Below are 72,089 nucleotides of genomic sequence, written 5' to 3' on the forward strand. Positions count from 1 at the left end.
TTTTTATATTTTTGAAAACATAATATGATTGCATCGTCTCTATAATATATAATGGAAGTTTTACAATAAATTTTGCAAAACTTCTGTTACTTCATGTCATCAGCAACCCATCACTAGCTAATTTTGGCTCTCCATTCCAGTCCCTTTTTCTCCTCTTAAATTCTATGGTTGTACTTTGTTCAACCTTTCTTCTTTCTTCTTTCTTCTTCTTCTTTTTGTGTGTGTGTGTGTGTGGGTAATGTTCAGTATTCCATTCCATTCCTTTTATGCCTTCTTAAATCTACCACTGCACTTTATCCAATCTTCATTTTCCTATTTTTCAATATTCACCACCCTCCCACCCCTATTAATTATCTTCCCTATTATTTTCCATATAAATCTATGGGGGTAATAACACTCCCCTTCCTAGAAGAAGTTTGGGGAGATAACACTCCACCTCAAACTTAAAACGAAAAAAATATTTTCCCCATTTTGACATCCGTTTGACCAAATTTTGTTTAATTAATATAAAAAAAAATTATGTACCAACTTACCCTTTGCTTAAAGCAAGTTTCCAAAATTATCCTAAATTTCAAAATTTATTATTTTTAATTTTTAATTAAAGTGTATTTTAAAATATTAAGTATGACTTTTGCTCTTTTTTCTTTTTTCTTTTTCTAACGAGTAATGGAGAAATTTGCCATTGCAAGTGTTTTAGTACTTGATAAATTTTGTATTTTTATTCTAACTTTATCAGTTGTGTTTTTGCTTATCATGTTTAAACTTTTGTAGAAAGATTCTTATAAAAATTTAAAATATTTTGTTACTAATATAAATAGAAGGGGAGTATAATTAACCCTAAATCTATTATTACTCCCTTTAATATACTCTCTCCTATTCATTACATCCTTTGCCTTTAAGTTAAAAAAAGAGGCCAATACTCCCTATTGTTTCCATTTTGTTTCGCTTTTGGTAATTTTTTTTATTGTCGATTTTACTAACATATTATTTTGAGAATCGTTTATGTCCACAATATTTTCATAACAAATTCTAAGTGGTAATTGTTAATAGTTGTTATAGATGGGCAAAAAAGTTATTTAAGTTACGGATTTAAATTAGAACCAATAGCAACTTATCACCTATAATTTTTTATGAAAATGTTGTGAAAATATTGTGGACTAGCACTTCTTTATTATTTTTGGTTGATTTAACTGCCAACTGCGGCAATGCACATCACATTTATGTTAACAATGCTATATACTTGTGGCCAAAATGTTTCTATGTTAACGAAGTAATGTTATCAAACTATCATATTCAAATTATTTTATGTTTATTTTTTTACTGAAATTATCATTTCATATTCAGTGTTTGGTAGAACTTCCCGAGAGATGAAGGTGGATGAGGTTCCTTTCTGTTTGATCTTTCCAGAAGATTGGAAAGAGTTTCATTCTTAACCTATTCAATTCTGATTTATACTTACGCGTTCTGCTCTTTTTGGTTTTTGTTCTTGAAGTTGGTTTCTTTATTTTGAAGTAATTTTTGTTTTCGTTTTGTTTTTTTTTTTTTTTTTTTTTTGAATTGTGGTTTTGAATTATGATTTTGATACTTTGGATTTTATATTAGGGGGGAGAAAGTTTTTATATTTTTATAAAAAAAAATTTATAGAATAATTGTTAATTTTTAGCATACTTCAGGAATTGATGATGCACAAAATTTTGTAACTAAATGTTGTTTAGGAATGGATATTTTTTCTGTTATTGAGAAAGATTGTTTTGCTTTTCATTTTGATAGTGGAAAAACTGTTTTAATAATTATAGTGTGTATATATGTGTCATCTTAATTTATATAAAATTTTCTTGCACATCGCCCAAATTAATAACTAGTTTGTAAACTTGAATTCATTTTTTTTAAATGAATTCATTTTTCTTGATGTAATCATCCAATCATTCATCTGATTACTACCTAGAACAAAATGCTAATATTTTTTTATTTTTTCAACTTCGATCTATAGGCTTAATTTTCTTTATTTTCCAATCACTTAAAAGGGGTAGAATGAATTGGACCTCTAGTTTTGAAGCATGGTTATAAAACAAAAATAGAAATCTTCGTATATGAGTTTTAAACTGGACGATAAGAAGAAAACCTTAAAATATGATGTGTTACGATCATCTCTTTTAGGGATACTACGCTCTTTTAATTACTAAAAGGACTCTTAATATGCAGTGCCTTTTACTGCTAAACCATGACATTGTACTACGATACTAACAAGAGTCTTAACACGATTTATATTTTACTATTTTATATTCTATGAATAGTGTTAGGGATACAACACTTTTATTGTGATTGGAGCCGTACCACTTTGAATTGAGCCAAACTTTGACGTCACTTTTATCATATACCAATCACAACCTACAATATCAACAGTTTTGAAAAATATTGTGTCTTAGAACTTACTGATTTTCTATTGTTAAATTTGAAGTTGTTTCCATCATTTGGGGTTCTCTTGGGGAGGGCAATGCAAAATTTAAATTATTTCTAGGGGGTTCAATGGGGCAATTTTCCACCCTCAACCTTGTTGGTTAAGATGAAGTTATAAAAAATCGTAAAAAGGTGGCATGTAACGCACAAAACTATCACTTTTTGTTGGGTTGGTTAAAAGGAAGTTATATACATGGAAAACTCAATGAATATATATTTTCATCTCCTTAACATTGTATAAAACTAGACTGATACTTGTACTCTTATATTTTCTCGTGCAAATCACCAAGTCTTTGCTTTTGAATCTTAGGCAACAGAATCAATTCAAGCCATAGGTCTGACCTCTTTAGATGGGGATCCAGAAGAGGCTCAAAGCTTTGAAGAATGTTCAGAAGCCTTTTCAAAGATGTTTAATCTTAGATTGCTTATGATTGATGATTTGCATATCCCAAATGGTCTCAATCATGTTTCTAATTCCCTAAGACATCTTATTTGGAAAGGTTATTCCTCGAAATGTTTGCCGTCCAGTTTCCAACCGAAAGAGCTTGTTAAACTTGAATTGCACTCCAGCAACATTGAATATCTTTGGAAGGGAGTTAAGGTACTTGTGTTTTTAAGTGCATTTCTATGATATATTTTATTTCTTTTCTGTAGGTGAGTTACAATACACTTCCATCTTTCCCCTTTCATTATATAATTGTTTTAATTTAAACATTATTTACAACTTAAACTAAACTCTATATTTACTTTAATGTAAGTTAATTGTTATTTTCTTTTCTTTTCTTTTTTGCAACAGTATTTAGACAAGTTAAAGTCCATTGATCTTAGTGCTTCCAAATTCCTTATTAGAACACCTGACTTCTCTGGGCTTCCAAGACTTGAGAGATTATATCTTATTGGCTGCCATAATTTAGTTGAGATCCACCCATCTATTGGACAACTCAGGAGGCTTGTTGTTTTAGATCTAGAATCCTGCCGATCTCTTACAAATCTTCCTAGCATGTCCACTGAAATGGAGTCCCTTACAATTCTTAATCTTTGTGACTGCATAAATATCACAAATATTCCAGAGTTTAGGGAATTATGAAAAGCCTATCAGAACTTTCCTTGAATAAGACTGCTGTTGAGGAACTACCCTCCTCAATTGAGTGTTTGACTGCACTTACTTCTTTAAATCTAGGAGACTGCCAAAATCTCGAATGCCTTCCAAGCAATATGGATAGTTTGAGGTCTCTTGAAAAACTTCTTCTTCCAGGATGCTTGAAACTTTCTGCCCTACCAGAGAACGTGTGGAAAATGAAGTGTTTGAAGAAACTTGATTTGAGCGGACCTGGCATTAGACGAGTTTCCCAAAATAAACTTAATTTGGGTGGGATGTTTCGACTTCAAAGAATAGGGCTTAATAGTATTGGCTTCTTATGCTCGTTAAAATATTTAACATTAAGTGGAAACAGTCTTGTCACCCTGCCTGCAAGCATCAGTCAACTTTCGAAACTTGAAGCTCTTGATTTGTCCAACTGCTTTAAGCTTCAATCATTGCCAGAACTTCCATCAACTGTGAGATATATAAATGCTGAAGGATGTTATTCCCTCAAACCATTACCAGCACTGCGAAAACCATCACCAGATCCGCTCAAACTTATACAATCTTTTGGCTTCAAAAGGCATTATTATAATGAGAGCAACGGTGGAGTGGCATTTAAAATATTGAACCGTTACCTACAAGTAATCTCCTCTCTCTCTCTCTCTCATGAATTGTTAATACCATTCCCCTTTCATTATAAAATTGTTTTTTTTTTTTTTTTTTTTTTGGTATAGGGAGTCCTTCATTCAAAAACTGGATATGAAACTCCTACCGAAAAGAAAAAGGAAGGATCAAGAACTGAATTTCAAATAATTATTCCTGCAATGGAAATTCCACGGTGGTTTACTCATCAACGTGTGGGGAACTCAATAAGTATAGACCTGCCTCCCAATTGGTGTAACAGTAGGTGGATGGGATTCGCTCTCTGTGCTAAGTTGGAAGGATATAACTATCTTTCTGGATTAAATTCCAACAAAACATTTGATTTCAGAGCTCGGGTGATGGCCCTAGGTGGTTCACTTCACAGTCAACTCAACTCTGAAATTGTCTTTAAGGTGGCATTTGGTGCAGGTGACATTTGGATATTGTATTTGTCTCGTTATGATTGGTTTGCTACTTTTAAGAATGGTGAATACAATCAGATTAAGGTTGTATTTGAGAGCTGTGGCTTAAAGGAGAAAGTGCGCAAATGTGGGGTCAGTTTGGTATACGAGCAGAGTGTGGAAGGGTTCAATCAAACAATTGCACAATGCAGCGGAAACAGCATTATTGCTTTTGAGGGTTGGGATGGTGTCCATCATGATGAAACGAAGCTTAGTTTGTTCAGGAATTTTAAGAAAGAACTTGAGACATATTTGGAAATTTATCGTTTCATCTCTTCATTCGGTGGTAATGACGATTTTAACGATCCTGGAACTAGTGCATCTGGGACTGGGAGCAAGCAGTCGGACTTGGTGAGAGAAAGGCTAAACCTCTGGCCACCAGCAAATAACACGGCTAGTTTTTCAAACACCAAAACAGAGTTTATCTATACGACACCATTTGGATTTATGAGACTATGCCACGCTGTCACTCCTAGAGGCTTAGTGGGAAAGTTAGTCTCTATTGAGCTTAACCGTTACCCTGATTTTGTGGGATTAGTTCCGTGATTTCAGGAACTGTAATTATACAGTTATGAGGTCAATCAGTTGTATATATTGAACCATTTGTAATTTGTATGATTAAGCAAGCATTTCTTCTAGAATTCTCTCTCTTTCTCTCACTCTCAGTTTCTTCTCTCACTCTTTGTTCTTCTTTTCTTTTCTTGTTGACCTTTGTAAATCTGATTCACTTGCAAGCTCAAGCTTTGATTAGTTTTTCTTCAGGTCTGAATTGAAAGATTCATCTTTTTATTCACCTAGTAACAACCATCTCAAACATCCTTGCTACAATTCTTTCTTTTTTTTGATAGGTAATCAAAGATTTATTACATAAAAAGGACATCATGTTCACAATGGTGAACACTCTAAATGCTGTTTTATTTTCTTTTCTTTTAAGCTATACAGTTGGTTTTATTATTCAGTGTGGCTAGAGTTTGAATAATACTGGAATTGGTTTTGAGCACATTAACAAACTTTCTTACTCTCTCAAGGAACACTCGGAGTAAATAGAATGATTCTCTTACATTATTGAAGAGTTTGAAAGGATAAGTTACAAGAATGAGCTCTATTACTACATATACAAGCAGAGCATCCAAAGAAAAAATCAATTCTAACAGAAAATATCTAACAAGCTAAGGCGGGGGGGAAAGAAACTATTCCAATCTTCTTGGTAACTAACTCTGCAACCTGTCCAGCTATGATTGGCTCAGGTTCACATTTGCTTCAGTTAGTTACAACTCGTGTTTTCTGTTACATTCAAGACTGAAGAGCAGTTGTTTGTTACATGCGTGGATCGTGTGCTTGATGGTTTAGTAGAACAACATCGTTTCTTTGTTATTATTTCATTAATACAATGCGATGTTGTATGATTGCTTGCTTCATTCTTCCCTTGCTTCTTAACACTCCCCCTCAAGATAGCAGTTGTTGTGAGAGCTTTAGGATCTTCAGCTGGGATGCACGGACGCGGCATCCAGCCCAGCGCACCAGCGTCCGACGCGGGAGGGACGCCGCAGACCGCGCGTCCGTGCCGCGTCCCGCCACGTGGCAGCTCCCGAATCGGGCCAACGCGGGCCGACGCGGCTGAAATCGGCGCCGACGCGGCCCAAATCGGGCCGACTCGGTCCATATCGGCCGTATCGGTCATATCGGTCAATATCGGCCGGCGACCGATACGGCCGATACAGCCGAAACAGGCCGGAATCTGCCGAAACAGGCCGAAATTGGCCGTGAAAATCGCCGGAGAGGCCGAAATTCTGACCTCAGATGCGTTTCTTGCCTTATTCTTTCTTTGTTTTGCGAATCAAGTATATTAATGTGTTTTTTAAGAATATTTTAATAGTAAAAATATATAGAAAATATAAATAAAAATATTTTTAATAATTTTTTAATCGCCGAGTCCCGCCGCACCCGCACCCTACTTTTTCAAAAATTGCCGAGTCCCGCACCCGCACCAGCACCTGAGTCCCGAAACGCACCCGTGCTTCATAGATCTTCAGCAACACTATCTTGATCTTTAGTAACAAAATCATGATCTTTCTGATTGCTCATAGGACTGTAAATATTCAACATTCTTAACTTGTTGAGTAGCTTTGTGAAAACAGGAAATCCTAGAGCTTTAGTGAACAAATCAGCAAGTTGATGACCATTGGAAATATGAAAAGTTTTGATATTTCCTTCTTGATATGAAAAGTTTTAATATGTTTAGTACGCTCATGAAACACTGGATTTTCTGCTATGTGAATAGCAGCTTGGTTATCACAATACAATAGTGCTGGTTTAGAATGATTGACATTCAAGTCTTTTAATAATTGAAGTAACCAAACTAATTCACATTTTGTAGCCATTGAACGATATTTTGCCTCTGCTGAACTTCTAGAAACCATTCCTTGATTTTTAGACCTCCATGATCAGTGGCGGAGCTAGGAATTTTGGTTTAGGGGACCAAACTATGGTATTCATAAATCAGTTTAGATAAATTCAAAACATATTCATATATAATTAGATTAGTAAGTGTTAGAGATATATATATATATTAGACATATATTAGCCCAATGTAATAGGCCCAAGCACTACTAGTACAAGTAGGACTGGGCTTGGGCCTATTACATTGGGCTAATATATGTCTAATATATATATCTCTAACGGTAAGAACTTGTTATTTTCCTAATTTTTTTTTTCTAATGAACATAATCTTTCTAAACTTTAATGAGTACACACAAATTGTCTACTTTACTCTAAACATGTACCGAAAATAATCCAAAGAGAAAAATAATTAAATTTTTAAATATAATGAAGCTAGGAGCCTTGTAACTCAATTGATTAGATGTATAAATGAAAAGATAAAAAAAGGAAAAAAATAATAATGGATGATCCTTGTGTAACTTTTTTTTTTTTTTTAATAAATTTATTTTGGAAAGATTAAGCTATTTATTTTTGTTTTTTCTTTGGGGAAGCCAATTTTTTTTCTAATGTTATTGAGAGCAACTCAAATTTGGGGGGGCCAAATCTCATTTTTCTTTGGCCCCACCTTAACCGATTTATAACATATGTATAGGATATTAAAATATTTCAAAACATGGCCACCCCAACCTATAATGTGGCTCCGCCACTGGTTATAGATAACCATGATATTAATGAATCCCTCCAATAGACACAATATCCAGTTAAGGATCTTCTTGTGTCAAAGCATCCTGCCCAATCTGCATCACAGTATGCTCTAAGATGCAATTGAGAAGTACAAGATAGAAAAAGGCCTTGACCTGGTGATCCTTCGAAAAATTGAATTATTCTATAAGCTGCCTTTAAGTATGGTTCTCTAGGCTTATAAAAGAATTGACTCAAATGGTGCACAACATAAGTGATATCTGGCCGAGTCATGGTATACATCAATTTCCCAATTAGCCTTCTGTACTGCGTAGGGTCTGCAATCAACTTTCCTTCGAAATTTTAAAGCTTCAAATTCTGTTCCATAGGTGTCTTAGCAGGCTTAGCACCTAACATGCCTGTGTCTTGTAAAATTTCAAAAGCATACTTTCTTTGATTCAATAAAATACCATGTGTACTTGCAACCTCAATACCAAGAAAGTACTTCACAGAACCCAGGTCTTTGAGCTTAAACTTGGCATCCAAAAGCTGCTTCAAATGGTTAATGAAGTTCTCAATATTACCAGTGAGGAGAATGTCATCTTCATAGACTAGAAGTTCTACATAAAGAGAACCTTTCAGGATGCTTGAAACTTTCCGCCCTACCAAAGAACGTGTGGAAAATGAAGTGTTTGAAGAAACTTGATTTGAGCGGACCTGGCATTAGACGAGTTTCCCAAAATAAACTTAATTTGGGTGGGATGTTTCGACTTCAAAGAATAGGGCTTAATTGTATTGGCTTCTTATTCTCGTTAAAATATTTAACATTAAGTGGAAACAGTCTTGTCACCCTGCCTGCAAGCATCAGTCAACTTTCGAAACTCGAAGCTCTTGATTTGTCCAACTGCTTTAAGCTTCAATCATTGCCAGAGCTTCCATCAACTGTGAGATATATAAATGCTGAAGGATGTTATTCCCTCAAAACATTACTAGGACTGCCAAACCCATAACCAGGACCGTTTGTAAGACAACAACCTTGGTCCAAGAGGCATTATTATAATGAGAGCAACGGTGGAGTGGCATTTAAAATATTGAACCGTTACCTACAAGTAATCTCCTCTCTCTCTCTCGTGAATTGTTGACATCTTTCCCCGTTCATTATAAAAATGTTTTTTTTTTTTGGTATAGGGACTCCTTCATTCAAAAACTGGATATGAAACTCCTACCGAAGAGAAAAGGGAAGGATCAAGAACTGAATTTCAAATAATTATTCCTGCATTTGAAATTCCTCGGTGGTTAACTCATCAACGTGTGGGAAACTCAGTAAGTATAGACCTGCCTCCAAATTGGTGTAATAGTAGGTGGATGGGATTGGCTCTCTGTGCTAAGTTGGAAGGATATGACTTTCTTTTTGAATTAAATTCCAACAAAACATTTGGTTTTAGAGCTCGTGTGATAGCCTTTGGTGATTCACTTCACGGTCAACTCAAATCTGAAAATTTCTTTGAAGTGTCATTTGGCGCAGGTGACATTTGGATATTGTATTTGTCTCGTGATGATTGGTTTGCTACTTTTCCGAATGGTGAATACAATCAGATTAAGGTTGTATTTGAGAGCTGTGGCTCAACGGAGAAAGTGCACAAATGTGGGGTCAGTTTGGTATACGAGCAGAGTGTGGAAGGGTTCTACCAAACAAGTACACAACGCAGCAGAAACAGCATTATTGCTTATGAGGGTTGGGATGGTGTCCTTCATGATGAAATGAAGCTTAGTGAGTTCCAGAGTTTTAAGAAAGAGCTTGAGAAATTTAGGGAAATTAATAGATTCGTCTCTTCATTCAGTGTTAATGACGATTATAACGATCCAGGACCTAGTGCATCTAGGAGCTTGCTGTCGGACTAAATTGAAAGATTCATCTTTTTATTCACGTGGTAACGACTATCTCAAACATCCTTGTTACAATTCTAGATGCTATTTTATTTTCTTTTCTTTTAAGCTACACTGTTGGTTTTGTTATTCATTACGCTCTCATGGTTAATAATTCAATCTATCATTCATATTTAGAGAGTCTTGAGAGAAAGGAAGAGTGAAAATAAGAGCTTCTCTGAGATTCATCCAGGCTTCCGCCAATCAATCTAATACTCAAATCTCCAAATTCTATGGCAGATTATTTGAATTCCAATCCCCACTACACCTCAGTAATCATGATGGCCCTGGGAGCTCTCTTGTCACTCAGCCACTGACTTGTAGTGATAACTATTCCTCTTGGGCAAGATCTATGATCGTTGCACTTACAGCAACGAACAAAATTGGTTTCGTTAATGGCGAGATCACCATGATATAAACTACTGCTCCTTTGTTCAATGCTTGGATTTGTTGTAACACGACAGTACTGTCCTGTCTCATTAATTCAATCCAGAAGAGCATAGCTTACAGTGTGATGTATACCGAGACTGCTGCCAGACAAATCTGGTTGGATTTGAAGCACAGGTAATCTCAAGGAAATTCCCTGAGAATATATGAATTACACAAAGGAATTTCTCACATTTCTCAAAACAACCTTTCAATCAGTGACTATTTTGCTAATTTCAAATCAACTTGGGATGAATTGGTTAGCTAGGATCCAATGCCTGAATGTTCTTGTGAAGCAATGAAAAACGAGATTATGTGATGAGGAATCTCATGGGCTTGAATGAGAATTATGGTATAGTAGCTAAACCCTCATGAGTGAGTCAGTATCATCTATCAGCAAGGTGTACTCTCTTTTTTCTCTATTCAAACTGCAACCCCAATCCTGGAGGAAGATACAATAACAAGAAAAAAGGTCAATTTGTAGTCATTGTGGATAAATGCTACAAACTTCATGGATATCCACCGGGTTAAAAGTCCAGATTTAAGTCCTCAATGAACCAGGTTTCTAGATCCAATGGAAATGGTGGACCTCCAGTGCAGGCTAACACCAATTCCACCAATTGTCCATCTGTTGAAAATCTGGATTTCAATGTCCAATAACCCAAGAACAATGCCACCATCTATTGGACTTCGCAGTGCTCAGTAATATGGGGAATCCAGGATTGAAGCTCCTCATCAAGCAGCCAATATCATGATCTCTCGATCTCATCTTCAATCTGCACCTCAAAGTTCCCTTATGCATAATTTCTCAGGTACTCCTCTTCTATATCGTCCAAATCAAAATCCTAATGTTGACCTGAGTCATTCAGTTTTTCTTCTCAAATAGTATAAAGAACAGCCTTTTATTGCAGTTCTTGGATTATTGACACTGTGCAACATATCATATGGTTATAGACACCTCATTTTGCATATTATCATCACATCACATCACAGGGATAAAACTGAACTTCTGATCATTTGATTTCCAATTGCATTACATAAACTAAATCTTGAAGTCATAATGATCAAAACGACAATTCATGAGCTTTAATAGGAGACCACCGGATTGAAAGATATCAAGAAAACATGTTTAAAAGTTAATGTGTACTTGCTTGAATTAAGTTCCAATCACACATGATTGTGAACTCTTAATTTTAATTAGTCTATTTTAGTCCAAATTAAGTTTAATTAATAAGATATCATAATACTATTGGTTGTAGATTTAATTTATTGTGGAGTTGCATGCACCTTATTCAATCGAAGAGAAAAAACATTAATTAATTCCTAAAATTTGGTTAAAATTGATTAAATTAAATTTTTAAAATGTTTATTAAATTATTTTAGAGTTGATTTGCTAAAATTGAGGTCTAAGGAATTCTAAGAAAATGTGAAAATTCGGAGTAATTTGTAAGTATAGCGGTATGTCTAAAGTGTTAAATATGATATTTGAGCCCATATGATATTTATATAAATTATTTGAAGAGTAAAATGTTTTACATTTTGTAAATATATACATGAAAATTGAGGAAAATTCAAATGTGAGTAATTTGGATTATCATTATCGAAAATGTGCGGCTATTATGAATTTATGATATAAAAAATTAATAAATTTTGAAATTATTAAACACAACTTTAAATTAATAATTTCATATTTAGTTATTTCTTGAAGCATTATTTGGATTAAAATATGGGTAAATCAAATAATTCATTGCGTAAATCAAAACACATGAATCCACTACCTAAAAACCCTTCCACAAAGAGTACAAATGGAGACGGGTTTTCTTCTCTTTCTCGTATTCAAAATTTCAAATACATTCACATACCCACGTCCCTCCATTACCCACGCGGGCATATTACCCCTACTTATAGTTTTTTGTTATAGATTGTTCTTTGTAGGGAATCAAGGGAGTCAATTGGTTATAGATTGGACCATCTAGCTCATTGTGGACCCACTTTTTCGTTGGCCTGGTCCAATATTTTGAATATATATAGTGCTCTCAACGCTAAAGATATAATTTTGTAAGACTTCATGTTGTGAATGTAAATTGTGGGAGGACAGAGTTCGGCCCATACCAAACTTAGGCCAAGGATCACTAATCCCAAGCCCATCCCATAAGCAAGAGGCCCAAGTTGATTTACATGTAAGCCATTGCATTCTTTATATTATTCGAACAAACCTCATTTGTTCCCCGAGGAAGAGAAGTAATGCCTTAGGGGAGTCCACCAGCCAAGCATGAGATTCAGCGCCAGGCTCAAGTTACTACAAAATCATTTCAACAACAAAACAACAGATCTCACTCCCTGATACAAGATTAGACATGTTAAAACAATAGCCTAAACCCAAAGGGCCACCAAGGCACCATGGTTGGAAGGAGCCACATACCAGCAGAATATTCTCTCATCATTACGAGTCCACCAACATAAAGGTATAAAAAAGAAGGAAGGGGCCAATGAACAGGGGTTGAAACATTTTCAAGGGAGAAAAACACGAGAGAAAGAGAGAGAAACATCAACTAATATTTAGAGAAGATGACCTAGCTTGGGTGGCCTAATGGATACCTCGGCTATCTAAAATCCTCCTCAAGTAGTCAAACTTTTAGCAACAATCCACCTTACAACCATTTATCACCCCCCAATTAATTTGTATGTAGCCCACAACCATTTATCACCACCATACCCTTAAGTAACATACAAATTAGTTGGGGGTCCAAATCCAACTAATCCATAACTATTGTGGGCTGCAATATCACATAAACTATCCAGGTTAACAATCATATTAATTCTTTATTTTCTTTATGTGATAGTGCAGCCCACAATAGTTTTATGGTCCATTACACCTCCATACGGATATTTGCTCACATTAATCCTCAAATACGTATACTCAGGGCCTCACCCAAGGCTGTCTAAATTTGACCAGCCGGTCTATTACTTACTATATATGTTTAAAGTGAACTCCGAAAATGTTAAAAATTACAACGCTAAAGCTAAAGGGGTCTTAATTAAATTTTGGCTTTCTTGTGATAAAGCAACATAATATATAGATTCTAAAACATAAGAACCGTAACAAAAATGCTTTTGTATGCACCTATGGCAGGGACGGACTCAGGAGCTCAATATAAAGGGGCCAAGTATAAACAAATTTTTTTTTTTTTTTTTATGAATATTTGAAATGACATTCATTTAGTATTAAACTATTAACAAAATACCAACAACAAAAAAGATAACTTTTTAAATACATTACAACCCAATTTTCTAAAAGAATCTGGGAGAGCCAGGCGCGCCCATTTGCTCTATGAAAAGCTCCCTACCATGTATACTACTACGAAAAATTTCAAGAGGTCGGGATTATGAGTAAGAGTTATGTATCCTCTGCTGTTCAACTTTTCCGCTAATGTTCAATATTGGGTTAATGATATTGTACGGCACCGAGTTTCCAAAGCCCATACTGGCCTTGGGCCCAGACCCATCTAGGCCCCAGGCCCAAGCCCATACCGGCCTTGGGCGCAGGCCCAGCAGAAAGTTCCAGTTACCTTATGCCCTTCTTGAAACTGCCTTAGAGTAAAAACAAATTTTGGGTATTAAGTTCCCGGGGTTGACCGGTTAATCTTTCCCGGTAGAGCGCATGAGTCATATCCGGGAAGGTCATGGTATGCACGGGAACGTGAGTTGCCGAACATAATCGGTGAAAATGGAACCAAGTTCCAAGATCATAAATACTGCACCGCCCTTTCACCTAAACAACCACTTTAACCAGATAATACTGGACCTTCAGTAGCACTAACGGTGATTGTAATCATGATCTCCCCACTAACCTTGGCTATAAATAGGAGAAAGTTGGGAGAAGAAGGGGTTCAGAAAAATTGAGGGAAAACAGTCAAGGAGAGGGTACTAACTGGGTGTTACTTTGAGTCTCTCTGCCGAGAACGACCCATTGTAGGAAATACTTAAGCCCACTACAAATAAATTGTGAGCCCAAGTGACCTAAGGTCCAGAAGTCTTGCACTTGGTTCTTACAGATATATATATATATATATATATATATATATATATATATTTTTTAAATGCTATGTGTGAGGGTAAATTTCCCTAGTCAAACGATGGGTCTTGGGCCCTATACAGAGTCCAACCACAACCAAAGGGAGAAATGGGCTGCCAAAGCAAATGCTAGCCCAACCCTAATAAGCCCAAACTTATTCAAAAGAGACGTCCGAGGAGGAATGTCTCCTCGGATGCGCCAAATACAAGCCCAACGTGCACCCTATCCATAATAAGGAGTCATTCCAAACAAATATTGGTAATAAGGATAAGTCCCAAAAAGCAGGAAGGAGGAAGAAAAGATAAGACGTCCAGGGGGCAACCACAACTGCCGCATTAAATGTAAGGAAGCTACTTTCCCAGCCGCATTAATGTGGAGAAGACAGGCGAACAGTGTTACATTGGCCAATGCAACTCACAGAAAGATAAGGTGGATATCTGATGGGACAAGCACTCAAGTGAAGGTCCAGATGGTTAACAAGTGTAAGGTTCTTATCAAACTAAGGAGGCTATATAAGAGAAGGAAATCCCCATGAAAGGGGGAGGGGAGAAATTTAGAGGAAAAAAAGGAGAGAAAGAGATTAAAGAATTCTGTAGTCTTTAATCCAAGCAAGAGGTGCACTTGTACGTCTCCTCGGACTGGTATCCTGTGGACATAAATGAAATCCTACGTTCAGGTTGTTGCATGGCATACAACAAATTAATGTTCACTTCGTCCAGCCCTAGTTTTGTAACCCGCTCTCTACAAATTCATTGTCTAGGGTCTTTTGGGCCAGAACCACTTACTTGCTGGGCCTAGGCCCCAAAAACCGCCCCTACACTATGTCTACAATATTTTCACAACAAATTTTAAGTGGTAAATTGTTATTAGTTGTTATGAATGGGCAAAAAATAATTTAAATTATGGATTCAAATAAAAACCAATAACAACTTAACACATGTGATTTATTGTGAAAATGTAGAGGATGTAGCACTTTTTTTTCATTTTAGAAAAGTTTTATAAAAAAAAGGCTAATATTAATGAATAATAAATAAATAAATAAAAACTAACAACTCAGTATATTGTTATCTCAAGTGCTTCAAGAGATCCATTGAAAAAAAACCACCCACAATTTTAAAATTTTTACCCATTGAGAGACTTAGAAAATATTGTTGGGAATGAATAAAGAAAGATTAAAAAAATGAAGAAATAATGAAGAAAAAATATTTAAATGAGGTAAAAAAAAGATAGAGAGTCTATTATAAAGTATATTTGAAAAAGTAAGTAGGTAAAGAAAAATGTAATTGTTCACTTTCCAAACAGTATAAAAATTTGAAAAAGCTACTGAAAATGGTCTTATAGCACATTTCTCTACCTTCTCTCCAAATTTTGAGCAAAAGAGTGCTTGAAGAATAGTTGATCTCTATTCTCATAAGGAGAACTACATAGCCATATGGCAAGTCCTGCCCAATTATCTATATCTAGCCAGCTAGTGGTGAAGATAGAATTTTAGTTCAAAGGAAGTAATATTAAAATAAAAAGATTGAGCAAAAAATAATTCCAAAGTTTTCCATTAATATAAGTAAAATGAATTAATCAAGCCAAAAAGTTAATCAACATATAATATATATATATATATATATATATATACACACTTACACACACTGTTAATAACAGTATTCTCTATTTGGTTTTCAACATTTTGTGTACTAAAATACCCTCACACAAGTTCTTAAATTCACTAGAATAGTCCTGTTTTTTAGTTAAATAATTTTAAATTAAAAAACACAAACAATTAAAAAAGTAATTTATTGTTCCTAAGTTTTAAGCTTTTTACTTTATATATTTTCTACATTCAGCCTAAAACTTAGGACACTCTCACTATCTTATTTTTAAACATTATTTCATGTTATCTTACCTCTTTTTTAAAAAAAATGGTAATTTATATAGCACTTTTAAACATTATAACACTAAACCAAAAAAACAAATAAATAAGTAAAAAAGCATTATTGCACACGCAAAGTGTGTGTAATGAATCTAGTTTATATGTGTGTGTAATTTTTTTTTTTTTTTGTATTTGATTTCAATTTATTTTTTGTGGTTTGTGTTATTAGAGTTGAAAATTAGTATAACTATTGTTATCCTTAAAATACTTTAACTCTAAGGTCACCATAAGTATATATTTCAAACAATTAAATTACATAAATCAAAATAATTAATATTTAGTCATTATTAGATATAGTTAAAAAGATTAACTTAAATATAAGTGCTATCATCAAGAGTGAACACTATAGGTTAAAATTCTCTCAAAAAAAATATAAGATATTGAGAAGTTCTGGTGCCACAAACTAGTGCACAATTTTGTTCACAACTTGCCCATGTGGCGAATTGTAGTTGGTGGAGGAGTAATGGTGGGTCACCTTTCCACCAACCACAACTCGCCACATAGGTGAGTTGTGGGCAAAGTTGTGGCACCAGAATTTTTCTAAGATATTCATTACAAGTCATTGATTACAATAAATTATAAATTTCATATATATGATAATACCCTTGAAATTTTTAAAATGTTCTCTATATGCCTTGATTTCTAAAAAGACTGTACAATATTTTTAATTTTTAAATTAACTTAAATTAAAGTATCAATGATTATTCTTTTACTTTAAATTTCATTTCCAACTATTCAGAGGATGGATATTGCCAAAAACAAACTATTAAAAAAGAAAGAAAAGAAAAACAACAAAAAATAAAATTTAATTTTTAGATTGGTAATAGGATGTTGTAATAATATATCATTTTATAATGCCAAGCTAGACCTGGCTAAGGAGCAAAATTGTAGACTATTTGAGAGAATTAGAAATATCTTTATATAAAAAAATTCCATATCTTAATTTCTATTTTTTTTTAAAAATAGATAACAATAAAGGTAGGGGAAGTTTTGGGTGGGGTAGTGGGGCAAGTTCAATATTCAAGTTGATAACGCTGAGTTTTTCTTTAGAAAAAAATAATAGTGATGACAAAAATATTAGTTGGTCTCTGCCCTAACTCAAAGATTTGTCTAACCAACCTGTATCAAAAGCTTGAATATAACTCGGGTCAGTTGAGCTATGATGAGGGCTGAGTTCACCATGGACTTCAAGAACAACCAATATATAATAAAACATGAAAAGAAAAGAATGATATTGCTATGATTTTCTTTTCTTTTCTATTCTATTTATGAAAAGTGTGTGTAGCTGTGTATATATATTCAATTTCTTTTTCTCTATTTTTTTGGCAAAAATTCCAATTATACCTTTCAAGTTTAGTCAATTGTCATTTTGGTATTGAAAATTTCATTTGTAATTTTAGTCCGGTACTAAAATTTCATTTGTATTAATCCTTTTGTTCATAACTAACTATTAAAAAAAAATTAATAGTGTAAAACTGTTTAAATTTCTTCTAAAAAAACAAAATTAAAATTTACACCTCTTAAATTTGGCCCATTGTCATTTTCATCTTATAAATTTTAATTTGTTGTTTGTCATTTTAATCATGGAATTTTACATTTCGCCCACGGTAATTTTTTTAACGCAATTGAAGGAAAGGCTAATTGTGACATCATATGTGATCTTACAATACCAAAATAACAAAAATAAATGTTACAGGACCAAAATGTAATTTTCATTACTTTTTATTTTATATTTTCTAAATACTATATATTATATGGGTAGTATGCATATATAGTATCTTTATGCATGACACAGCAGCTAAACTTTTACAGCTCCACCTACTCAACCTCTCTACTTATGCTCTGATCAGGGGCGTAGCCAGGAAATTTTGTTTGGGGGGGCCAAGTTGCAACACTAATATATTTATCAAGACAACCACATACACACACATAAATACACATGCTTTTTTTATTATATACACACACTTTTTTATTTGATAAGTTATATATATACACACACCTAACAAAAAAAGAACTTAATATTTTCAATCAAAACTATATTTGATGACTATCTTTCATAAAATTAATAAAATTCATTTTCACAATTTTCATAGTGAAATTCTTAAAAAGTTTCATTTTCTATAAAAATTATCAAATTTTATACTAATGTAAGTAAAATTATTCAATTGAATTAATGTAATTTTCAAAAACAAGAATGATCCAAAACTTGGAGGAACAAATTAGGCTCCAAATATATTTGAAACTATTTTGTTTTGACCCATTACGTGGCAACTAAAGAGACATTTCATGTGTAATTTTAGTGACAATAATTTTTTAATGAGTCAATGACTTTTTAATCGCCACATAACGGGTTGAAAAAAAGATAAATTTAAACATGTTTGGTGCCAAATTTTTTCAAATATTTAATAGATATAAAAACACGTTTTACAATAAAAAATAGAATTGCGAAAATAAAGTTATGTCTCTATAAAGACCAATTTTTTTTTTTTTTTAAAGTATCATTGGACTAATTCAAATACTTAGGGGGGCCAACTCTTATTTTTGTAGACTAAATTTTGAAAACATTAAAATAATTATATATATATATATATATTTAAAAAAAAAATTCAAAATTTTGGGGGGGCCATGGCCCCCCCACCCTTCAACATGGCTCCGCCCATGCTCTGATGCATCAGATTGTTCTTTAAAATGAATTCCCAACCCGAGTCATTAACTTCATGGGGGCCTGATGCCATAAATAAATACACTAAATATTCTCATTTGTGACAATCAGAAGATTCAGAGCAAATACCCGAAATATTAAAGAAATTATGGCCCATGCAAAATTGATTTATCACCGATATTACCATGGGCCATCTTATTGATTATTCATTCCCAAAAAAAGTTACGCAAGTACCTAACATTTTCACAAGTTGCACTATAAATTTGGGTGACCGTGAAGCAATTCTTTCCATACTAAAAGCAAATACAAAAGATAAAAATATAATGGAGAAAACTACTAAGGCAATGCTGGTTTTCACTCTATTTCTTATGGCATTCCTCAAGCTCATACAGATTTCAAAGAAATTGCAGAAGGCAAAGACGTGTATGGGGACATTCCTAATGCTGCTCATATTGGAGCTGGCCGCATATCTCCATGACCAAATGGAGCTAGCATGTTTCTAAGGTGCCTAATAGAATAAGGGTGTGGTTATATAATACTAAATAATAAATGAGTCTTGAATAGGCAGTGCCCCATTTGTAGTTGTTCAGGCATCTCCGTCTACTGAAATGTAATGAGACATACTTATTGAAAAAAATGTTTCTTAGCTATATGCTACCTCTTCCACACGGACACACAATAAATTAGGACCCTGATGCAAGGGGTCATTCCAGTCACAATGCAGCTCTATATATACTATTACACACATTTTTTGAACTAAAATTGTGAGTTGAAAACACAATTTTAAAAACTGAAATTATGCCTTCAACTCACAATTTCAAATCAAAAAAATAAGTGTGTAACAGTTTGTGTGTAATAAACACTACTCTTGACATATAGTCAAGGATAAAATCTAGACTATACCAGGATAGCAAGACAGTTAAACAAACCAACTCCAAACACAATTCTAATTCAACCGAGCTCAAAACTAATGATAGGAACAAACTAATAATAAGGGATCACTAATTTCTCTTCCAAATTCTTTGAGTAAAAGAGCACTTGAAGAATAGGTGATCTCTCAGAACAGGAGATACAAAGCACACATAACAAGTCCTGCGCCCAATTCCTCATTTAGCCAATCTCTCTTTAGTAGATAATCTATTCTCCATTGCCATCCAACTTATAAAAGTATACCTTGGTACAGCTCTAAGAAACCAAATAATCTTCCATCATCAAACTACTAGGCGGTTCTAAATCTAGTCTTGTCCCAAGCAAGAACATGAAAAGGAACTTGATGCAAATAAGGTCCTAGAAGATTTATCCATTTCACCAATCTTTATCAATAGCAGCTTACTTTGGATGGTAATAAGGTCTTTAGATCTTGCAGCTTTCCAACACCAAGCTTTATCACGAATTTCACCGGTCATATTTTAAGTAGAGAGAACAAGATATATTATTTAAATTTTAAAAATTAAAAAAAAATTAAAAAAAAAAAAAAAAACCAAATAAACAAACAAATATAATGAGAGAATCATGGCATTATGTTTGGATAAAGGATTAGAAGACTCACCTCTTTAATGAAAATTGAAATTGAAATTCAACTTTCTTCTACCGTGACAATTTTTAAATCTAAATCTAAATTCATCTTTCTCAAATATAAAAATTATCTTTCTCATTTAACACAAAGACTCAAAGTAGTGGACCAATATTTTAAACTTAAAATAACTTTTTAAAAAACACTCACACACGACACTGACTCCTATTGCCTCTATCCCTCCACTGATTTTTTTTCACATTCTTTGGACTTTTACTTAATGAACTCTAGGTTTTTGTTGAAAACTCAAAATTTAAATATTAAGAAGAATAGTGAAAGAAAGTTGAATTTTACATTTTATTTAATTAAAGTAAATAAGGAAATGAGGTGATATACAATTTTCGAGGAATATTGCTGTACTTTTTATCCTTTTTACTTTCTTTTTTTTCAATTTATATTGAGTAATTAAACTACATACTTGAATTTACGTATATTAATCTTATAAATTTATTCTTATTAGCCATATGAAAAATAAATTGTTCATTGACATATACATTATTATATAATTGTCATTTTTTTTTTGTTAATGTCAATTAGCTAGTTTTATTTGGTATTAACTTTGCTTTTATGTTTGTCTTTTAATATTGCCCCCAAAATTAAAATCATGGCTTCTTTACTGCGAAAATGTATAAGATTTTATCTTATAACTGTAAAGTACTAAAGTGTCAAAATGAATCACATTAATAATTTATTTTCTTTCTCTCCCAATTAATTTAATTTCTTTTTAATATCTTCTTCTTATATTTTAGTAAGATTGTAAGAACACTATGAACCATTATCTCTCATTTAAAATCTCTAAACTAATAAACCATGAGGTTTTATGTTTTATAACACGTCCATTGGTATATATGCTCACATAACCCTCAAATACTCGGGGTCCCTTCTGATTGAACGGAGTTCATACCCAAGGATTGTTTCATGGAAAATTTCAACAACATTTATTACTAATTATGTTTAAAGTGAACTCCACAAGTTTTAAAAATTACAACCCTAAGGCTAAAGGAGACTTTAATTTTGGATTTCTTGCTATAAACCATACAAATGACTTCTAAAACCGTAGCACCGGATCTAACAAACATGTGTTTTTAATGCACCTCTGCTTTGAGATACGTACTCTACCAAAATATACATGCATATATTTTGGTGCATTAATTTCTTCCCAGAATTTTCAAAATTTTTATTTTTTCACGTAAAAACAATCAGAACATCCCATTCTAATAAAATAAATAAGAACATCCGATTCTTTTTTTTTTTTTTCTTTTTTTGAGGAAAAAGAACATCCCATTCTAAGAGCAAATTAATGTCATGTGGACCCATGGTTAAATCCTTGGAAACTTTTGAGTCATGAAGCCACGGATAATTTTACTAAATCATCTACTTTCATCAGACGTGCAACCTATCACTAAAAACAATAGAAGTAATCATGGCCCATGCAAGATTCAAACACCATAATTCTCATTGGACCATCATATTCAAGTTGTTAGGTTACATATATAATTAAATACTGCTTAGTTTTTCTTTATATAATAATAATAATAATAATAATAATGAGAAAAGGCTTAATTGGTCTCCGACGTAACTCAAGATTGGTCTAAATTATCACCATGAACTTGAAGATGAACAAAACATGAAAGCAAAAGAATAATGCTGCATTTTTCTTTCCTTTCTTAAAAGATGAAAATTTTAGGGATTTACATAAATTCCTAGATTTGAAAGAGGCAGAAAACATAAAGAAAAATAACAACACACGTAAAGGCAATCACACAAAACAAGAAATTAATTACATTCGGAAACTTGTCTACATCTACAAAGTTGCAATGATTTCATTACTTTTAGGGAAAATATATAAGATGCAGTAATACATTTTTTTTCTCTCTAAAACAAAATGACCAACCCTAATTTGAAGCAACAGTATTTATATCCCACATATATAGTGGATCCACAATGGACTAAAAACTATAACACTTCTATATCTTATGTGGTCAAATCATAATCTGAATCAAATATAGACTAGGCTCTATATAACCCCAAAGAAATATTAAATCAACCATCCAATATAGCTTCTTGCTTTTCTGTAATTAATTATGTAAAATTTTTGCTTTTATTGGCCTTGAAATTATGATTTCTGATACAAATTTTATTTGTAATCCGATTTCGATCTTACCGTAAAAACTTGGTTAAATAGGTCATTTTGCCTATATCACTCTTAACTCTCATATTTATGACGTGTATTCCTATATATGCTTGTATGACTGTTTTTTTTATATTAGAATATTCTCTATTTAAAATTGATTGATTTATAATTCATATTAAATTTTATAAATTTAAAGGTATTGAATGTGATGTAAAATTTGTAAATCAAACCCAAGAACTAGTTTCTAAAAATAAAATAAACCTAAGAGCTAAAATCTTAATAGTGAATTGAATATTCTCATTTCACTTGAAATTCAGAGATCATGTTTCCTACACCTAATTAACCCCTTTACTTATACTCTAATCCATCAAATTATTCCACTTAAATGTAATTTATGCTTCAAAATGAATTCGCAGCCTGATGCATTAATCATGGGGTCATGATGTGATTAATAAAGACACTAATTATAACTATTTTTGGAGAAAATTATTCAATTCTTCCAAAGTACAGTGACATGATTCTTTTTCAACTCACATAAATTGTGAATTCTAATATAAATTTAATTGGTGACGGTGAGATCCATCATTCAAGTAATTAAGAGAAGAGTATTAATAATCAGGTGGCTATACTCTAAAAGTAGTGAACATTTAGTCCACTTCACTATAGAAATTCAGAACCTGCGACCAAAACGATTAAAGAATTTATAGCCCATTCAAATTTAATTTATCAATTAAATATTACGATGGGCCGCCCATTATTTTTTTCCTAGAACAACCAAGCCTCCCATGCATAAGCCATTTTCATTCACAAACCATATATGCAAGTAACTTAAGGAACTCTCATTGTCTCGTTGTCACGACTTGCACTATAAATTCGGGTGGCCATGAAGCAATTCTCTCCACATTAAACACAAAGACAAAAAGATAAAGATATAATGGAGAAAACTACTAAGGCATTGCTGGTTTTCAGTTTATTTGTTATGGCAATTGTCATTGGTGCTGAAGGAGGAAGAGATGTGCATGCCAAAGACATATGATCAGGTCTACCAGCAGTCTCAGACTATCTGGAACTATTTAGGCTTTGGTTGGCCATTTGGCTATGCTCCTTTCTCGAGATGTGTGTTCAATTTCCCTGGTTATGGAGGCTTTCCCCTTGAAGGCTTTCCTCTTTTTGGTCCTGGTCCTGGCGTTGGTCCAGTTATTAGTAATGGAGGGGCCATGGCATATCTCCTTAATTGATCGACCAAATGGAGCAAGCATGTCATAGGGGTGTGTTTGTAGTAGTAAATAAAGAATGAACCTTTTTTTTTTTTTTTTTTTTGCTGAATAAAAGGGGGGGCGGGGGCGACCATATATGACTTACCCCCAGGGCGCACTACAAGAAAAAAGGCCTATTACAACAAGTAATATTACAACAACAAAAATAATTGGAGTAATATATATACTATTGCATCTGTGAGTTGTTTTTTGTTGTAATAGTAACTTAAATTTATTACATCAATTAAGATTGTTGTAAAAATTACCTTGTTACATCTAAATGTGTTGTTGTAATAACTAAACCTTATTTTATTTTGAAATATATTGATGCAATAAGTAACCACTTATTTCACATCAAAATATATTGTTGTAATAGATGAAAAATACACTTTTTGTTGTAATAGTAACTTAAATGTATTACATCAATTTAAGATTGTTGCAAGAATTACCTTGTCACATCTAAATGTGTTGTTGTAATAGTTAAACCTTATTTCACATCAAAAAAATGTTGTTACAATAAGTAACCACTTATTTCACATCAAAATATTTTGTTGTAATAGGTAAAACCTTGTTTCACATCAAATGAAGTTGTTGTAATAGAGGTCAAGGATGGCTTGATGCATTTGGGGGTTTAAGGCAAAAGCTGAAATTGAGGGTTTTTATATATTTAAGGCAAAAATACACTTTTGATCCCTATTTTTTGAGCCAATTTTCATTTTGGTCTCTACTTTTTTGGAGCGCCTATGTTGGTTCCTCAAAATCAAAAATCATTACCATTTTGGTCACTATTGTCATCTCAATAATGGAAATTGTCTACATAGCAAACCTTCAATCTAATTAAATTAAATAATAAAATATTTTTTTGTTGCTTTCAAAAAAAATTTTTTTGGGAAGAACACAAGAACATGTTCTTCATGTTCTTCCCCAAATCAAGACATGTCCAATTGACTCGAGAGCTCTAACGGTCGGCGATGGGTTATAGATCCCAAAAACCGGCTCCAACGATCGGCGGCGGGTTATAGATCCAATAAACCAACTTTGGTGGGTTGGTTGGCGGGTTTTCTCCTCTAAAACTCGCCTTAACCAACCTGATCGGAACCTTATGAAAATCTGGTGATTCAAGCTTTTTTTGGCAAGTTTTTGGTTAAAATACTTTAGATTTGATGAGATTTATGCCAGATTCGGGGATATCTCACTGAATCTAGTGAGATCTCAACCAGATTTGGTGGAAATCTCATTGGATTTAGTGAGATCTCAACCAGATTTGGTGGAAATCTCATTGGATTTAGCGAGATCTCACTAGATCCAGTGAGATCTCCATCAGATCTCGCAAAATTTTGTCTAAAATAAACTATTTTGGCTGGATTTTTCCACTGTGGACGGTTTGTACCGAACTGACCACTTTCTGGCATGAATCCGACCACTCTAATCTGACTCCCTCTTCGATTGGCGACAGGTTTGAACTTCCTCCACTCGATTTTGTTAGGTCGGTCACGGGTTGGGCATAAACCAGACCCAAACTGACCTGTGGACACCCCTTCAAACCCATAAACCCAATAAACAAACCAATCTCTAATGAACCCATAAACCTATAAATTTTCTTCGAAAACAAACACAAAAAACCCAAAAAATTTAGCTTAAATACAAAATAATAAATCCCAAAGCCCATATTTTCTCAAACACAAGCAAAATCATCAAATTTCAAAGTCTAGCTAGCCACACCCCGAAATCTCCAAAGACCCACAACATGCCACACCCAAAATCTCCATACTTTTTTCATGTTCTTCTTCCCTAAAACCCATGGCCAAAAACCCATTTTCCCCAAAAACCCAAGCCAAAAACCTATATTCCCTATAAATCCATGCCGAAAATCATTCTTCCCCGTAAACCCATATCTGAAAATCGATGATGTGAACTTTCTCTATCTCATGGTCTAATCCAATGGTCGAAACTCATGTTTGACGACTCATGGCCACACCCCATCAATTGAACACTATCTTATCATATTTCTCTCTATCTCTCACTCTCTAAATATGATGTAAAAAAAAAGTTAAATATTACATAAACTGTTAGGCTATGTGAAGTTTAGTTGTGTTTGATCCGGATGACAACCCGACCTGAAATGATGTTGCATGGTTTTTAATGGCAGATTTTTTGAGGCTTAGTCCATGGAGCGGAGGTTTGGGACCTATCGGCCCAAGTTGTAGCGCTCATTGTGAATCCTATGTGCAGGATATACAAACCGTTTTTTTGGTGATTAGGGTAGACACAAAATTTGACAAAACATTTCACAATTGTTGATGTGGTAAATATGATTTTCAGACCCGGATCGTTCAAACAACTTGAAAAGAGAAAGGTTCAAAGTTTTTAAGGTCGGACCAAGGTTCAACTGAGGTCGAATTGTGACAACGTTATAATTAATATTGTAAGGACTCGATTTGTAACGACCCAAAACGATACTGGGTTCGCACGTAAAGAGGCTTAAACAATATAATTTGTAGAGCGTGGGTGTTTAAGAACTAGATTAACTTTTGTGGAATGAAAAGGTTCACCCTCACGTATATTGAAGGCTCAGAGCTGGTACAACGATCGTTTTATTTTGGTAATTGGTACAGTTCTTTTTCTTTTTACGTTCTCCTTCTTTAGTCTATGCTTTTCTTTCTTTTCTTTTTTGTTCCGATCCCCCCCTCGTGCATGTTTTTCTTTCAGTTTATATACCACCCTCTGTGTTCCATCCTCACCACACATGTGTAGGTTGGGTTCGGGGAATTTCTTTCTGTCCCATCTAGCACCTCCTGGAACTTCCTATGGGCAGCTGTAAGGCTGCCTCCTTACTGTTCAGGTATCACCTCCACATTAATGTGGCCAGAGAGTTGGTTGAGAGATAATTAATACGGAGGCAACTGTAGTTATAGATATTTGTTTGCCTTTTCTTTCTTACCCTCAGTCTGTTATCCCATCTTTAGTGGTGACGTAATTCCGAGGTCCGGTTGTAATAAGACCGCGTCGTGATCGTCCTCGAACGCATACTGCCGAGGAGTATGGCGTCCTTGGACGAACATGGAACTCTACTTTCGTGACATTGACCATCACCCTCCCTCGGTAATTAACCTTATGGCCTAACCTGGCCTCCTCGAACGGATGTGCATCCTCAGATGGGCCGCAGGCCCAACGATCCTGATCTTAATGGGCCTGTTGATTGGCTGGCCCCCACAAATATAATAATTATTTAAAAGATAAATAAAATTTTGGCCCGTTTTGTAGCCCATTGTGAATCCTGTGCGCTGGATATAAAAACCATTTTTTTGGTGATTAGGGTAGACACAAAATTTGACAAAACATTTCACACTTGTTGATGTGATAAATATGGTTTTTAGACCTGGATCGTTCAAACAACTTGAAAAGAGAAAGGTTCAAAATTTTTAAGGTTGGATCAAAGTTCAATTGAGGTCGAACTGTGATAATGTTATAATTAATATAATAATTATTTAAAAGATAAATAAATATATTAAATTAGTAAAAATTGCAAAATTACCTAAAATAATCCAAATAAATATAAAGAATTATATTTCAAATACATTTCTTATGTCATAACTTCCATAATGCAAATAAAAAATATTAAATTCTAAGCATAATTGACAATCCAATATTTTCTTTTTTATGCCCATTCAACCATTTGTGAATTTAAAAGAAAAAAAAAAATACAAGTGGAGTGGGCGGACATTGGTTTGTGCCAATTAAAGAATGGGTTATATACAAAAAAGGTTCCCATAATATTTAAGAATTTTTTTACACAAAGCACAAGTGAGTAACAGTAAAGCAAACCTTTAATTAGTAGTTGAGAGTAAAACAAGGCAGTGCAATAGTGTTGAGCCGGATATTGTTGCATTATTTCGCGGGACAAGATATTAGGTAGCGGGAAAGTTTTATTTGAGAGAAAAAATAGGGGAGCGGGAAAGGTGAATTATTTTTCCAGTTTTTTCTCATCTATTCCGTTTTCCCCATATCCTCTCAGTTTCGTGTTTGTCTCCATCCATGATACCGTATCTCAATTTTGAAGTTTATCTCTACTGGCTTGAATTTGGTTTCTCTCACGCAAACAACCAGAAACGGTCCAAAAAAAAAAAAAGTTTTTTGAGAGAGGCAAAAAAAAAAAAAACGTGAGATTTGAAGGAGGCAAAGATGAGAGATTATTGAAGATTGTGATTTGAGGAGCAACAGAGGAGTTCAATCTCTTTTACTGGGTTTTCTTTGAGGAATTTCAATCTCTCATTCCGGTTGGCTTGAGAAATTTCTCTGATTTGCAGGTATAATCTTTTGCTTCTCTTTAAATTTAATTTTTATTAATTTGTTTCTAGAGAAGACTTAGCAAAAAAAAAAAAAAAAAAAACGAAATTTTACTTTGGATTTTGAGCAGTGAAGTAGAATCAAGTAGCCTGATACAAGAATATAGGTGTTGTTATTTTGGAATCTAATTTTTGAAGGTTTATTGGTGAATGTAAGGTTAAACTTGTGATTTTTTTTAAATTCAAATTATATGTGTAGTTTGAATTTATAGAATGCTCTGTGCAAAGATCTATTCTTTACACTGTTAGTGAGTGGGAAAAGATATTGTTCATGTTTTTGGAGTTATATAGTTGTTCTGTCGAATCCAACTGCATTGTAGGGATATAGTGAACTATATTTATTTATTTTTTTAACTATATAATTGGGGCTGTAATTGTGTGTGGTTTATGTGTATTGATAGGTTATATTCAAATTAATATACATGCAGAGATATATGTTTTGTTGCTTTAGAATCCAGTCTTCGAAGATTTTATTGATGAATGTATGGATTAGTAGAGTGCTCAGTCCAAAGATCTATGCTTTATAATGTGTTAGTGAGTGAGAAATGATTTTTTTTTCTCTTCATGTTTTTGGAGTTATGTAGTTGTTTTGTTGAATCCAAGTGCACTATAGGGGGTTAGTGAACTTTGTTTTTGTTTTAAATTTGAATTTTGGTTGTTTAAGTGGTTTTTTTTTTTTTTTTTGAAAACATTTAAGTGGGTTTTTAAGCATGTAGCTGTATGATTTTCTTTGCCTTTACTCACATATATTTAAGATGATTTTTGGGGCATTTGATAAATTAATAAACTTAATTGAAAAAGAAAATCACTAACTGGTTCACAAGATGTTAACTTAAATGGCATCAATGTCAAGAAAAAGTGCAACAACCAATAAACTTGTCACAATTTAGAGCTAGAAAGGTCTGTTAAATCAGACATCCATTTAAAAAAGGACAGTAAAACAATTTTCCTAAGATCTGTTTTACCCTCTCCAAATAGTCCACATAATGCACATTGGTATTGCATACCAAATATCACTGTTAAGAGGTGTAGCAAACCTCTCCTTCCAACATTCCACCAAATCAAATGATAAAGTATTATTGTGGGAATGGTCCTCTTAATCTGGGTTATCATGATATTTGCATGTCCTATTAGTTTGAGCATTCTGGCTTCAATATTATGAAGTTATTATGTTTCTAATGTTTCATGGAATTTATTATTGTAGGCTATCACTTCATCAGGAATAAAGAAAGGTGAGCTGTTTCTGGCTGATGAACCCCTTTAAAATTTATGTTTCCCACTGATGCATGCTGAGCTATATTAGACCAAATCTTGTTAGTGTAATGTACATGGTCCTTAGGCAGTCAATCAGGATATCAATGGTCACTGCTTTTTTTGTTTACTTTAATGGCATCCTAGCATTTTATATATTAATAATTCCAAGGCTTTTGCATCCTCACCAGATCACAACAAGGTAGGCAAGGGAAGATTAGAAGCTTGTCCTCAAAAGCAAGTAGTTAAGCAAGTGGACTAACACGATCAAGGTTAGTTTTTTCTTGAATGCTAGACTCTTGGATGTTGATGTTTTTGGTTGTTCTATTTTCTATATATATATATATTCTTTCTTTTTGTTTAGTTTATTGAAAGTGTCGTATATGGTGGAGACTTGCACTAGTTCACTTTAGTTTATTGCTAGTATTAGACTTGATATACTATTAAAAATAAAACTAGTATTTATTTAATGTTAACAAAATGTAAGTAAAAAAAGATATAAAATAATTATAAAAATAAAATAAAATAAAACAAATGTTACAATTGAGAAGAAAAAAAGGGCATTGCAGCCAGGGGGCCCTTGGCTCCATGCTTCTAGACTAGTCCACAAATAACACCGCCACTTGATTGATACCTTGTGAAGATAACCATTTTTTTCAAACCATAATCCAATGGGCATTGTATTGAGGTGCTCAGAGATAGTTCAGAGGTACAGAGAGAAAGTGAAAGTGATTGTCACACTCTCATTTGACCTGCTTTTTGTCAAACAGATATAGCTTTTACTTAAAAGAAGATATATCACTGTATATATATGTGTGTTAAGTTAAACTTTGTCGCATGCTTACTACCCAGCATGGAGGAATTTGAAAGTGTATATTCTGTTTGCTTATGAGCTTAATTAACATATTTTTTGGTTCATGCATGTGGAAAATGACTAAAGAAACAGATTAGATGGGGATTCTTATGTTCAAATGGTATATTTGAATTTGATTTTGCCCTTTTGGTTGTATTTAATTAACCATCCCCTTCTTTCCCTTCCCTTTTCTAACTTGAACATGCCATTTTTTGTTCTATGTGGCTTCCATCTTAGCAGCTAAAAATTGTGATTTTTTTTTGTTTGATGTGAAACAAAATAGAACCATGTAATTCATTTTATAATTATCCAAGTACTAGACAATTTAGGAACCTAAAGTCTAGAATTTATGTGTTTTTGTGTTTATTTACAGTGAAGATGTCAATAGATAAGGCTTGGATGTTTATGAAAGATAGGGGGTCACAAGAATGGCAAAATGGTATGAAAGCGTTTCTAGATATGGCTTTTGCCGAAGTAGCAGAGGCAAATACAATTCGATGCCCATGTCGTAAATGTGTTAATGTGGTTCCTAAGACACGTAATGAGGTAGCACTGGATTTGTGTAAATTTGGAATGGATCAAAACTACAAGATATGGATCCATCACGGTGAAGAGTGGTATGATGAACCATCTAATGAAAATAGTGGGGGCATAGATAATGAAAGCAATCAGGAAAGAAGTGATGATGCTAGGGCATATGAGATGATCAATAATATGATGAGAGCTGAGAACTTGGCTAGTACTACAATTGGTGGAGATGATGATTTGCATATGCGGGATAGTGAGGAACCAAATGATAATGCTAAGAAATTCTTACTATTGTTACAGGATGCGGGACAAAAGTTGTACCCTGGTTGTAAAAATTTAACAAAGTTATCATTTGTTATGAGGTTGTTTCAAATGAAGTGTCTATATGGGTGGAGTAACAAATCAGTTGAGGGATTACTTGAATTTTTAAGGTTTTCATATCCTGATGGCAATTTGGTTCCTGAGTCATTTTACAATGCAAAAAAAATGATTCGGGATTTAGGACTTGACTACGAAAAGATTGATGCTTGCATTGATGATTGTGTGTTGTATCGAAATGAGTATGCTGATTTGGAAAAATGTCCAAGATGCAAGAAGTCTAGATGGAAATCGAATGAGAGTAATGGTAATATCATTGGGAAGAAAAAGAACCACAAAAAGGTTCCTCAAAAGATTCTACGTTATTTTCCATTAACCCCTAGGCTACAAAGATTGTTTTTGACAAAAAATATAGCTTCCGAAATGAGATGGCATAAAGAGGGTAGAGTAGATGACGGTGTGTTAAGGCATCCAGCCGACTCCATGGCATGGAAACAACTAGATGAGGTTCACTCTTGGTTCGCATTAGACTCTCGTAATGTTCGACTTGGCCTTGCAAGTGATGGGTTCAACCCCTATGGGGTTATGAGTTCAAGCCATAGTACATGGCCTGTTATGTTAATTCCATATAACTTGCCACCATGGATGTGCTTGAAGCAACCTTTTTGGATAATGTCCATGATTATACCTGGTCCTACATCACCTGGAAATAACATTGACATTTATCTACAACCATTAATTGATGAATTAAATCAATTGTGGGAAAATGGTGTCGAGACATATGATGTCTCATTGGGGCAGAATTTTCGTTTGCATGCAGCAATTTTATGGACAATCAATGACTTCCCTGCATATGCAGTAATGTCTGGATGGAGCACCAAAGGAGGGCTAGCATGTCCATGTTGTCATAAGGATACGGTGTCATTAAGACTTAAGCATGGACGAAAGCATTGTTATATGGGTCATCGCAGATTTTTAGAAGCTAATCATAAATGGCGTAGGAATAAAGAAGCATTTGATAACACAAGGGAAACAAGAGAAGCACCAAAGCCATTATCAGGGGATGATGTGATTGAACAGTATAAAACTTTTGAGCAAGTGATCTTTGGCAAAACCACGGGTAAGAGGAAACGAGATCAAAAGATAAAGTGTTATAATTGGCGAAAGAAGAGTATATTTTTTGATTTACCATACTGGAAGACATTGTTACTTCGTCATAATTTGGATGTGATGCATATAGAAAAGAATATTTGTGATAGTATATTGGGAACGCTGCTTGAAATAAAAGGGAAGACAAAGGATGGCCCAAATGCACGTCATGATCTTAAAGTAATGGGAATTAGAAAAGATCTACATCCAAAACGTAAAGGTGATAAGTATATTCTTCCTTTTGCATGTTACACACTAACAAAAGATGAAAAACAAATTTTGTGCCAATTTTAAAAGATGTGAAGTTGCCTGATGCTTACGCGTCAAATATAGGGCGATGTGTAAAGATGAAAGACAACAACATAGTTGGGTTGAAAACACATGATTGTCATGTTATATTTCAACATTTACTTCCACTTGTGATACGTGGTTTATTACCGAAGAAAGTTTGTGAACCTTTAATTGCTTTAAGTCATTTCTTTGTGGAAATATGTTCAAAAGAATTAACTGTTGAAGCATTGGACCAAATAGATCATCAAATTGCAGAAACCCTCTGTAGATTGGAACAAGTATTTCCACCTTCATTCTTTGATGTTATGATGCACTTACCGATTCACCTTGCATATGAAGCTAAGGTGGCAGGACCTGTGCAATATAGGTGGATGTATCCAATTGAGAGATATTTACGCACGTTAAAAGGGTATGTGCGTAACAAAGCTCATCCAGAAGGATCAATTGCTGAAGGGTATATTTCAGAGGAATGTATGACATTTTGCTCTTAGTATTTTGATGATATGGATACAAAACTTAATCAACTAGAAAGGAATGTTGACACTTGTCCAAGTGAAGCAGCATCTGGTTTGAGTGTATTTACATTGGTTAACCATGATAGGCAAAACTGCATGTTTGAAGCTCTTTGTAATTCAGAGCTCCAAATGGCACATCATTACATTTTAACCAATTGTGAAGAAGTTTCTCCATGGGTTGAGTAAGTAATTTTATATTCATATGAAGAAATTTTTTTAAAATTTGTATTTGTTGATAATTTTTTTTATTAATATTGCCTTTATATGTACGTAGCGAACATATTAGGGAGCTTACATCAATAAACCCTCGAAATGTAGAACAAAGACACAAAGAACAATTTTCAAAGTGGTTTAAGTCTCAAGTAAGTGGATTAATTTTATACTAACATTCATGTGTCCATTTCAAAAATTTGCAATCAACTGATTGTGATTGTAATTGTGTAAATGTAGATTGAACAACTTTATGACAATCAGGATGAACGGATAAATGAACAAATTTTATCATTAGCTCGAGGGCCAGATTCTTGTGCACGAGTTTATTCTCAATACACTATTAATGGTTTCTTATTTCGTACAAAGGAAAGTGAGCAGATGTTAAAAACCCAAAATAGTGGTGTGGTTGTGAAAGGTGATGAAAGTACGGGGTATATAGATTGGTTTGGTGTCATTAAAAAGATTATTACTTTAGATTATTTGGGAAGTAATGAAGTTATTCTGTTTAAATGTGATTGGTTTGAGGTGCCACCTCAAGGTAGACACCAAAGTAGAGGGTATAAGAAGGACGTGTATGGATTTATCAATGTTGACACAACATGTCTTCACTACAAGGATGACCCTTTTATCTTAGGAATTCAAGCAGAACAAGTTTGTTATGCTAAGGATGTTGAAAATCCAAATTGGTGTTCTGTGATAAAGTTGAGACCAAGAAACCTCTTTGCTATGCCAAATAGGGAGCAAGAAGTAGATGATGAGAATGATAATTCTAATTTTGAGCCTTATGAATTGAACGAAGTTCTAAGAAGTCAACATGATATGGGTGGTAGTGAAGAAGGTTCTGAAGACATGACTAGCTGGTGTAGAAGTGATATGGAGGGATTGGGTATTGAAGTAAGTGTTGATGAAAATATTCACTTGGAAGATGACCTTTTGTCTGACAATAATGAGACTGATATCGAAGAAGACGATAATGGTAATAATAAATCAGTTGTCTTAACTTGTTTTTTTTTATTTTATTTTATATTTTTTTCCAACGTATGCAATATGATGCCTTTATGTTATGTTTTTTTTTATTATTATTATTTAATATTCTGTATATAATTTGGATATTTGATTCCATTTGAAATATATATTATGTAATTAGTTGTCAAATAATGAATGTAATTTCTTTATGTTACATTTTCCTACTGTTATCTTAAGGTCAATGTATATATGTTGGATGTGCTCTCATTCCCATTATTGTGTTATTTAGTTTAGGTATCTATATTTTGGATGGCTCCACCATCAGCATCACAGCGACGTCATCCACAGATGGTATCTTTACAACCATCTACACCATTACCACAGCTGTTGCAACCATCTAGTGAAGTTTCAATGCAAATGCCGAATGAGGCATCCTTATCTCATCTATTAGATGACCCATCCACATTACCACCTTCACAAAAATTTTACTCACATGCTCGTCGTCCACGTCCCGTGACATCAGGTTATATCATTATTTATATGATGAACTATCTCTCACATTTTTATTTCATATCACACGTGTGCTTTTTCCTCTACATTGTTCATAGAAAAAAAAACAAGCATTGTAATTTTCATTTTATGTTCTATATCATTGTAGTATCAAAGATGTTTAATGACATTATCACTCATTGTTTAGTCATTGCCACTGATTTTAGTTTTTTCTACACTTTTTGGTATAATTATAGTTCAATTTATTAGGAACCTAACAATGAAGAATAAAGACTTGAAGTTTTGAATGTTATTGTTCTTGTGCTAACTTCATTATGCAGAAACTTTCATAAAAGATTCATTATATAGAACTAGATTAGTTTAGCAAATTAATTATGAAATTACCAACAAATACTTCATTATACAGAAATTAATTACATTCACATCCAAGTAATAACTTGTATCTTGTTGGCCTCCTTGAATATTGTTTTGCTAACAATATTGAGCATTTGAAATCTTGTTATTATATTGATTTATATTTTATAACATTCATGTCTATAATGATTTTCTTGTTTTAATTTAGAATTTTTTTGTTTTTTGTTTTTGAAAAATCTGTTTTAATTTAGAAATTTTTGAATGATATATAGATTCTACACCTATGCCCAAAAAGGGTCGTGGAACTCTTAAAGGATTAAAGGTGGCTAAGAAAGCTAGTGAGACTAGTGATGGGAAATTGCCAATTACTTTTTCAAGGAAGTTTGGTGGACCTATCGACATCAATTATCGCACTTTTGTTGATTCAGTGGTTGTTCAAGTAAGACAACATTTGCCTCTTAATGTGAAGAACTGGAAGGAAATACCAGATGAGAATAAAAACATCTTGAAGGCTAAAGTTTTGGTATTTATAAAAATTATCCATTAGTTAGACTTACATATTTTTTAATAGTATTTTTTTTCTCTTTGAATAATTATATATTTATTGATTTTCAAATGTAAATGTATGTCATATTGTAATGATATTAGAATAAGTGGAGACTAGATGATAATGACGATACTCAAGCTAAAATTTTCAAGATTGCCAAAGAGAGGTATAGGGGATGGAGAGCTGATTTATCAGCAACATATAAGACATACAAACATGATAGGGAGGCTGTCATCCGAAATAAGCCTCAGGAGCTCAACATGGACGCTTGGTATGATGTGATCTCATATTTCGAGTCAGATGATTTTAAGGTAGACAATCCAAACTTTCATCTATTTATATGGTTTGTTTTTATTAGCATATGATATCATATATTGTATTATTATACAATAACTTAATAAGGTGTGTGACAAAGATGTTTATTTTAGACAATAAGTGATAGAAATGCTGAAAATCGAAGCAAGCGAGGGAGCATCCACTGTACTGGTAGCAAGTCATTTGCACAAATCAGCTTTGAAAATGTAAGATCAAATAACAACAATACTCAAAACATATAATGCTAATGCTTGTAAATGTGGGCTAATGCTTGTATTTTTTTTTTCTTAGCGTGATCCAGAAACACAAAAGGAGCCTGACGATCTTCAAATGTGGGCATTGGCCTACTGTCCAAAGGGCCAATGGGCTCATGATACTCCAAAACATGTATATGTAAGTATATTATTTTTGTGTATTTAGTTCAAAGATTAACTATATTTCTGTTCACTTGACTAAAAACATAAATTTGTGTTTGTAAATAGGAGGAAGCAAAAGAAAAAATTGCTGAAATGGAAGTGAATGAAGATCGAACATTATCTAGTAGTGAGCGGGATACAATATTCCAATCAGTTGTCTCCATGTCAGGCTCCAAGTCAAGCTCCAAGTCAAGATATGTCCTTGGTCGAGGATACATGGCAAAGCTTCCAACTTCTACAGAGCGTGTCCGCAATGAACTTAATAGTGAAGTTCAATCTATGAAGAGTCAATTAGATGCAGAACGCGCTGAGAGGGTAGCTGAACGTGCAGAAATGGAAGCAAAATTTGAAGCAGAACGCACTAAGAGGGCGGCTGAACATGCAGAAATGGAAGTACAATTTCAAAGACTCCGACAGACTATGCGTGAGGAATTTCTGGCAATACTAGCTAACCAATCTCAGGTACACCTATCTTATATAAATTTTTGGTGGGTTGTGGAAGTAGGTCGTTTTGTTGATGGTGGTTGTTGACAATATATATATATATATATATATATATGGTTATGTAGTTTCATATAGTTTCTTTTCATTGAGTAAAAATTCTGTTTTGGTGAGTTGATTGTCTAACTTTTTGGCAACTTATTTTTGTGCAAGCATGTGGTATCAATCTGTTCAGGTTTGAATGTTTTGATTGAGTTAAAAATACTGTTTTGCTGAATTGGTTTTCTGACTATTTGGCAACTTTTTTCTGTGCAAGCATGTGGGATTAATCTATTCGAGTTGGAAGGACTAAATTGTTTTACTTGTTCAAATTGGATTAAAGGCTTCTTGTTGTTGTTGTTGTATATGATCACTCTTGTGTTTACATTTGTCTCATTGTTGGTAGATGCAATACTTGCTTTCAATATCTATTTTATGTGAAGAATCAGTAGCACTGGACATCATGTTTTTCAATCGGTGAACTTCGTTTTCCTAGTGGCAAACAAAAAACAATCATTAGTACTAGAAAACATTCCATAACTTAGTTCAAGGGATAATACTTATTCCATATAAACTGTTTTAAATATAACCCAAAAAACAATTGAAACCCGATTTCAATTATTGTTACATAGTTCAAGAGGGTTTATATGCACTAACTTCCATAATGACATTTACTCCATGCTCTAGGCCCCAACCCTATATGCGTATCTTCATCAAGATTTCACTCTTGTGTTTACATTTGTCTCATTGTGGGTATCTTTAGGTATTTTCTGGAGCTCATGTCATGGTTTTAAATGGAATTTTTGTGATAATTTCTATGCTTAGAACTTACCAGTAATAGAGTGTTATAAATTTGGTCCTCAATTTATACTTATTTATTTGTTTTTTTTTTTCAATTGTATAGGGTGGAGGCCAATGAAGTGGTTGTGAAGCATGCATGGATATCACTTTCTGAAGGGAACTTTTCTTACATGTTGCATATATATTTGTGTATATTTACTTTTGAAATTATGTGTTTGATCGTAATTAACTAAACGAGTTATGTGTATATTTGTGTTCTTGGACATATCAATTTGATGGAGTACTTTGACTTTTGCATTTATTTAATTTGTATCTTTAAATTTTAGTTCTTAAATTTTTGTTTTATACTATCTTATAATGCGTATATTGCAAGATAGGGTAATAGACAAATTATTTTAAAAAAAAAAAAATCAACCTATTGCAACAAGGTTGTTTGTTGTAATAAGTTATGACATTTTTCACAAAACCTTTGAAGCAATAAGCTATTGCCACAAAGTTATTTGTTGTAATAAAGAAGTTATTGCATCAACTTGTTTGTTGCAATATTTAGGATTTATTGCATCGATATTTTTTTGTTGTATAAACCTATTGCCTCGGAGTTTATTACAACGGCTTGCAACAACTTTTTAGTCGTTGCAATAATAACTTATTGCAACGACTTTGTAGTTATTGCAACGATTTTTTCCGTTGTAATAGACCTTTTTTCTTGTAGTGGCGTGACCTAATAGGGGCACCCCCCGCTAGGGAATGTTGGATTGAGCCATAACTACTGTGACCGGGACGCCACAGACCTCACCCTAGCACCCCAAGAGAGCTAGAGTGTGGGGCGCATTGCATGCCATAAATCCCCCCCCCCCAACATGGTACCCGCCACGACTCAAACATGGGACCATGAGCATGCACGCGGGATCCCACACCGCTGGGCCACCCCTCTTGGGGTAAATAAAGAATGAACCTGTGTGTTTGGTCAGTCATCTCGGTCATAAGGGTGTGTTTATAATAGTGAATTAATAAAGAATGAACCTTTGTGTTTGTTCAGTCATCTCAGTCTATACATGTGGCTAGTACTGATATGTAATGATACATATGTACTGAAATAAATCTGCTTTACTTATCCAAAACCAGAAATAAATTATTTAGCTTTTGTTACCTCTTCCATACATGATAACGCAATGGACCATTTATGTCATAATGTAGCTCAAAGCATATATAGCCAACTATCGATATTTGGAATTAGGATCGGCTATATTTCTTACTATTACATGGACAAAATGGGCTTTTGTCCTTTTCCACAAAACTAATTAGCCTTTTGCCCTTCTTCCCAAACTAAATAGGGAAATACCCTTCTTTTGAAACTCGACTTTCTCAAAATCGAGTTAAAAAAAAAAAAAAAAAATTCTAAAGCCCTATAGTGACGTTTTTAAGGACCTATAGTGACGTTTTAAGAACCTATAGTAACGTTTTATAACTTGATATTCACAAAATCGAGTTATAGGCAATAAAATTGCCTATAACTCGATTTTATGGATATCAAGTTATGAAACGCCACTATAGGTCCTTAAAAACGTCACTATAGGTCCTTCAAAACGTCACTATAGGGTTTAACTCGATTTTGAAAAAGTCGAGTTTCAAAAGAGGGGCATTTCCCTATTTAGTTTGAGAAGAAGGGCAAAAGGCTAATTAGTTTTGTGGAAAAGGGCAGAAGCCCATTTTGTCCCTATTACATCCATAATGGAGTTCTAAAACATTGACTATCTCCCTTTTACTTAGTATCTATACAAATTATTAGTAGCGTGACAAAATTTAATATATTCATTTTAAAATAAATAATCAGAAATTTATAAATTTTAGAGTAAAGTTATCCCAACAACTCTAAAATATCCTAATTTATGCTTTTATACCATCAAAATCAATGGAGAAATTCGCTCCCACTTTGACCGGTATATATGCAGACTGGACTTCTTGTACAATTATGTGAGAAGATTATTTATAAAACATGCACTTATGTGGGAATATAAAAGGATTAGGTTAATGTTAATTTGCACACAACTTGTTGCACACATTTGTACACATAATTTTAGAAATTAGGTGTTCAAAACTTGATTTTAGTCATAATTTTGAAATCGTAAATTGTATCTTGAACACATGATTTCACAAGTTAAATGAAATTATGTTTAGATTCTTTAGAACACAATTTCAGCTAAAGTGGTATACACATTATGTACACAATGTGTGTAATAATTAACGCTTAAAGAATTAATAAATAATACAATCAACTTCTTTTCATTTTATTTTTTTCTATTTTCAATCGAATTATTTGTAGCTTAATACTCAATCAATTCCTTTAAAAAAATAGATTATTTATCAATCAAGAGTAGCAAAGGCAAGAACTACTTTAGTCTGAGCCATTGATATATACATAATTATATTTAATCACTCCCAAGATTTGGAAGTTTGTTCTAAGAAACCAAAAAGTAAAATGGTTTATTTTGCCTAATACCTATGACCCTCCCAGAACTAAAATGTAAAAACAAAAAATAACTTTTTACCTTTAACAAATCTCTAAAATATTGCTCATAAAAAATAAAAATTTCCAAAAATTTAATATCAAAATGATCAGAAGTGTTGTAGCTGCTGCTTGCCACTAGTCCTGAGCTCATCCACAACCTCTAATTAATATTTGCTCTATTCTTAATTCTTCACTTTCACCAAGCAAAAGATTAAAATTGAGGAAGTGGCGAAAATTTACCGACCCGTCTTCTTCCATATATATCTGTACGTGTATAGAGATTACAAATCTGATGATTTCTACAATCAGTTACAGATGCTATCTAAAACAAAAAGTGCTAAATGAGATAATGGACATCTAAGTTTAGCTTTATGATTGAATAAGATTAAGAAAAGATGAGATTTGCATAATAGACCTCTATATATCATCAGCTTGTGATAATCTGATGAAGTTAATCTGTGACTGTTTACCATAACACTATATTGTAGTTTGTTTTTTCTTTATTTTTTTTAGTTTCTATTTCTTCATTTCTAGAGAATGTTTTGGGTGTACATGCATGTATCAAAAAGCATTCATGAGGGCGGATAAAGTTAGAATAAGATTGAGTTTGAACAACAACGAAGCCAGCTTGCTTCACAAGTTCACATATCCCACACGCATCCTTCAATTAATTATTGGCAAAACAAGGAAACCAATATGTTCCAGAGTTCAGAAGTTCTGCACAGACGAAACCATGGCTTAATAATCTGCTGTGAGGCCATGGCTAACCTTCTGTCTCCACCTACTGATCCCCTAAACTTTTAAAGAGTCCGATCCTTCACAGAATTCCCACTTAAAACGAAATGCTTAAAAAAAATTCACAGGTTGAGCCATTTAATACATGGGGTCATAAGGCCGAATAAGTTACCAAGTATTACCATTTGTGGCCATCAGAATAAGAGCATCCACAGCAGTGGAGCTAAAAATTTAGCTTTTTAGCTCCACCAAAAGTTACTTTATCTATTTTACCTACACACATGCTGCAGCAGTGGATTTATTTTAGCTTTCAACACAATAAAATAATATAAACATCACAATAAAATAATATATCCACTACAATAAAATAATATATTTACTACAATAAACAACAATTACAACCACTCGCAACCACCACCGCTACCGCTACCGCCGCTACCATCGCTACCGCCACCCGCAACCGCCACCGCTACCGCAACCGCCACCCACAACTGCCACCGCTACCGCAACCGCCACCACTACCGCCACCAACTCTTCCACCACCACCGCAATCGCTACTCAAAAAATTTACCAACGGTGAACAGTGAGTCTAAGAATACATTAAAAAAAAAATTAATATTTTTTTTCTCTCTCTCTCAATAAATATTAAAAAAAAAACCCCTATTTCCTCAGTTCTATCATCTCTCTCTCTCTCTTCAGTCACCGGTCTCAACTCTCTCTTTTTCTCCCTCTCTCAGATCAGCTCTATCTTTCTCCCTCTCTCATATTAGCTCTCTCAAACCTTGCTCTGTGTAGATCAACGATGGCTGAGCATGGACCCACCTTGCTCTGTGTAGATCAACAATGGCTGAGCATGGTGGGTCCATGGAGGTGTCCTTACTCCGTGTAGATCGGCGGTGGTTGAGCATGGTGGGTCCATAGAGGTGCTGTGGTTTAGGTTCGTTCGTTTGGGTCCGTGGATTTGGTCTGTGGAATGGGTCTAGGTCCGTGTAGATCGGTGGTGGGTTTGCTCATCGGTGGGGTTTTTTTTTTTTTTTTTTTTGAGATGGGTTTGGTGATTGGTGGTAGTGGGTTGATGGTGTTGGTTTTGATTTTGGTTGTGTTGATGGTGGTGTGGGTTTAATGGGTTTTGGGGTTGCTTTGTTGTTGTTGGTGGTGGTTCATGGTGGATTTGTTGGGGTGTGTGTGGTGGTGAGGTGGTGGGTGGCTGAGCTCCTCTTTCTCATGTGGTGGTTGCTGGAGAGATAGAGACAAAGAAGAGAGGAAAGACAGAGATGGGAGAAGATGTGGTGGTGGTGGTGGGGGTTGCCGTGGTCGGAGTTGGGTCTGTGGCGGCGTAGGTCGACGGCGTGGGTTAAGGGGGCGGCGGCGTGAGAGGTCTGAAATTGAGAGAGGGAGTTGAGAGATTGTGAGAGTTCTGAGAAAAAAAAATAATAATAATAATATTTTAATCGAACTGGGAGTAAAATAATTTTTTTTTTGTTTAGCTCTCATGAACAGTGCACATCTAAAGATAGATGTGCACTGTAGCAGTGGAGCTAAAAAAAAATAGATTTAGCTCCACTGCTGGAGCATCATTTTAGTGTTAGTGTAGCTATAATATAGCATTATAGCATTATAGCTACACTGCTGCAAATGCTCTAACCTAATATCAAAACGAATTAAGTAAATAATGGGCCATGCAAAATTAACGCCATGTTTCACCGGCCACCTAATTGTATCAACAACAATCCAAGCGGCCTCATTCATACACCATTTAATTGCGTTGCCTTACCATGTCTCAAAAGTTGCCCCAATTAATACAACATATAGAGACACAGTTTAACCCAAAAGGCCTAAGCCCAATGGGTATGTGTTCAATTATGTTATATTAACCACTCATTCTTCTTATATTTATTCAATGTGGGACTTTACTCACATGTGTAATCTAACAAATCTCCCCCTCACGTGTGAGTCTGCCTCTTTATGGGCTTCAAGACCTCTTTATGGGCCATGAATAAGTCCTACTCACTCCCCCTTGCCTAATGGCTTTTCACTTCATCAGCGCGTCATCCATGGGTCTCTCATACGCTATTTATGGGAACCATGTGTCAACCCCGCACGCACATCCATGGAAACCCCGTACGTCCATGTCCATAGGAACCTCGCACCACACCATTATTTAACACCATTAGCAATATTCCTTTGTTGGGCTTTTTTTTCTTTTTTCTTCTCCAGGATCTTTATGTGTGGGCCATTTAGGCTTTCTCTATCCCCGCTGGGTAGGGACCATGAACACCTCACTACCTTCGCTGCATACCACCATGGGCTCTAATACCACTTGTCGAGGGAATAAACACTTTGGAGAGCTTCCTTTAGTAATTAATATAACATATAGAGACACACTTTAACCCAAAAGGCCTAAGCCCAATGGGTATGTGCTCAATTATGTTGTATTAACCACTCATTCTTCTCATATTTATTCAATGTGGGACTTCACTCACACGTGTAACCCAACATTCTCTTCCATCGAAAACACAGAGACTAAAATAGAGCTTACTATGGAGAGCAGTAGTACCACTAAAGTATCGTTTATTCTCATTTTCTTCCTCGTGGCATTTCTTGTAAGAACTAAAGGAAGAAATGAAGTGCCATTGAAAAATGAGAACTGCCAAACTCAGCATTTCTTGGGTGGGCCTTTTGTTGGATGCCCTTCCTATGCGCCGAGGTTTGGATTCACATGTTGTATTTTCATTCCTATTGGGCCTAATCCTGGTGGTCCTAATCCTGGAGGACCTAATCCTAATGGCCCTAATCCTAGCGAACCTAATCTTGGCGAATCATATCATGGTGGATCATTTGGCTTTGGTCTTGGAGGAGGCAATCCTAGTCTTGGAGGACCTAATCCTGGCAGGCCTAATCCTAGTAAATCGTATGGCTTTGGTCCTAGAGGAGGTAATCCTGGTTCTAGAGGAATCCCAACCCTTGGTGGGCCTAATCTTGAAGGACCCAATCCTGGGGGGCCTAATCCTAGCGGATCTAGACCTAGCAGGCCTAATCTTGGCAGATCGTATGGCTTTGGTCCTGGAGGAGGCATTCCTGGTTCTAGAGGAATCCCAAACCCTGGTGGACCCAACCCTAGTGGGCCTAATCCTGGAGAACCCAATCCTGGTGGACCTAGTCCTAGTGGACCTAGTCCTGGTGGATCGTATGTCTTTGGTCCTAGAGGAGGCATTTCTAGTTCTAAAGAAATCCCAAAACCCTGGTGATCTCAATCCTAGTGGGCCTAATCTTGGAGGACCTAGTCTTGGTAAGTCATATGGCTTTGGCCCTGGAGGAGGTATTCCTAGTTTTGGAGGAATCCCAAGCCCTAGTAGGCCTAATCCTAGAAGGCCTAATCCTAGGGGATCTAATGGTTTTGGTCCTAGAGGAGGCAATCCTAGTTCTGGAGGAACCCCAAACCCTAGCAAACCAAATCCTAATGGACCATATGGTTTTGGTCCTTGAGGTATCTCAAACCCCAGTGGGTCAAAACACAAAGGTGCAAAGCATCATTCCTAAAGCCAATGATGGGACAAATGGCAAATCTCCATAACTAAAATAATATCCTCGTCCTATCTGATACATGTCTTTATGTAAGATAATAAAATCAAAACCAATATACATATCCATATATCCTTCATATAAAATAAGGACACTTACATACGGTTCAGCTGTTGTGGGAATGTGTTATCTTTGTGTTTTCTGCCATGTAATGGCATGGTAATGAAAGTGATTTTGAATCTTTTAATATATTTTTAAAACTCTCTCTATCTTTCTCTCTCTCAAACTAAGTTGAGACCCATTAATGAAGACATTTTTTGCATTATGGATTTAAGTTTTATCATATCCAGAAAAAAATAAATAAAGAAATAAATCTCATAAAGAAATAAGTAGGCTCTGAACACTCAATCAAGACATGGGACCAATTTTTATGATAAATTATCCAAACGGAATTTTTTGTAAAAATAGTTGGTAGAAATAAGCTTATAATAAGACATGACAGAAAGTTGTGATACTTTAGACAATGAATGACTCCAGAAAAATTATGTGCTTCCATGATTGGTTTTTACACTCAAGTCATCGACCACATCAAGGATCCGTATAATTCCATTGGCTAAACTCCTCTATAGTCTAGTTTTGGCCAGTTTCATGTAACAAGGACACCGCATCTATAGTTAATTTAGTGACTTTGAACTATATTGTCTGTTATTAGACGACCTTATTTTGGGCTAACGCCTGTGTTAAATGGTGTCAAATGTTTCTTCTATTGGTAGCAGGAAAAAAAAGTAATTTTAAAAATAAAAATAAAAAATCCCACCAAGATTATATCCACAGGTTGTGGCCCTTAAATTTTTAGAAGCATGGATATTCCATCTCCTTTGAACTCTTTGCTTCAAACTCTCTAATTAGTTGAGTTAATTATGATCAAGAATTTGACCTTCAGCTAGCCTTCTATATATATATATATATATATATATATATATATATATATATATATATATATATATATTGAGAAATAAACTAACTGCTAAATATACACACTTAATTACACTTTCTCACTAAGCTCAAACACATTACTTAATCCAAAGTACCACTACAAAATGCCCTAGATAGCCTTCTATATTGATCTAGGTGTTTTGTCTCAACAATCAAAGCAAAAGTTTTTTTGCGCATTCAACTGCAAGTTGTTTGGATTCTCTCATATCAATAATGGTTGAATTTCTTATAAGTTTTAATCATCACATTTAGCATGTTCTATATTGCTTCAAAATTCGAATATAGTCTAGGGTGATCTCTATAGAAGGAAGTTCACAGAACTACAATAGGAAAAAAAAATGTTGATTATTATCATGTTTAGCATGGAAGTCTTGCACCCTTGTCTTTCCGGATGACATGGGTGATAAATTACCTAAGCCCATGTTAAATATACATGGAAGAAAATTGTCGATATGCAACTTGTTGCCCGAGTCCAAATCAAGGTTGTCCAATGCACACCCAAACCTAAGAGTCCACCCAACTCAAACGTACCCAAGTTGACTACCACTCAATTCAAGTGTAAATAGTTAGTCAACGACAAGTTCTCATCCATGTAACCAAATGATCTCAAGACAAATGGCGTGAATCTAGAAACTCGATTAATCCAACCCCATGTAACCAAATGATCTCAAAACAAATGGCGTGAATCTAGAAACTCGATTAATCCAACCCACCTAAAATTGTCAATTTTTAAAACTACAAATTCTTTAATAAATGTTTTAATATAAAAATTTAGAATAAAGTCAAAAGTGGGTTTAAGTTTAACAATAACTTTTTATCAAAAACTGGCAAAAACATTAAATTGGAAACTACCATTAACTTGAGGGATTAGGGACTAAATTATCAAGAATGAAACTTAGGAGATAAAAATAATAATTCACCAAATTTATAAAATGTAATTTGAATTTTTGCCCCAAAAAAAATTAATAATAAATTCCAATCTCTAGAACAGGTCATACAATTTTTCAATCATCTTAATTCACCGAAATCCAGTTTATCAACTCTAGCCCTCACCAACTTTGCCATACAAATGACCAACTCGTTAGTTGTTTTCAGTTCTACAAGCTTCTTTTTCTTTCGAACCAAAGAGATTAGTCAAGGTCAACTTTTCGTGATAAGCCTACACCCCTTGTTCATTGTATCCGGACACGCACTCCAAACTCCAGTATTCTATTCTATAGTCTTTAGGTCCTCAGCCGCCTATATTGACCCATGCCTCCTCTCGCATCAAATAGCAAACTTTTCTGTCTCTTGTTACTTGTAAATTTTCTTGAGATTTTTTAATAAAAAAATTTGTTCCAATTAGATTATGCATGTTTTTTTAAATACTTGTATCAATACAATTAGATTAGACGATTCCAACTGGTTGATTTTGTTGGGATTCGGGAGAGAGAATCACCCTTCTTTTTTTTCCTCTTTTCTATGATAAATAAAATAAGGTTTTTGATGTGAACTTATCGACCCCACAACCATTGCAAAAAATAGTTTCCATTAAAACCTTACTATAACTATCACCTAAACCGCTCCTCACTAAGTACTAGGAGAAAGATTTCTACCTTCAAACTATAACCCCATGTGATGAGAATTCAAATCTGGAATTATAAAATCCATTTATGAAAATGAAAAACTCACTGCTGCATCTAGAAGAGAAAGGGATGGAAAAGTTTCCATATGCATGAAAGTTTTTCTTATAACGGGGTTTATGCTCTACTCATTTGAATTATAAGGGTGTGTTTAGATACAATTTATTTAGTTGAAATTGAAAAATTATTTCTAAAATTACTGTAAGCAAAAAAAAAAGTTGATTGAAATAATACAGTGAAATCTATAAATAGTGTCAAAAAAAATATAATGAAACTCATAAATAATAGCAAAAATAAATTAAATAGTAAATTATTTTTCATTTTTACCCAAACGCACACTAAGTCTTACTTTCTCCAATCTCGGCTTCATAGTAGTAACTTTCTAATACCAAACAACCAATTATGCATACATATTAGTACTCCTTAACTCCTTACTAATATACTAACTTCAATAGGGCTGCATAAAGATAAGTGGCACCCAACCCAAGCCACCTCGATCCTACTGGCCATTGCAAAGTAGAATATGGGATGCCAAAGTTTGTCCATGGACTTTTAAGATCCAACCATGGGAGGATGCAACACTTGCTACCTTCTCTTTTTCAACACATTACACCTACCAAGTCTAATCAACGATCCAAAGAGATGCGATCTTCCTCACACTACCCTTCTCGCAAACAAATCTAATCAACAATCCAAAGAGACCAGTTAATCAAATGGAGTCTGGCAACAACTTTTTCCGGTACCCCAAACACATTGCTCACCCTAGACTAAAAGATAAAAATTCTTAACTTGCATTAAATGGGAGATAGCTCTTGGAACTAGTACAAATAAAGTGAGGCCAAGAGAGAGGTAAGGAAGGGAACGGTATAATACACAGTATTGCTTCATTGTAGGATATGAACTGTTTTGAGACTGACAGCGAAATCAACAAAGGCAATTTAGTTTCCTCTAGACTTGAAGAAATATAAATATAACTTAATATATATAACTCTACGACGCTCTGACATTCCAAACACTAATTCCAATTAATACCTAAACAAGACGGCTTATACAGTACCAGATTTTAAACATCTAACGACATCAATAAAGATATATAAGCATACATTAAGGGGTTTATCCAACAAGAGTACCCACACTGTTCTTGACCGAACCCCACCATTGTCATTAGTAAAATTAGCTTGAACTACACAATATTTTTAGACAATTCCAGAAGTATGAAAGATTGTCTACTAACATGCCAAAACAATTGTTGCATTTCCCTTTCCCTCCAAGCATTTTGTATAAACCCTGTTGAAGGCAAAGGAGAAACACTGTATGTCAGCAATTTTGGACGAACATGCGTATAATTCCCAATCTTAATCAATGAGATTGAGAATGCACTATATGTCATCTTAAGCCCCTAAACCGAGGGAAAAATATGGAGAAATAGGTTATATGTGTGCTGAAATATCATTTACTTTCTGTTTTCAAGTGAAACTTTGTTTCAGAGCACATACATGCATATTTCTCCAGACCATAATCTTTTTTGAAATCTAGCTCATTCAATAAGGGAAAAAAACAAATAAATAAATAAAAACCTTTTAAAAGTTTCCATTTTCATCACCTATCAGGCTATCACCTACATACTGAAATAACCTTTTGGCACAATGGCACTACTACACTAAGGCATCAGTTCTTGGGGTAAATCATACACTTAGTAATTATATTTGGAAGTGATTTAGCATCCTAAAAAAAAATTCAAATAAATTTAAATCATTCCCCCCTTTGTTTAAAAGCCAATATTTGGCTGAGCACAAAAACCACACCATACATGTGCTAAATACATGCATTATATTTCCAATCTGGCCATAACATGTTCACAAAAAGAGTGTAGTTATAACTGAAATGAAAAGTGGTGAATAAGTGGAAATACAGGTAAAGAGGAAGTTCGCTTATAGATAGGGGTGACCCCTATTGATGAAAAAATGAGGAAAATTTACTAGAGATAGTTTGGTCACGTGCTGGGGAATGGGATTCACGCGCCAATGAAAAGTGAATTGATCCAAGCCAAAGAACAGGAAAATGTAAAGAAAGACCTAAATAATATTAGTAATAAATGACATGTTAATTAGGGAAGTCACAAATAATATGATTTCGGATAAATGTGACTTGAACCCTGACTAGTCTATTGAGAATCCATAGCTGACACCAAAATTTTGAAATTAAGGCCTGGCCATTGTTCTAGTAGTTTTTGAGATTATCATCCTCATAGCTTATTCATCACCTATTAAAACCATCTTTTGAAATAATGTAACTACACTGAATCATCAATTCTTGTGGTAAATCATACAATTGCAAAGTTAATTTAACACCCTAAAAAAATTCAAATAAAATTTTACACTATCTTGCTTTCTTTAAAAGTTGGTATTTGATTGTGCACTAACACACCTAAAGCAATTTGATTTTCACAAGATTTCATTTCTTTTCCTGAATGGATTTTAAACATAATTTGATGTTCACTATATTATATTTCCTTTCTAGTGTGCATGGCAGTACTACCAATACAAATGGTGCCATAAACATACACATTCCCCGCAATGTCCTAATCTGGCAGTACTATAAATTCAAAGAGATTGCACCTGAGAAAACTTACATAATCTAAAGCCTCAGCCTCAACTCAAACTGGTTGAAGGTAGAAAGACTCTAATGAGTTCTTTCACAGTGATATGTTTCCTACAGGTGGGGCATTTACTCTGCGCACTTATTGCAGTCTTAATACATGTCTTGCAGAATATGTGACCACACCTTGTCGACATTTCCTCAACTAATGCGCCCATGCAAATTGGACAGCTAAAAGTAGGCTCCTTTGGTGGTGGTGGAGGCGGCTTTAGCACCCTCTCTCTCTGCAAATAAAATATTAGAGTCAAACTTTAATCCCAAACAGGCAGACCAAAGCACATCAATTCTGTGACAACTATTTAGCAATGCAACTCTAAACAAATCAAACAGTAGAAGCTCTAAATTAAACAAAGTTTAGATACTTCTTGTCCACAATATAACTTGAAAGTCCAATAAGTATTATATTGAATGGCTCATAACTAGTGTCTAACATTCCAAGAAGAAAATGGATGCATCATGAACTCAATCTGGAATGGCTTTTGAAATCACTTAAAACAGAAATTTTATTAACAATGTGGAGATCACTTACTGCATCTGTGCCATCAACCATGTCAAACATGGCATCAAATGGTGGCTAGATGGTATAGGTGCCCGCACACATTCCAGATGTGTATGATAAAAAGAGATGCATATTCAACTTTCATAGGCTTATTTGTAAGTTATGAAGCATACACCAAGATGCACTGCATTAAATTAGTTTCAAAGTTGCAAAGGACATGTGTACCTTACAGTTGCAATGTCTCGTGAAACAAAACCTTAGATCAGATCAAAATCAAGCATATTTAGATGCAGACCCAACTAACCAAACACATTCTTGTAAAAGACAGGCATTCAACTTCGTTGTAACAAAAATCATTTCTGCGATACTAACCACTTTTTACTCCTTGAATTTATTACCAGTTTAATGGACCCGAAAGCCATACACTACATGTATTTTAACTCAAGAATTTTTACAGCAATGGCAACTTCAGTTATATTACTTAAGCCATTAGTTTTATTTTTCAAAAAAAAAAATGGGAACATGTAGATATGTCTTCATTACAGAGATGAGGATAAAAGTTTCAGCAAATACAGGAACAGAGATATAAAAACGGAAACATAAACCATTACGGTCAACCCAAAAACATAAAATTAATAATTAATCAAATGATGATAAAATAATATAACATATAACAAGAAGGATTGCTATTACCGTAGAGCTGCCACTGCTTTCCAAATTAATAAAATCATCACTATTGACAATTGCTGGGTCCGGTGGAGCTCTTCTACGCTTGCGATTATTCTGGGTAACCCTAGTCCTTTCTTCTGTAGTGATCCAAGAGAGAGAGAAAAAGACGTGAGTAACGCTTGAAATACCAAATAAATATATGGATGCAGCTTAGAACAAAATGACCAATAGCCAATTTGGCAGCAAAAACATAATAAACATAGAGACAGAATGGGGCAACTATAAATTGATAGAAGGTCCAGCTCATTTGGTATCAAAGGCTCTTTAAAGATAGAATCCTGAAAAACAAGGCCATTCAAATATAAATAAAGAATTAATCAAACATGTTTTTTAAATTATATAGGGTAGTCAAATATAACATTGATCGTTTCTGTAACTCAAAACATAATGCTTCTCTCCCACCAAAAGCACACAAGAAATAAGGAAACCCCAGGATTCTACCCTTACTTCTCATAAGTTGCTCAATTAGAAATAAGTAAGTTCCATCAATGGTACAACAGAAAGTAGTGACTCAAAACAAAAACACAAAATGCATATACACAGAAGAATGGTGATGAAAAGACTCATCTCTCTAAAGTGTACATTAAATCCAACTACTGATACCCTCTTTGTATATTCAGCTCCCCTTTTAGCTATTTTCTTCTTTTATAACTATGATAAAGGAAAGGGCAAGACAGAAAGAAAGATTCTGTTTTCTTTTTGTCCTACAGAAAGTCAATCCTGTCATGGCAAAGGCATTATTATATATATAAAGAGCATAGTTTCAAGGGAAAAATAGAACAATAACATCTTAGGCCAAAACCTTCAGGATATCAGCTATGGACAAGATCATCAATAGACCAATTGAGATTAGCCACTAGGGGACACCCCAACTTCTATCTAACAGAAAGATTCATAAAAAAGTGACTAAATTTTACATTGATCATCAACGTGTCACAACCCTCTTCCTTGTTTCAAACTTGGGACGACTGATTGGGGGGAAAAATATACAACACTAAGTACTGTATAGCACAACAGAATAACAGAATATCCATAAGCCTCCAACTATGAAAGAGCAAAAATAACAGAATTAAGGTTACCTAATTCTACATCCACAACAGTCCTCAAATGGTTCCTTCTGGAATTGTTTTTGGCCTAACAAGAAAAATTACAGAGTTAGCAAGATTAGTTGAAAAACTATTGAACCACAAATACTTAAAAAAATAAAATAAAAAATAAAACAAAATGTAACAAAATGACACAAAACCAAAGAGGCATACTTGAGCAAAAGCCGTGGGGGAGGATTCAATAACATCATCATCAAAGGCTTCCACATCAATAGTAGCAGGTGGTACAGACTGACCCACTTGACCAGCTTGAGTTTCATTATGCCCCACTTGAGTCGAAGTCCCCTCCTGGTCCCGATTCTCACTAGGTGGTGCACTGTTGAGGTCTAAATCCAGTCCTGCCTTCCTCCGACGATACCCTCTTACATGAGTCCCCTTGGCCATCCGAGTGCTCATGATAAAACCCAGAAAACCTAAAGCAGAAGAAAAATATCATCTTTTTCTGGAATGTACATACTAGAAACATGTTTGTTATCATGAATTCATAAAAGCAGTATAGCCATTCCCTCAAGGCTACAAATTATAATTTGCATCTCTTCAAGCAGAAAACCCTATGTCAACGTTGGAAGATAAAACCCACGTCCCCAGAATGCCTATATCTATGTTTAGAGCTTTGACCCAATACTTGGCATGAGTTGAGTTCAAATTACACCCCAATTGTTATTGAGCCACTTAATAACTTTGCTTTAAATAAGGTTTTTGACAAATCCGTCATTTGATTACATTCTCCATATACCTTCAATGTTTGAAGATGATGATCAAAGATCAATAACTATTTCATCGGTTATACATAGAACATTAGATTATGAATTGATTAGAAAGACCATATTCGATTGACATGAAATTCGATGTACATGTTACAAACAAAATAGAACTTACAATCCAATGATGAGGTTTTCAAACTATTAATCCAACAAGCGTAACATGAACCTAACTCCTTTGACAAACAATAAAATCATACTTACTATTCACCCCCCATAAAATAATTAACGAATCTTTTTCTTTTTCAAAATCCCAAATCAACCCATTCACGAATATGCACGATTGATCCCATAAAACCCAAATAAAACGTAGTCCTTTCACGATTTCTAAAGTTCCAAACACCTAATCTGTACATTTATGCCTACATCACACAACCATCATTTCTAACTCATTGCTACTTCTCCATAACCCAGCAACACACTTTAAAAACACAAACTTTATTCAATTTCACATACACACATCAAAAAAAAAAAAAAAAACTAAAATTCTAAAACAGCCCAAACTCTGAGCTTTTTCCCAGAACTTTCTTGCTTCCACAATCTCCAAAAAAAAAAAAAAAAAAAACCACTAAGAAGGTCAACAAAATCAAACTAAAGCATAAAAAGATTATATTTTTTTGACAAAATATAATCTTTTTTTTTATTTTAATAAGCAAAAATCAAAGTCAAACAGAAGTTTCCAATTCTTGATTCCACTTTAAAAAAATTCAAAATTTTCCTTACATTTTCCAGATACAAAAAGCTCAGATTAGCACTGAAAATTCAATCATCCAAGAAACAAAAAATTCGAAATTTCACCACGAAATTGAAAAGCCCTAAACACAGATACACCAAAAATCGAAACAAAAGCATCCAAAGTAATAAAATAAAAAAATAAAAATAAAAAACGCAAAACACAAAACACAAAACCCTAACCTGATCAATTAAACACAATGCGATCGAATCAAAAACCCTAGCCGATTAATTGAAACTTAAAATCAAAGCAAAAAGCGAAAAATAGAGATTCGAATTTGGAATCGGAATAAGAAACCGTACCTTTACTCTGCGACTTTTTGAGAACCAAAAACCAAAAATGTTTTAAAAAAAACACTTAAAACTTTTTTTTCTATTTATAATTTTTTTTTTAATATTTGTATTTTTTTTTTTTTTAGTGAGAGAGAGAGGGTGTCATGTGTGTCTGAGAAATGGGAGAGGTATATATAGGGAGAGAGAGAGAGAGAGAGAGGGGGTGAGTTTAAAGTGTGAACCAGGTTGGTCGGTGTGGGCTGAGGGGTGACCACGTGGCCCTAGATCTGTAATTTGGACACGTGTTGTGTGTACAGTGAGAGTATACGCACAAATCGTGTTTTTCTTTCTTTCTATCACTTGCAGTGGTGGTGGGCGTCTGTTAAGTTTACTTACTGTAATTTTGAAAAAATAAATAAATAAATAATCATTTCTGAATTTTGGAAGGGAAAAATGAAATTTTTACATTTTTAAGGACATGGATTACAATTTTATGTCATCACTTTTGTTCATAATTTTGATATGGTTAAAAAAATTAGAAGTCTTTGCGTGTAACAGTAAAAATAATTATCCAATACTCATAATCAACTATTTTTTTAAGTTGACGTAAAAGTTGTCAAATGATTGTAGAAAAATTAAATTGAATAATGTAATTTCTTATGCGTTTCGATATTAAATTTCTTTCTTTTTTTTATATTTTTGTTAAATCTATTTCAGTAAAATTTTGAATAGAACTCTTAAATTATTATTTATAATCAAGGATATTATATGATGGAATTCCTTTATTTTTTATTTTTAGTTAAATTTGTGTTGTAAGAATTTCAAATAGGTTTCTTAAATCATTATTTATAATCTAAAATATTATCTATATTAGTAACCTTCAATTTCATTAGTAGATTCTACCATTGAGAGTAAGTGTTAGACCTCTGAATGATTTTTCTCATCAAAGGTTTCCCTTCATAACTACATTGTTGTCACATTATATTTCTGTTATTGATTGCTGCAATATTGGTTCTGTGCGAGGATTAATTTAATCTAAATCTCTAAAGCATAAATTGATTAATTATTGATTAGTATTAAATAGGTAAAAATAAAATCAATCAACAAGGGTCTAAACAATCTAACATATTTGAAAGTACCCCTCTTCCCCAAAAAAAAAAAAAAAAAGAAAGAAAAGAAAAAAGAGTACCTCAAATTGAGCTTTACTAGCAGCCACACTTGAAGTCTATCTTAACCTTGTGAGGCATTCCACAGGGTCATCATGAACGGTAGATCCAAATCTAAGCAAAAGTGCCCTCACAAAGGCATCCTATTTGCTGAAGACCCCTTTTTCTTTTGCATTTTAGAACTAAACCCATTCTTCTTTATCCTGAAAGAGGCATGAGAGTCTTTTGATGTACTTGTGTGTTGTAGTACTAAAGATCTTTATTTTTTTTCAAAATTGTAGTAATGAATAATCAATTGGCCTTAAAAACCCATCAAGATGGATTTTCACCTTTGAACTTGGGAAACTAATGCTTTGTTTTGTTGAAAAAAAAAAACCTCATATATGTTTGGTTGATGTGAAAAAGTGGAAAGAGGAAAAACACTTTTGTTTGATTTAGAAGAAAATGAAATGATAGAAAATACAATTTATTTAAATTTACTTTCATACAATTTTTTTATAAAAATATTTTATATGTATAAAAAAAAGTATTGTTAGGGTAAGAAAAAATACCAAATGTTTGATTTAAGAGAGGAAAAACGCGTTCATAGTAGAAAAGGAATGACGAATGAGGTAGATGGGTAATTTCATATCAAACCCCTCTCCTCTCCTCTCCCCATTTTCTCTCCAATGTAGAGGGTAAAGATTTTGGTAAGCTTGAAGAGAAAACAACTGGGCTCCCACCAAAATCTCATCCCCCATTTTCCTTTCTAATCAAACACCCCTCTCACCCAAAATGGCAAAATCCCCTATTATATTTTCCCTCCTTTTCCACCCATCTTAAATCACCCCATTTATTGCTATATGAGACAGGAACTTGATCTTCTTTTCTGCCACAATCTATAAGCCACTTCGCTGAAAATTGACACCAGGAATGAAGTGGCAGAACTGGATTATATTCACTTCAATGAAATCAGGTATTGCTTTTTCTTAATGGACTAAATAAATAAAATACCTACACTAGTGTCCATACTCTTAATGCTTAATATAAAGGTCAAAACACAGTGTTGCAAGGATATTTCCTGAAAATTCGTTAATGAAAAGGCTCAGTTCACCAAGCATGTTTTACTCCTACACCTGCAATTACTTCCACGGGTTATATTGCTTCATACAATACAATTATACAGATATATGATTAAATGAACAAGTAAAACTTCTTCTTTTTCTCTGAAAGTTAGAATGAAGCTATTATACATTAAAATTAACTAGATTCAAAACATGTCCAATAACAGTACCACTATTAGGTTTCTCTCAGGACTACGCAAAAGCATCTTCACAACATTTTTAAAACTTGGCTAATGATATTGATTCTTTAAAGAGAAGAAGAAAAAGTCCCTTACCAGAAAACTATTGTTTCTACTTGCAATTGCCAAAGCAATAAGAAAGTAATAGACTATGTTGACACTAAAAACCATTGCAATTGCCAGAGCTATTGGAAAGTAAAAGATTATGTTGACACTAAAAACCAGAGACCTTAAAAGTAAAGTGGCATAATGGGAGATTCTCAGCTTATTGCAGACATTCGTGTGCTGTTCACTTCTGCAAGTAATGATAACCAATTAACCATTTTGTTTTCTGCTGAGTTAGCATAAACTATAATTTAGCGGTTGATGATTCTCTTGCCAAATGGGCTTCTATTACAACAGGTTCCTGATGCAAATAGGTCTTTCTGAGGTAGTTACTACTAATGCTCTTGGTTCAGCTCCCTATTCTTTTGTATGTTTGTCTTTCTTTTCAATGGTATATCCTTTTCTTACAGCCACCACAATAACAAATACAGACCCTTACACTATTGGAAGTGTTTATAGAAGCAACAAAGAAATTACCATTCTTACCCTTTTGACACTGTTGAACACGTAACCAAAAGCAACACAAATGCGCGTGTGAGGGAGAGAGGAGGGATTACTGTTACCCTTTGAACATTCATATTGATCACTATTAATTTCACCAAGAAAATGGTAGTGTAACATAAGTGCTGCTTCAAGAAATATCCTCAGTCATTACCTTCTATTAGCAAGACTCAGTGCACATCTCATTCACTTTCTGATGAGCAAATGTTTTACTGATTTCAATTCAAGTTTTTGGGCGGAATACTTCAATAGAATTCAATCAGGAAAGACATGAAAACATACAAAAATGAAAAATTCAGCATTGCACAATGGCGCTTGAAGAGTTAATTATTAGAAAATTAATGGAATAAGTTTGTCCAGAAGACCACTTTTTTCTAAACTGGGGCACCCATGTGTAATGAAAGATATCATATGCCAACATGGAAGAAATTCACAAAAAGGGCCTGAAAGCAGTACATTACATATCAGAAAAACTCAGCTGGTCAACAGTTAAATAATAATCATGATAAAAACAGAAGTAAACTTTGTCACACAAATAATCTGAAATGCTATAACATAAAACAAAAAGAAAAATGTTCAACAAAGCTGAAGGGTTGTGTTAGACATACATGCTTTATAATTGTACATCAGAGTTTTTCTGTCAACCTGACCATAAATGAATTAACTGCAGCTGCATCCAAGAATATCCATGAAGAATCGAACAGCTCATGGAAAAATTCCGATCCAATCTCCTCAGCTGCATTTCTAAATGCAATTCCAAATGCATTTCCTTGAACTGCCCCAAGTCGAGGCTTCCCACAAACTCCTACAACCAATACCTTATTGGGCTCTTGTGATAAGCAAGCACAGAGCAAAGGCTTCATTCTTGCTCCCTTCTCTCGCAAGGCATCCATCAGAAAATAACAAAATTTAGTCAATGCCTGGGGGTAACCCAGCAGCTTTGTATCCACTGAATCTTCAAGCTTTAACCACCGGAATTTTCTTCCACTTCTTATACAACCAGTCTTAGTTATTGCCGTGCTTCCTTGCCTAAGAATTGCCCTCTGAATCTTGATTGCATTTTGCATTCCAGCTTTCAGCTTATCAAGGTTACCCAAGGACAGTGCATCATAAGCTACACCAAACTGCTTTGAAGCACAAGAGCCATCTGTTTTGACAAATGATTCAAGCAGTGCAGTAACCCCATATACTACATCGGCTGCTGACACCCTTGAGCGATAACCATGTAACCGCAAGAAACTCCTGTAGTAGAAATCAGTAAGTCCATACTCAGGTAAAAACCGTTCAAACTCATCCTTCATCTTCCGCTTCACTTCAAGATTCATGTACTGAAACTTCTGTTGGCAATCCACAAGTGCAAATCCCATACGGGCTAGAAGCAGCTTGAGCTTTTTCATTCCATTATCACTCCATGTTTTCAACTTAGTCGCAATGTATGAAGAGCACAACATTGAATCAAATAAAGTCCACTCTTGTAACAACATTAGTCTTGGTTCATCTTCATATGCAATTCTAGATGCATTGGGAGCTCGAATCTTTGTCCCATCTTTGAGGGTCACCGAATTCACTGCTTCCAAATTCCCCGAGCTGTTGACATGCTGCTCGAGCTCCATAACCCCAGCTTGGTACCTCTCATCAGTTAACCTTTCATGAACAAACTGATCCGTCAATGAAACACAAGCCAACCAAAGCAACTCATTCGTGTTCTTCCTCAAAGAATGAGACAAATCATACATCAAACACCCAGAAGGCTTTCCATGAAAAGTACCCATATGATAATACTCTTTCTTGAGCTTCCCAAAAAGCTGAACTGGATCTTCCTCATTTTCTCCCGCAACCTTCCTCCGCTTCCTCGATCCACTCCCATCCTCCTCTTCCTCACTGTCACTATCATTCTCATCTTCACTATCCAACTCATCAACCTCATCATCACTATTCAAATCACTAGCACTCGCCAAAGCCGAAACATCAAAATCATAAGCCAAATCAGCCTGGTGCTCATCATCCTGAGTATAAAGCACAACCACCCTATCATTCTGATCACTCAAATTATGCAAGTGAATCGGCCTATGACTATCCACCACAAAAACACGCGCCACGGGGCCTAAATTCAGGATCTTCCTTAAGTCCCTATGGCACCCCCAATTGATCAAAAGTATAGAGATGGGCTCATCAGAAGAACACAGATTAGGCCCGGCATACTTGTGAATCTCCTGAAACGAAGAGACTGGGTAACAAGCATACCGGATTGAATCAGATTCAAGGACATGGAAAACAATCTTGAGGGCACAGAGTGAGTCCACATCAGAGGTTGATGGGAATATAAGCAAAGGAGAGTATGAAGAAGCCGTCACCGATTCGCGAAGCTTTGAGTAAAACAAATCAACCCTTTGCTCCCTCACCATAATCACTCAATTGGGTATACAGATTTGAAGCAAAACCCAACACTTTCTGTACCCAATTTTTTTTTTGAATGAAACAAAAACCCAAAATTACTCAATTGGGTACACAGATTTGAAGCTGTTTTCAGCTTAAATCACATAATTGCTCAAGTGGGTCCACGAGTTTCAGAGAAAATAGTAGATTTTCATAAAGAAACACCTGCAACCTATGAATTTCAAGCAAAACCAAAGCAAAAAAACCCAAAATCAGAACAAAATACCCACAAGCTGTTTCTGCTATTTTTCACATAAATGCTCAACTGGGTCTACGAATTGCTATGTGAGAACAAAGATTTTAAGGAAAAATAAGAAATTTTTACTGAGAACCCAATTCGTTGAACATGATGGATTAGCTAATTAAGCGATTTATTGATGAATGTATAATAAACCTGTGCTAATTGTTAATTAAGATTCAGAAACAAAGCGAAAGAGAGAGAGAGAGAGAGAGAGAGAGAGAGAGAAGCATTTGCTAGAAATTAAAGAGAAGAGTTTTGAAATTGAGAAGTACCTGAGATTAGTAGGAATAGGAAGGAAAATTGTGGGGCTTTTTTTCTCTGTGTTCAGTACTAGCTCCAAAACAATCAGATCTGATAGAGAGAGAGAGAGAGGTTGTAAATTAAAGTTGTGAATATTTTGATTTTGAATTTTGTTAGAAGAAGAAGAAGTTAGAAGTTTGGAAATGTTTTCAGTGAAAATTTTGAATGTTTTTGAAACGACCGCCAAATCTTCGCGCTTCTTTTGGGATTGTGATTTCGCGTGTCTGAACTTCATTTTTTTATTTAAATTTTATTTATAATTTCTTAATTACAAATTTACAATGGACATATATGCTGAAGTTGAATCTTGAAAATATATGGGGATGTTTGGTATATGTGTTTGAAAACATGTATTTTGTTGTATGAAAACATGTGTGGAAATATGTGTGGATAAAAATGTATATGTAAATACATGTAATATTGTTTAAAAACTGAAAATGTGTGTTTAAATGGGTGTACCAAACACCCCCTAAGACTTTTACCAAAAACTTTTATTTTAATAAATTATATAAATCAAACTAACAATATCCTACAACAACTGTTTTCATTTGATCGATAAAATAAAATATTTCCCATCAAAAAAATAAATAAATAAAATATTTCGTATGAAATATCATAAATTTTATATATATATATATATATATATTTGAGTTGAGTTCAAGTTACACCTAATATACTCTAAATCGATGTTACACAACTTAATTTTATTTTGATTAGACGTGAATTTTAATAAATCTATCATTGGATTAGATTTTCTAATTATACTTTACAGGCTTGTAAAATTTCAAAATGATTATAAATCAATAATTATGTCATTGATCGAATTTTAAATTTCAAGTTTTTGTATTTAAAATTATTCTTAAAATATGGCCTTTTAAGTAGTGTAACATTTTTTTTTAAATTACATAAGGTGTAACTTCAATACAACCTTATATGCTCATAAAATGTACGTCAAATTTTATAAAAAAATAAGATATTATTTAGTATTTGGTTCATAAACTCATTTTTTATACATAATTTTAAACTATAAGAACTTTAAAATTTAAATATTTGATCAATGGCATATCTATTGACTTTTTCATCATCTTGAAAATCTTTAAGCATAAAAAATATATGAAGAAAATATAATCCAACAGTAAATTTATCAAAGTTCACATTCAATGAAAAGTATTGAGTAATGTAACATTGTTTATGTTCAAGTTACACATGCCCAATAACTTGTTATTGAGTTCATATTTTGAAAATCATACAGTGAATTACATGTTCTATATGTTCTTAAGTATGCCAATTTTTAAATGTGTTTGACACCAGCTTTTAACTTTTATATACAGTTTTTTAAAACTCCACTTTTTTCGCCTTTTCTCTCTTTTTCAATTTTTTTCAAGGTACAAATATACTTTAGCACACTTTCAGCAAAAAAATTTTAGCAAAAAACTAGATAAGTTGTTCTTAAACAAATAATGTTAATTGGATGTATTTATTCCATAAACTCAACTTATATGCATTATTTTAAACTACTAAAACTTGAATTTAAACAATTGATTGATGATATGAATATTAATTTTTTATCACCTTAAAATTTTACAAGCATAATTATAGAGAATATACAAAAATAATGTAATCTAAAAAAAAAGTTTTAGGGCTGGTTTTCAATTTTGGAGGGAGCAGGTATATATATTTCGTCCAAAACCTTATAAGTACGATCAATTGGTATATCTCATTTAAGTATTTTTAAATTTCCAGGGGGCACGAGCCTAGTCAAAGTTTGTCCTTGAGCTATAAAGTGTAAAGAACAATAAATAAATAAAATAGGGAAGCAGGTCATGAAGTCTTGTATAGACCATTGAGAATGGTGGATCTTATTTACACTTAGCTCAAATGTAAATAAGGAAAGTTGTACTCTACTCGTACAGCTTCAAGTTCTTTAGTTGAAGGAGAGCTAAGGGATGCAGTCAGAGACGAAGCCATTAATTACCTCACAAAATATTGCCAATTCGTCTAACCCCACTCCTCCTCTCTCTTTATATAATTAATTTCAATAAAAAGAAAAAAAAAAATTGGATCAATTTTATTAATTGTGGGGCCCAAAGTCTGAGGTCCTAGCTCACTTTACATTCGGGGCCCAAAGCCTAGGCCGAGGAGCCCTATTGCCGAGGACGATCCCACGCTTAACACCTCACAAAACGCCTGAGGAAAAGGACAAACTCCGTACAGGGATAGGACAAGGAAAAGAATGCCGACACCGCAGTCTACGGTCCTACATCTAACAGGCCCATATTTCAGACCATGCTATTTAACCTTTCCCAACCACTCAGATGTACGGATTGATGAGACAAGTCCATACCTCAAAAGCTAAACTGACACGTGGACACAAACGAAGAAGGAAATACGAGTATAAAAGAAAACGAAAGCCAAGAGGAAAAGGGGACCTGAAAAGGAGGAAGAACGGGAAGAACGTGATGTCTCAAACCCCCCGAGCTACACCGATGTGAAACCTAGCCATTCTGGCCAAGCCTACCTTTGTAGGAGCTTCCATGAAAGTCACGACTAAGCCACCGTCCAACGACCAAGGTCCAGCCTTTCAAGCCCACTCTCTATGAATTGTATTGTTCGGGCCTTTTACATACGAGCCCAATGACTCCATGGGTCGTTAAAAATCGTGTCCCCACAATTGGCGCCGTCTGTGGGAATGGCTTGCGCGTTGGCGCCAGTGGCGGTGGAGTCAAGTCTCTGTCAAGCAAGGGTCTGCAAGAGCTCCATCATTTCCAGCAACACGCTGTTGTTGTTCCGACATAAATTTCCGCTAGGGGCTACGCCTCGCAGTGTCAACGGCACGGGCAGCTCTAGGGGCTTCCAACATCAAGCTAACGCCCCCCACCTGGGTTGAGGGGCTAATTTTCGAAAATAAGAGAAACTACAAGTTTTGAACAGAACCAAGGCCTTGTATGGTCCTCGGACTCAAGCCTATGGGGAAACCAACTACTTAAAAGAGAAACTCCAAGTTTTGGACAGAACCAAGGCCTTGTATGGTCCTCGGACTCAAGCCTATGGGGAAACCAACTACTTAAAAGAGAAAATACAAGTTTTGGACAGAATTAAGGCCATGTATGGTCCTCGGACTCAAGCCTATGGGGAAACCAACTACTTAAAAGAGAAACTCCAAGTTTTGGACAAAACCAAGGCCTTGTATGGTCCTCAGACTCAAGCCTATGGGGAAACCAACTACTTAAAAGAGAAAATACAAGTTTTGGACAGAACCAAGGCCTTGTATGGTCCTCGGACTCAAGCCTATGGGGAAACCAACTACTTAAAAGAGAAACTCCAAGTTTTGGACAGAACCAAGGCCATGTATGGTCCTCGGACTCAAGTTTATGGGGAAACCAACTACTTAAAAGAGAAAATACAAGTTTTGGACAGAACCAAGGCCTTGTATGGTCCTCGGACTCAAGCTTATGGGGAAACCAACTACTTAAAAGAGAAAATACAAGTTTTGGACAGAACCAAGGCCTTATATGGTCCTCGGACTCAAGCCTATGGGGAAACCAACTACTTAAAAGAGAAAATACAAGTTTTGGACAGAACCAAGGCCTTGTATGGTCCTCGGACTCAAGCCTATGGGGAAACCAACTACTTAAAAGAGAAACTACAAGTTTTAGACAGAACCAAGGTCTTGTATGGTCCTCGGACTCAAGCCTATGGGGAAACCAACTACTTAAAAGAGAAAATACAAGTTTTGGACAGAACCAAGGCCTTGTATGGTCCTCGGACTCAAGCCTATGGGGAAACCAACTACTTAAAAGAGAAAATACAAGTTTTGGACAGAACCAAGGCCTTGTATGGTCCTCGGACTCAAGCCTACGGGGAAACCAACTACTTAAAAGAGAAAATACAAGTTTTTGACAGAACCAAGGCCTTGTATGATCCTCGGACTCAAGCCTATGGGGAAACCAACTACTTAAAAGAGAAACTACAAGTTTTTTACAGAACCAAGGTCTTGTATGGTCCTCGGACTCAAGCCTATAGGGAAACCAACTACTTAAAAGAGAGAATACAAGTTTTTGACAGAACCAAGGTCTTGTATGGTCCTCGGACTCAAGCCTATGGGGAAACCAACTATTTCAAAAAAAAAAAAAAAAATATTTTGGGCAAAGGCCAGGAATTATTGAACCTCGGTCCTCGGATCAGAGGCCAGGAATTATCAGAAACACGGCCAAAGTTCCACACTACTCGGCAGCCCTCTCGGATGGATTATTTTGGGTCCCTCATTCTCAGGCACCTACTTCACGCGCGTTACGATACACTCAACTGTTATCTCAGTTAGTCTCATAAGTTTAATTTGCTATTGATTGGTGTTATTATATTTGATAGTTTCAATAGGTTCAAATCGGTAGTTTTTTGTCACAAGACTTTCTGTCCTATGTATCATTAAAGGAAAATACACATATAGCATACCCACTCACAAAGTAATTGCCGCAGAAAAGAAAAGTATTTAGAGGGAAACAAATTTATCTTTTATTAGCACAAAGAAACAGTACAGCGTACAATGAAAAAGTTTGAATAAGCTTATACTAAAAGCTAACTACATAAGCGGAAAGAAAAGATACAAGAGAGTGAAGAAAAAGCCGAAGAAGAGGTGCAGGGAAGAGGGGTGCTGCCATTCCAAAATGTTGTCTAAGGAGACCATTCCTCAATACTTTTACATGCCTATGACTCAGGCAGCAAAAGAACCCAACTTGGGGCTACAACCGTTGAAGAAAAGGTGCAGGGAGCCCAACTTGAGGCTGGCACCGTTGAAGAAAAAGTGCAGGGAGCCGGAAGTTGATGAGCCTCCATGTTATCCACGCCTGCGATGGAGCAGACGGTGCTGATGACGGAAAACCTTACTTCTGACGCACCAAGAATCTGATGCGACCAGTGCCTGCTTCGGATTTTGACTGAAGGAGGCAGAGATACCATCCCCACCTTATCAGGACGAAAGATCATCTTGAGTCTATGTCTCCCCTGTCCAGACCGCAACACCCTGGGTTTTGGAAGGACTCGGTGCCTCTGAAGCGAGTGAAGATCCCTCATCCCCATCCATGCATCAAACATATTGCTCTGAGGGTGGATGGCACTGGAAATGGAGATTGTGAGTATGGCGGAAGGATTATGATTCTGGAGGGAGCAGAAGGGTGTATATGCAAGGGGAGTGACCCCCTATCCTATTTATATAGAGAGCAAACCGGAGGCATTTAATCCATGCAAGTTTCCAATAAGTACTACAGACAAGGCGGTCCTGGCACAATTTCCTACGCCATCTGCAACCGCAAGGTTTGAATAACCTCGTGAAGGAAACGTATTAATGGCGCGCCTTGGACACTGAAACGTTAAGGACGCCGCGCGAGAAAACCTAGAGGAATGTCTCACCGTTTTGCGTGCCCCCCATGCAAACGAAGAAACCCCGGCATTAAAGAAGTGTTGAGCTGGGCAAGTCATGGTTTGGGCCTAACATCATCAAAACCCTCCTCCCTAACCACAAGGTCGGGAAGTAGGATTTTGAGGGGCTATTGTGGGGCCCAAAGTCTGAGGTCCCAGCCCACTTTACATTCGGGGCCTAAAGCCCAGGCCGAGGAGCCCTATTGCCGAGGACGATCCCACGCTCAACACCTCACAAAACGCCTGAGGAAAAGGACAAACTCCGTACAGGGATAGGACAAGGAAAAGAATGCCGACACCGCAGTCTAGGGTCCTACATCTGACAGGCCCATACTTCAGACCATGCTATTTAACCTTTCCCAACCACTTAGATGTACGGATTGATGAGACAAGTCCATACCTCAAAAGCTAAACTGACACGTGGACACAAGCGAAGAAGGAAATACGAGTATAAAAGGAAACGAAAGCCAAGAGGAAAAGGGGACCTGAAAAAGAGGAAGAACGGGAAGAACGTGATGCTCCTCGGACTAAGTCCGAGGACTCAAACCCCCCGAGCTACACCGGTGCGAAGCCTAGCCATTCTGGCCAAGCCTACCTTTGTAGGAGCTTCCATGAAAGTCACGACTAAGCCACCATCCAACGACCAAGGTCTAGCCTTTCAAGCCCACTCTCTATGAATTGTATTGTTCGGGCCTTTTACATACGAGCCCAATGACTCCATGGGTCGTTAAAAATCGTGTCCCCACATTAATGATTTTTTTTTCTTGACCATAAATTACTTAAACTTAAGAATTGAAAAAGTATATTATTTGTTTAATTTTCTCTTAGTTAATTTACTAAATTCCGTTGTAAGAATAATTTTCTAAAAAAAATTATAAAAGTGTATGTTAACTATGTATGTATGTTGTTCAGCAAAAAAAAACTATGTATGTATGTTTAGGTGTTAATATAATTATCTAAGAGAATAGAGAACATTTATGATTTGAAAAAAAAAAAAAAAACCATCTTCATCTTCTTCTTTTTTAATGTAATTTTGGTGAGTATATCATAATGTTACGTAATTCCGATAGTGTCAAATTGTATGCGCAATTTTATATCAAATTGCTTGGTTTTATTTGTCTTCTCAAATTTAATTTCTCTCTTATTAGCATACTCATCAATTTATCAATTTTTTTTTATGGTTCTCAAAGTTTTTTTTTTTTTGGACAAAATTATGGTTCTCAAAGTTGATTTTTGTTTTTCATTCTCAATTTTTTTTTAAAATAAATTGTGTGTGTTTGAAATTAAATGTCAAATAGGATATGAATAACATAATTTTATCTGTATAAGAGAATTTATTGTTACCTCTGGCTTATAGAGTAAGGGAAACCACTATAAAATTTAATACAACTTGGTAGATGGATGATTAATCTCTTTGGATTGGACTGTTCTTGTTAGAATTGTATCTCGAGTGTGACTTATTATCAAGCTGTGTTGTTATCCTCGTATTGTTTTCCAGCATGATTTCAATAAAGCTAATTCTTGTTTTCCCCCCCTGGAGTTTCACTATGACAGGAACCCCATCAGTGAGGGTCCTGATTTATTGAAAGTGTGGAAAACTTAACATGGCTTGGAGTTTCAAATGGTTAGGCTATTGATTTTCTAGTCCTTATTAGTCATAGACACATTTCCAAAAAGAAATAAATAAAGAAAGAAACAAGAAGAAGAAAGAAGAAGAAGTCTAGATGTCAAATTACTTTATGCTCATAATGGTGAATTTTCTTCCCTTTTTTCTTTTCTTTTTTTTTCTTTTTTTTTTTTTCAGTTTTTCTTGATTTGGGATGTCTTTGCCAATAAAACTTGTTTAGTAACAATCAAATTTCATCACTTCTGAAAAAATTCGTATGCTTCTTAAGGATCCAAAAATGATTTAAAAAAAAGCAACTTTACTACATGGTTACTTAATCAATGATCCAATCATTATGTGGTTTCCAGTTAGTTCAATTGGTAAAGTCTTTGATGGTTGAATAAGAAATTTGAGGTCAATCCCCCGCCTATACCAAAAACTGATTGGTATCCTGATCTGATGATAAATAACTATTATCAAAAGTGGACGCTATAGGTTGAAAATCTCTAAAAAAAAATGATTCAATCATTATAATTGATAATAATTTATTGCAACATAAAAGAAAAATAAAAAACTTTAACTCGATAGTGTTACTTATAATTTTAAAGTCATCTTGCTAATGGTGGTGGAGGGAGGAACATGCACCTTAATCTTTTCAGTGGAGGTAGATAACACGATAGCACTGAAATCCAAAATTCTTTTTTTTTTTGGGACCTGAAAAAACAAACAATCAAAGTGTTACACGTTTTCAAGAGGCATAAATTCATTTCCTCTTTTTAGCATTTTTATTTATTTATTATAAGGCATTAGGGATTTGGTTTTGTTTTATTAGTAATAATGGATTTTTGTTTTGTTTTGGAATGGGACCATAGACCATAGATATTATGAGCTAATGAACACTTTAATTTCTAAGTATTTTGGGCGAACCTTAAGGAAAGTTTTGGGGCTGGTTTTCAATTTTGGAGGGGAGCAGGTATATACATTTTGTCCAAAAACTTTTAAGTATGATCAATTAGTATATGTTCTTTAAATATTTTTAAATTCCAGGGGACATGACCCTCCTTAGCATGGTCATAGTTTGTCCTTGAGCTTTAAAGTGCGAAGAACAATAAATAAAAACTATAGGGAAGCAGGTGAAGTATTGTTTAGAGAGAAATGGTGGATCTTACACTTGCTCAAATGTAAATAAGGAAAGTTGTACTTGTACTAGATGGGGGCACCTTCAAGATCTCACAAAATGTTGCCTTCAAGATCGATCTCACAAAATATTGCCAAATCCTCTACTAACTAGCAATGCACAAAATATTGCCAACTCCTCTACTTACTAGCAATGTAGGTGGGGGTAAGCAATGACGGAGCTAGAAAATTTTCTTAAGAAGGGTCAAGTTAAATGTATCATTGTATTCAGGTAGCTTTAGCTCTCTATATAAGTCCATATGGCTTTGTTTTTTAAAAACAACAAAAATCTTTTGCTAAAGAGATTTACTTATATATTTTTTATTAACTTATACTTTAAATGCTCCTGAAATTAATAACTTATATATTACAAAAAAGTCAATATTAAAAGGAAAATAAATGAAACAACAATAAATTAAAGAGTATTTATACTTTTATTTTAGATGAAAGGGGATCATCACCTAAAATTTATTCAATATTTTAAAATTTTAACGTTAAATAGAGGGGGAAGTGACATTCTTAGAAATTTGGGGGGGGGGGGGGGGATTCCTCCTCTCTCTTTATAATTAATTTCAATAAAAAGAAAAAAAAATTGGATCAATTTTATTAATGATTTTATTTCTTGACCATAAATTGCTTAAACTTAAGGATTGAAAATTATATTATTTGTTTAACTTTTTCTTAGTTAATTTACCAAAATCCGTTGTAAGAATAAATTTTTTTATAAAATTATAAAAGTGTAGGTTAACTATGTATGTACGTTTGGGTGTTAATATAATTATCTAAGAGAATAGAGAACAATTATGATTTGAAAATCATCTTCATCTTTTTTTTCAATGTAATTTTTTTTTTTTTTTTTTGATATGTTTTCAATGTAATTTTGGTGGGTATAACATAATGTTACGTAATTCCGATAGTGTCAAATTGTATGCGCAATTTTATATCAAATTGCTTGGCTTTATTTGTCTTCTCAAACTTAATTTCTCTCTAATCAGCATAGTCATCAATTTATCAATTTTTTAATGGTTCTCAAAGTTGATTTTTATTTTTTGTTCTCAAATATTTTTTAAAAAATAAATTTTGTGTGTGTTTGAAATTAGATGTCAAATAGGATATGAATAACATAATTTTATCTATATAAGAGAATTTATTGTGACCTCTGGCTTATAGAGTAAGGGAAACCACTATAAAATTAAATACACCTTGATAGATATGGATGATTAATCTCTTTGTATTGGACTGTTCTTGTTAGAATTGTATCTCGAGTGTGGCTTATTATCTAGCTGTGTTGTTATCCTCGTATTGTCTGCCTAGGTTGTATATAGCTGCTAGTTTCCAGCATGATTTCAATAAAGCTAATTCCTGTTTATCCCCAAAAAAATAAAAAATAAAATAGCTTGGAGTTCATCTATGACAGGAGCCCCATCAGTCAGGGTCCTGATTTATTGAAAGTGTGGAAGAGTTAACATAGCTAAAGCACACTTTTTATTTCGTATAACATAACATTGTTACACTAGTCCACATGCATAATAGATATATGACTGAACAAGCACAAATAGGGCACACAACCTATTTAAGTTGGGTTCGAGTTACAGCTAGTATAACTTTAAATTATATTACACTAGTTAATATTTTTTTTATTAGATGTGGATTTTAAAAAATCTACCGTTAGATTAGATTTTTTTTTTTATTATACTTTACAAGCTTGCGAAATTTCAAGATGATTATACATCAATAACTATGTCATTGATCAAATTTAAATTTCAAGTATTATTCTTAAAATATGGGCTTTTAGATCTAATAGAAAAATTTTAAGTAGTGTAACATTTTTTAGAATTACATCAAATGTAACTTGAATACAACCTTATATGTTCTTAACACGCACATCAAATTTCATGAAAATAGGATATTATTTACTATTTTGTTTATAAATTCATTTTTTATGCATAATTTTAAACTACAAAAACTTGAAATTTAAATATTTAATCGATGACATATTTATTGATTTTTTTATCCTCTTAAAAATTTGCAAGCATAAAAAATATATGAAGAAAATATAATTCAACAGTATCACACCACCCAATAATTTGTTATTGAGTTCGTATTTTGAAAATAAACCATTGGATTACATTATCTTCATATATTCTCCATACTTTTAAAATTTCAAGATGATCAAAGATTAATATCCATGTTATCAATCAATTGTTTAAATTCAAGTTTTTGTAGTTTAAAATAACACATATAAGTTGAGTTTATGAATCGAATAGTAAATAACATCAAATTAACATGAAAATTGGCCTGTGAGTCAAATTTGATTATTTTTCTATAATAATAAATAAAATAAAATAAAAAAGGAAAAAGAAGATATTTATTGATTATAGTGTTGAAGATCAATGTGACCGAACAACATTACCTTTTATGGGATCTTAATAAGACAAATTTTTATTAGCATAATTATAGTAAACCATCTCAGAAAGTTGAGAAAAATATTCAATAATAAATTTTGAGTCTCTCAACTTATTATAATGTTGCTCACAAGTTAGTTCGTCATGCTATTTGTGTTTCGAATTTTGCAATGTGGATGGAAGATGTTCCACCACTTTTATTTCCTGTTGTATTGGCTGACATAGTTGGTTTTACTTAATAAAATAAGTTACGTTCATCCTCAAAGACTTATTATAGTGTATTCTAATCCAATAATTATGATTCATGGACTGTCTTTTTATTTTATATTCAAAGTGCATCATTTTGTTACACTAGTCCTCATTCCTGATGACGAGTAAACCCCTAATCTCTACCAAAATTATCAATATCGCGCCTTATTAGTCATAGGTTAGGCTATTGATTTTCTAGTCCTTATTAGTCATAGGCACATTTCCAAAAAGAAATAAAGAAATAAGAAGAAAAGAGAACAAGAAGTCTAGATGTCAAATTATTTTATGCTCATAAAGGTGAATTTTCATTTTTTTTTTCAAAAAAAAGTAGTTTTTCTTGATTTGTGATGTCTTGTCAATAAAACTTGTTTAGTAACAATCAAATTTCATCAATTCTGAAAAAATTCATATGCTTCTTGAGGATCCAAAAATTATTTAACAATAAGCAACTCTCCTGCATGGTTACTTAATTAATGATTTAATCATTATGTGGGTTCCAGTTAACTCAACTTAAAAAGTCTCTGATGGTTGAATAAGAGATTTGGAGTTCAATCTCTGCCTACACCAAAAACTGATTGGTGTCTTGATCTGATGATAAAAAGTTATCATCAGAAGCAAATATCATAAGTTGAAACTCTCTAAAAAAAATTGATTCAATCATTATAATTGATAATTTATTGCAACATAAAAAATAAAAAATAAAATGTAATCGATAGTGTTACTTATAATTGTAAAGTCATTTTACTAATGGTGGTGGAGGGGGGAACATGCACCTTAACAATCTTTTCAGTGGAGGCGGACAACAATGATAGCACTGAAATCCAAAATTCTTTTTTTTTTTTTTTGGTCCTAGAAAAACAAACAATCATAGTGTTATAGAAAACACGTTTTCAAGGGGCATAAAATCATTTCCTCTTTTTAGCATTTTTATTTATTTATTATAAGGCAAGGGATTTGTTTTTGTTTTATTAGTAATAATGGATTTTTGTTTTGTTTTGGAATGGGACCATAGACCACAGATATGAGCTAATGAACACTTTAATTTTTAAGTATTTTGGGCTAACCTTAAGGTAAGTTTTGGGGCTGGTTTTCAATTTTGGAGGGAGCAGGTATATACATTTTGTCCAAAAACTTTTAAGTATGATCAATTAGTATATCTTCTTTAAATATTTTTAAATTCCAGGGGACATGACCCCCCTTAGCCTAGTCATAGTTAGAGAAATGGTGGATCTTACGCTTGCTCAAATGTAAATAAGGAAAGTTGTACTTGTACTAGATGGGGGCACCTTCAAGATCTCACAAAATATTGCCAACTCCTCTACTAACTAGCAATGCACAAAATATTGCCAACTCCTCTGCTAACTAGCAATGTAGGTGGGGGTAAGCAGTGGTGGAGTCAGAAAATTTTCTTAAGAATTGTCAAGTTAAATGTTTCATTATATTCAGGTAATTTTAGCTCTCTATATAAGTCC

At 34.2% G+C, this 72,089-nt stretch overlaps 6 protein-coding genes across 11 annotated transcripts in view; 4 read left to right on the plus strand and 2 right to left on the minus strand.

Annotated features, from left to right (window-relative positions):
• The window catches only part of LOC126699143 (disease resistance protein RPS4B-like), a 13,130-nt gene extending 1,409 nt beyond the window's left edge, over positions 1-11,721 (plus strand). For 2 of the 4 annotated variants that reach the window (XR_007646694.1, XM_050396787.1), the window contains exons 2-6: positions 2,768-3,058; positions 3,254-4,182; positions 4,276-4,612; positions 9,290-9,692; positions 9,931-11,721. Coding sequence is in view for 2 of the 4 variants with exons in the window: in XM_050396787.1 (XP_050252744.1) it covers positions 3,541-4,182; positions 4,276-4,612; positions 9,290-9,666 (1,356 nt within the window). In the remaining 2 variants the exon portion in view is untranslated. The other 2 variants (XR_007646695.1, XM_050396786.1) reach the window with 2 other exon arrangements.
• A 15,903-nt stretch (positions 11,722-27,624) lies between these two features.
• Positions 27,625-37,894, plus strand: LOC126699145 (uncharacterized). 3 transcript variants are annotated; one of them, XM_050396788.1, is made up of 10 exons: positions 27,625-28,047; positions 29,291-29,318; positions 29,529-29,609; positions 34,460-34,693; positions 35,307-35,557; positions 35,683-35,892; positions 36,010-36,102; positions 36,188-36,289; positions 36,379-36,774; positions 37,697-37,894. In XM_050396788.1, the coding sequence occupies exons 4-10, from the start codon at positions 34,480-34,482 to the stop codon at positions 37,709-37,711; spliced, it is 1,281 nt and encodes a 426-aa protein (XP_050252745.1). In that variant the 5' UTR covers positions 27,625-28,047; positions 29,291-29,318; positions 29,529-29,609; positions 34,460-34,479; the 3' UTR covers positions 37,712-37,894. The 3 variants fall into 3 exon arrangements, with proteins under 3 accessions (XP_050252745.1, XP_050252746.1, XP_050252748.1); XM_050396789.1 differs by having other exon boundaries at positions 34,465-34,693; XM_050396791.1 differs by lacking the exons at positions 27,625-28,047; positions 29,291-29,318; positions 29,529-29,609 and adding an exon at positions 34,062-34,180.
• On the plus strand, positions 30,569-34,464 carry LOC126701217 (uncharacterized). The gene is made up of 6 exons (XM_050399326.1): positions 30,569-32,405; positions 32,687-32,930; positions 33,078-33,173; positions 33,266-33,353; positions 33,442-34,180; positions 34,460-34,464. Exons 1-6 carry the CDS (start codon positions 30,569-30,571, stop codon positions 34,462-34,464), a joined length of 3,009 nt encoding a protein of 1,002 aa, XP_050255283.1.
• Positions 37,895-43,377: 5,483 nt separating the features above from the next.
• On the plus strand, positions 43,378-44,323 carry LOC126701218 (uncharacterized). Its single transcript, XM_050399327.1, has 2 exons — positions 43,378-44,024; positions 44,098-44,323. The coding sequence occupies exons 1-2, from the start codon at positions 43,378-43,380 to the stop codon at positions 44,321-44,323; spliced, it is 873 nt and encodes a 290-aa protein (XP_050255284.1).
• A 3,660-nt stretch (positions 44,324-47,983) lies between these two features.
• LOC126699146 (uncharacterized) lies at positions 47,984-53,924 on the minus strand. The gene is made up of 6 exons (XM_050396792.1): positions 53,766-53,924; positions 52,123-52,382; positions 51,943-51,997; positions 50,828-50,940; positions 49,610-49,859; positions 47,984-48,264 (listed from the first exon to the last, which is right to left on the minus strand). Exons 2-5 carry the CDS (start codon positions 52,363-52,365, stop codon positions 49,629-49,631), a joined length of 642 nt encoding a protein of 213 aa, XP_050252749.1. The 5' UTR covers positions 52,366-52,382; positions 53,766-53,924; the 3' UTR covers positions 47,984-48,264; positions 49,610-49,628.
• Positions 53,925-57,312: 3,388 nt separating this feature from the next.
• Positions 57,313-59,892, minus strand: LOC126699148 (uncharacterized). Its single transcript, XM_050396795.1, has 2 exons — positions 59,739-59,892; positions 57,313-59,397 (listed from the first exon to the last, which is right to left on the minus strand). The coding sequence occupies exon 2, from the start codon at positions 59,192-59,194 to the stop codon at positions 57,416-57,418; it is 1,779 nt and encodes a 592-aa protein (XP_050252752.1). The 5' UTR covers positions 59,195-59,397; positions 59,739-59,892; the 3' UTR covers positions 57,313-57,415.
• Positions 59,893-72,089: the final 12,197 nt, after the last annotated feature.

The sequence above is a fragment of the Quercus robur genome, chromosome 9 (genome assembly GCF_932294415.1).
Source record: "Quercus robur chromosome 9, dhQueRobu3.1, whole genome shotgun sequence".
In the NCBI taxonomy this organism is placed as follows: Eukaryota; Viridiplantae; Streptophyta; class Magnoliopsida; order Fagales; family Fagaceae; genus Quercus; species Quercus robur.

Excerpts from the sequence above, each read along its gene's own strand:
- LOC126701217 (XM_050399326.1), top strand. The coding sequence starts at position 30,569 with ATGTCAATAGATAAGGCTTGGATGTTTATGAAAGATAGGGGGTCACAA. Across the intron at positions 32,406-32,686 it reads TCTACATCCAAAACGTAAAG|AATTAACTGTTGAAGCATTG; the intron begins GTGATAAGTATA and ends TATGTTCAAAAG. Across the intron at positions 33,174-33,265 it reads GAAGTTTCTCCATGGGTTGA|CGAACATATTAGGGAGCTTA; the intron begins GTAAGTAATTTT and ends ATATGTACGTAG.
- LOC126699145 (XM_050396788.1), top strand. The coding sequence starts at position 34,480 with ATGGCTCCACCATCAGCATCACAGCGACGTCATCCACAGATGGTATCT. Across the intron at positions 34,694-35,306 it reads TCCACGTCCCGTGACATCAG|ATTCTACACCTATGCCCAAA; the intron begins GTTATATCATTA and ends AATGATATATAG. Across the intron at positions 36,290-36,378 it reads ATACTCCAAAACATGTATAT|GAGGAAGCAAAAGAAAAAAT; the intron begins GTAAGTATATTA and ends GTTTGTAAATAG.
- LOC126701218 (XM_050399327.1), top strand. The coding sequence starts at position 43,378 with ATGGAGAGCAGTAGTACCACTAAAGTATCGTTTATTCTCATTTTCTTC. Across the intron at positions 44,025-44,097 it reads GGACCTAGTCCTGGTGGATC|TGGGCCTAATCTTGGAGGAC; the intron begins GTATGTCTTTGG and ends TCTCAATCCTAG.
- LOC126699146 (XM_050396792.1), bottom strand. The coding sequence starts at position 52,365 with ATGAGCACTCGGATGGCCAAGGGGACTCATGTAAGAGGGTATCGTCGG. Across the intron at positions 51,998-52,122 it reads CCCCCACGGCTTTTGCTCAA|GCCAAAAACAATTCCAGAAG; the intron begins GTATGCCTCTTT and ends TTTTCTTGTTAG. Across the intron at positions 49,860-50,827 it reads AAAGCAGTGGCAGCTCTACG|AGAGAGAGGGTGCTAAAGCC; the intron begins GTAATAGCAATC and ends TTTTATTTGCAG.
- LOC126699148 (XM_050396795.1), bottom strand. The coding sequence starts at position 59,194 with ATGGTGAGGGAGCAAAGGGTTGATTTGTTTTACTCAAAGCTTCGCGAA.